The 69,318-nt window shown below is 50.7% G+C and overlaps 2 protein-coding genes across 11 annotated transcripts; one reads left to right on the top strand and one right to left on the bottom strand.

Annotated features, from left to right (window-relative positions):
• Positions 1-11,824: 11,824 nt before the first annotated feature.
• Snx20 (sorting nexin 20) lies at positions 11,825-21,196 on the bottom strand. 4 transcript variants are annotated; one of them, XM_047528984.1, is made up of 5 exons: positions 21,060-21,094; positions 20,457-20,571; positions 17,327-17,465; positions 15,763-15,914; positions 11,825-14,562 (listed from the first exon to the last, which is right to left on the bottom strand). In XM_047528984.1, exons 3-5 carry the CDS (start codon positions 17,454-17,456, stop codon positions 13,894-13,896), a joined length of 951 nt encoding a protein of 316 aa, XP_047384940.1. In that variant the 5' UTR covers positions 17,457-17,465; positions 20,457-20,571; positions 21,060-21,094; the 3' UTR covers positions 11,825-13,893. The 4 variants fall into 4 exon arrangements, with proteins under 4 accessions (XP_047384940.1, XP_047384941.1, XP_047384942.1 ...); XM_047528985.1 differs by lacking the exon at positions 20,457-20,571 and having other exon boundaries at positions 21,060-21,196; XM_047528986.1 differs by lacking the exons at positions 20,457-20,571; positions 21,060-21,094 and adding an exon at positions 19,949-20,046.
• A 4,941-nt stretch (positions 21,197-26,137) lies between these two features.
• Positions 26,138-68,774, top strand: Nod2 (nucleotide binding oligomerization domain containing 2). Of its 7 annotated transcripts, XM_047528626.1 has the most exons (13): positions 26,138-26,215; positions 26,293-26,388; positions 38,672-39,138; positions 46,087-46,192; positions 48,929-50,744; positions 55,129-55,212; positions 55,408-55,491; positions 57,595-57,678; positions 59,014-59,097; positions 59,560-59,643; positions 61,703-61,786; positions 65,446-65,529; positions 65,854-66,395. In XM_047528626.1, exons 3-13 carry the CDS (start codon positions 38,680-38,682, stop codon positions 65,942-65,944), a joined length of 3,060 nt encoding a protein of 1,019 aa, XP_047384582.1. In that variant the 5' UTR covers positions 26,138-26,215; positions 26,293-26,388; positions 38,672-38,679; the 3' UTR covers positions 65,945-66,395. The 7 variants fall into 7 exon arrangements, 5 of the variants coding, with proteins under 5 accessions (XP_047384582.1, XP_047384583.1, XP_047384581.1 ...); XM_047528627.1 differs by lacking the exons at positions 26,138-26,215; positions 26,293-26,388 and adding an exon at positions 32,832-32,895; XM_047528625.1 differs by lacking the exons at positions 26,138-26,215; positions 26,293-26,388 and adding an exon at positions 33,036-33,107.
• Positions 68,775-69,318: the final 544 nt, after the last annotated feature.

The following is a 69,318-nucleotide window of genomic DNA, read 5'->3' as shown; positions in this document are numbered from 1 at the left end:
GAGATTTTCCTGAGCCTGTCCACTCCCCTCACTCTGGGATCTCAGCAGCCCTCCTAGCTCCAGGGCTGTGCTGCCATCATTTCTGGGGTATGTCCTGGGCCCAGGGACAGTGCCTGAGAGGAGAAGTCAGAGGACTCAGGTTGGGCCTGGGCTCCCCGCCCAAACCCTGCCCACCCTGGCAGTCTCCCCTTTCAGTGTCTTGGTTGAGGCCTGGTTGGGTCCTGACCCAGCTTCTCAGGAGTTATTTCTTTTAGGGGGCCAGGGTCCAGGGAAGTTGTGGGATGATCCAATCATTAGCTGAGTGTCTCTTATCTACCAGATTCCAAGACAGGTGACACAATTTATCAGCCCTGGTGCAAAATGATCAGGTGGGACCCTTGTTAAAAAATTATTAAAAATTTCAAGATAGTGGTGAAAAAAGTCTAAACCGAGCATAAGATCCTATGGGACAGCAGAGAAGGTAGTGAGCTGGGTCCCAAAGGGTCCCTGAGATGATTTCCCAGGGGAGATGGGCTATTAGTCAGCTTTCTGTCACTGTAACAAAATACCTGAGTAATTGACTCAGAAAGAAAAAGGGTTTCTTTTGGCTCATGGTTTCAGAGGCTCCAGACTGTGATCAGGCAGACTCTTTGTTTTAGGCTCCTGGGAGGGGGGAGCAAGGGAGGAAAATCATTCCCCTCGTGGCCAGGAGGCAAAAGGAATAAGGAAAGGGAGAGGGGTCCCACTGTCCCCAAGAGGGCATGACCTAAAGAGGTCACTGGGGTCATGCCCTCCAACAGGTTTCACCATCTCCTGGTAGTGGCCCCCTGTGGACCAAGCCTTGAGCACATAGACCTTTGGGGACATTCAAGATCCAATCTATAGAGGGGCTATTAAAAAGATGAATGAGTCTGGGGGCTGGCCCAGAGACAGAGCGCCTGCCCAGCACAGACGAGGCCTGGGTTTGATTCCCAGCACCACACACACACACACACACACACACACACACGAGAGAGAGGGAGGGAGGTGGCCGTGGCCTGGGGCAGGGCTAAGCGGAGAGGGGCCTCCTTTCCATAGGAAGAGCATTCCAAGCAGAGGACCAGCGGGAGCCAAGGCCCGACGCAGGAAGGTGCTCAGTGGACCTGAGGGCCACTCGGGCCCTGGAGATGGAGAGGAGGGACTGAAGGAGGCAGAGCCGTCTGGGCCGGGTGCGGCCAGGTGTGTAGGCGGGGCAGGGTTCGGGTGTTAGAGTGAGTGGAGACCCCCGGGAGCCTTTGGCGGGGGATGAGGGGGCCCATTTATGGTTTCAGAAGGCCTCACCGATGGCTGTGTGGAGGCCGGAGTGGAGCAGGCAAGTCGGGGGCCAGGGGGAAGGTGGTACGGTCATCATGGGACACCTGCTGGCGCTAGGGCTTTGGGAGGGACTTCGGGAGGGACATCAAGGGCCCAGGGTGCACTGGAAGGCCCACAGATGCACTCAAGGCCTGGTGTCTGCTCACTGACCCCAGGTGTGGATCCAGGTGCCAGGAGAGTCCCCTCTCCGTCATCTGACAAGGGGACCTTGGGGCAAGACCTTGACCACTGCAGACGAGGCTGGATAAACTTGCATTTGGTTCAGGCCTTGAAACATCACTGATCCCACAAAATCCCGGAGTCCCACTGTGAACAGCCTGGTACGGTCCCTTCCTGGACACTGCGGGCTGCTCCATGTCCCCTCTGAAGTGCAGGCTCAAGGCCTGGCCCCTGGAGCCGCGAGTGTGGTCGTGTTTGGACAGAGGGTCTTTGCGGATGTCACTGAGTCGAGATGAGGTCCTCCTGGATCGGAGCGGCCCTGAGCTGAGGACTGGGGCCCTTCCAGGGAGGGAAACGGGGACACTGGACACCTGACGGGAGAGGGCCTTGTGAAGACAGAGGCAGAGGTCGGAGGGAGGCACCCGGAAGCCAGGAATGCCAGATTGCTGGAAGCCACCGGAACGCGTCCAAAATCTCAGAGGAGTGTGGCTCACCAACACCTGCATTTCAGATTTCCAACATCTGAATCTCAACACCTGAACGTGTGAACTTTCTAGCTTGTGGTGATTTGTTACGGCGGCCCCAGGAAACCAACGCAGCCTTGGGCAGAGAAGCTAAGGCCAGTAAGTGGAAGGCTCCGGCCTGCCCATGCTGTCCAGACTGGGAGTCAGGGAGGAGCGTCCCCCAGGGAGAACAACTGGGTGCTATTTCCAGAAAGAGCTGGGCAGGAGAAACCCAGAGACACTCAACACAAGACTCCAAGTTCATGCTCTGGCCCTCACTGACCCAGGGAATACTCAGGAGAATATTATCACGTCTGAAGACACTTCACAACCCCAGAAGGCAGAGGAGGTTGTGAGCGCACCAGGGGAACACTGTTTTGGGGGGTACGTGCTCTGCAGAATCTAGCTCCAGGAGGGCTGTGCACGCAGGCGAAGGCAGAGGAATGCAGAGAGATGGCCCCAAGAAAAAAAATGCACACAGTCCCAGTGGACCCCAAGATAAACATGGTCATGCTGTAAACGAGGCTGTGAAGTTTGGTGACTTGTCAGTTCTATCCTCGTGGTAACTGTATGTGAGGCTAAGCGCATCCTTAAAAAAATGGATGTTCAAAAAAACAAGCAGAATCATGTCTTCATCTTGGGATGTAGGTTTTTGTTCCTATACCCTTGGAACAGGAGAACAAGTCCACAGGTGGAGGTGGAGGAGCTGAGCTCAAGTCCTAACTCCTTCCCTGCTGTCTTCAGTGACTTTAGGCTTGTCCTGTCAGCAAGATTCCTGGACTGGGCCACCACTGTGGACCCCATGTGGACGGAGCTTCCATGCTGGGCTTCCGTTTGAAGGCAAGACTGGACCTGGCATTGGGTCAGCTCTGCACCCCCTCCTACCAGATGTCCGGAGCCTTTCCAGAAGAATGACGGCCGCTATTCAGCAGCTTTGTCCTGCCTGAAAGTAGCCGCAGAGCTTCCTTTCCGCCTGTTGGGTCCTCTAGGTTGGACCCTAATCCTCGGGAATCGTGCTCTTCCGGACACCATGCTGCTGAGCGTGAGCTTCACGGGGGCACCTCGCGGCCTGGTGGCGAGAAGGTAAGCAGCAGGCGGGAGCGCCCTCTGTAGAGGACCCCAGTCTTGGTGTCCTGACACTGTGGAGGTGCTCCTAGGGGCTGGCTGGGACGGCAGGCAGGACAGCACAGTGGGTAAGGCCCAGGCTCTGCAGTCAGATCCCAGTGCTGCCTGTTATAAAATGTGACTTCGAGCTGGTCAGCTAACGTCCCACCCTCGGTTTCCTCATCTGTAAAATGGGGGGTGGTGGTAACAGTGCCCACCTCGCAGGGCTGTCATAGGGGGTAAGTGGGGTGGGTTTGTAAGGAGCTGAACCCAGGACCTGGCATGAGTGCTCTCTCCATACCAGGCACGGGTCGTCGCAGCAGGGACGTTGACATCCAGGCTACTTGGAGCTTCTGAGAGAATCCAGGGAAGGTGAGGCATGGGGACAACTGGCACTGGTCACTTCTCAGCCAGGCAGCTCCTTTTAGAAAGCCCTTCCAACAAGTCCCCAGATCCCACAGCTGTCCACAATGTGTCAGTCAGCTATATTCAGTAACAAGCATCCCCAAGGCTCAGTGATTTAAAATGACAACTTTGGTGAGAGTTCACGAGTCATCTCTCTGGGAGCTGGCTGATCTTGACCGAGTTTGGCTACATGTCTGGAGTCGGCTGGCTGCTGGATATCTCAGCTGCCCTTAACTTGGCTCCATGTGTCATTTCATCAAGTGTCCCCAGCAGGACACCTGAGCATGTTCTCATGACAACTGCAGAACAAGGGTGAGTGAAGTCCCCAAGGTCTCTTGAGGCTTGGAGGCCAGCACACCGTCCCTTCTGCCTCACAGTCTGGGGTCCTGGACTGCTGCACTCAGGGGTGGGAAATTGACCCTGTCTCTTCCCAGAAGGGAACTGTCAGGGGATGGGGCGAATGGCATGGAGGTGGGCGGGATGAAGCGCTGGGGCCACCCCTGCAGCGTGCCACACGCTCTTGGTTCAACGAGGCACCTCTGAGGACCCACCGGTGCCTTTCCTGATTGATTGTCCTTCCTGATTTGTTCCTGGAGGTCAGGGAAACTGTGGACCAGAGCAAATACTATGCTAGCTGGGCAGGTATGAAGTGCCTTGTTCTGGATCATTCCCTAGGCTGAGGCCTTGGGTTCATTTGGTCACCCCACCCAGCCATCACCTCTACAGCACAGCTGGGGGCAGAAGCCTCAGGTTCAAAGTCCAGCTCTGACTGCCATGGTACTCTGTCTGTGTTAGTCAGCTTTCCGTTACTATAACAAATACCTGAGAGGAGCAGCTTATACGGAGAAAAGGTTTATTTTGGCTCGCAGTTTGGGAGGTTCCTGTTCATGATTGGTTGGCCCTGCTGCTTCCGGACCTATGACAAGGCAGCTCATCAAAGCAGCAGCATGTGGCAACGCCATTCATCTGGTGGCTGGAACATGAAAGAGAGGAGGAGGAAGGGGCTGCCCTTCCAGAGCATGCCCCGGTACCCTCACCTGCTCCCACCAGGCTCTGCTTCTGCGAGATTCCATCACCTCCCAGTAGTGCCAAGAGCTGGGAACCAAGCCTCCAACACCTATCTAAACCATAGCAGTGCCTAACAGATAGTGAATTCATATTTGTCGAATCCATTTATACTTTTATTAAAATATTTTTATTTTGAAATCTGCCACCCAGAGAGAAGTGCATGAAATGAAGTGTACAGCTTAAGAAATTATTAGCAAGCAAATACCCCTGTGCCCAGGACCCCAGGCTGAGATATAATGGGCCTCCCTAACCTCTGAGACTCCCCACTGACCTCCCCACCAAAGCCTCCTCACTCCCCTGCAAGCAGGAGCCACCATCTGGGCTTTTATTGTGACCCTTCCTGCCTTTCTTGTTTCCTTAGATTTGTGATGATTAATTTTATATGGGCTTACCTGGGCTACAGGATGCCCAGGTATCTGATTACACATTTTTTCTGGGTGAGTCTATGAGGATGATTCTGGAAGAGGTTGGCATGGAAACTGTAGGGTGGGGCAAAGCAGGTGACCCAGATGGGGGTGAGTGTCACCTAGCCCTTCAAGAGCCCGAGAGAATAAAAACGTAGAGGAAGGTTGGATTCACCTCTCCTGTCTGACTGCTGAGCTGCCCATCAATCTCCTGCCCTCTGTGGCCAGACATCCCGGGCACATCACCACCTTTCCCAGGTCAACAGCTTGCAGAAGCAGACTGTGGGGGTTCTCAGCTTCTGTAGTCATGGGGGTCAGTGTAGTGAATCAACCTCTCTCTCTCTCTCTCTCTCTCTCTCTCTCTCTCTCTCTCTCTCTCTCCCCCCTGTTGATTCTGTTTCCCTGGAGAACCCTGGCTGATACTTGGACAGAAGTTTTGCCATCTAAATAAGGTTTCTTAAACACTGTCATTGGTTTGACCTGCTCTTGACCTTCAGGAGAGGGACTCTCCAGGGCCGAGCCCTGGTCTGCCTTCCCTGGCTCCATCATGCCTGTGAGATTCACCTCCTCATTATGTGCAGTGTTTACATTCATGACTGTGACCTATCAACAAATATTCCACAATGTACACAATGGGCATTCGGGTTGTTCCCAAGTGGGCACAGTTACTGGCGAGAGCCCTGCTCTGAAATTCTAGCTGGTGTTTTGGGTGGACATGCTGGCCTCTGTGGGGCACATTCCTTGCAGTGGATTCTCATGGTCTCTAGGGAAGCTTACCTCCAGCCTTGGGAGATGATGCTAAGTGCTAAGTGTTTTTTGGTTTGTTTGTTTTTGGTATCAGGGATTGAACCCAGGGGCACTTAGCCACTGAGCTACATCCCCAGGACCCCCTTTTTAAAAATATTTTATTTTGAGACAGGGTCTTGCTAAGTTGCTTAGGGCCTCGCTAAGTTGCTGAGGCTGGCTTTGAACTCTATCCTCTGCCTCAGCCTCTCCAGCTGGTGGGATTACAGGCGTGAGCCAAGGTACCCAGCGTTAAGTGGTCCTTACCCATTTCCACTCTTGTCAGCAAGGAAAGAAATTTCTCTTTTCTTTTCTTCCCACCCCTCCTCTTCTCTTTCCTCCTTTTTAGTTATTCGTTCAACCCGTGTTTCTGGACAGTCCCTGGACTGGGTCTTGGTATCTACTAGTGACAGCTCCAGTGGAGGGGTGCGTCCCCCGTGGGTGTTCTCCCCATCCGCAAGTGCAGTAGGCAGAGGGATAGGAACCCCACTACCTGCACTCTCTGGGTCCCCAAAAGAAGGGAGGTGGGTCCTGGGGAGGCGCCTGGCCTCCAGGCCCAGGGCTTCCCCTGCCCTGTCCTTAGAGGCTAAATGCAGCCCCTCCCGGGCGCTGCCAGCTCCTTTTTGGAGAGACAAGGTTTCCCTTATGAAAGGTGGAGGGGCGGCGAACGCCGCGACGGGGACAGCGGCCTCCTTCCTCCTGCTGGGGCTCCTGGGATGCAGGAAGAGGACGGGGCAGAAGCGGGGAAGGCGCGATCCTGAACCCCAGGAGCGAGTCACCCGGGGGGGGGGCTCCCCAACAAATACTGGGGGGTGCAGTTACAAGGGTAGCGAAGTTTCGGCACTTTCCCGGCCTTTTTCCCAGAAAGCCCCTTCTTCCCAGCATTGTTTCAAAACCCTGCGGACGGCTTTACCAAGTTGAGTTTCTTTCTTCCAAGAGAAGCGCTCAATTTCCCTTCCTGCTCTTTTTCTTTTATCTGGCGCCCAAGGCGGTGGGGTGAGTGTCGGAGCCGCCGGGGCGGCAGCGCCACCTGCTGGCAGCCTGGTGAAGAGCGGGATCCTTTCCTCGGTCCCTCCTGCCTCCGGAAGTGATTGTCCCAAGAAAAGGGACAAAGATTGAACTCTTGAAATGAGATTAAAATGCCAGGATTGTGGAATTTTCAAGGAGTTGGCATCCCTCTCACACGTATATGGCAGAGGAGTGGGTTAGTACAGCCTTTGGAAGAGAGAAATTAAGCAATATCAAAATCATTGAAAGTGTTGATTCATAAATATACACAATTTTTGTCCATTAAGAAATGAAATAAGGAATGGAGGTGTGGCTTAATGGTAGGGTGCTTGCTTAGCATAAGTGGGGCTCTGGGTTCCATCCCCAGCACCATAAATTAAAACAAATCAAATTAGTAGAGGTGCCACTGTGGGAGATTGCTGTAAGAGAGCACAAATACGCGAAGACGTAAGAGTCAAGGTGTTTGTTGCAGTGTTTCCTGAAATAAGGAAAATGCAATATTAATGTATGGTTGTCATAACTATGGCATATGCATTAGACTACAATGAAACCACTAAAAATAGCATGTACGAACAGGATCCATTATAGGAAATGTCCATGGTGGATAGTTGCAATTTTAAAAGCTGATTGCTAAACAATAGGTTCAAGAACTGTTTCTGATCAAGGCTGCCCTGAAAGGCATGTTGATGGCACGTGCTTCTCAGGAAAGGACAGGCGTGCGTTTCCTACACATCCTATAGGCGAGGATCTCACAAGAACCCCAGACAGGGGAGTCCCCTGGGGTTGCCAAAGAGGAAGACTGTGATCCCAGAGCTGCTACAGCCATCTTGTCACAGGAGGTGAGAAGGCGAAGCAGGGGAAGGCAGAACTAAGAGGAAAGCAAAAGCGAGGGAAAGAGACTGGGCGACGAAGTTCAAGTCCTTGGATCCAACTTGGCTCGGAAGCTGGTCTACGCTTGGACTTTTCAGATAATAAATTCCTCCCTTGTGAGGTTAACGTTGTTTTCTGTCACTGGTAACTGAACCGTTCTGCACGCCTCAAGCACAAGCTCCCCAGCTCCCCAGTCACAGGTCACAGGGAAGGACAGACGTACCATGAGGGGCTTTTTCTGTTGGCCCTAGAACCTATTCTTTTGGTGGCACAGCCAGGTGACACATCAGGATGACAGCGTGCTCCCTTTCTGGTAACAGACTCAAACTGAAGATCCTGGTGGTCAGACTCCTCTGACCTGAAAGCTGAGCTCCTGCTTTCCCTCTGCCTAAAATTCTCCCCTGCGCATGCTCTGTGGAAGGCTCCCTTGCAGCCTCGGAGTCTCCCTGAAACAGCTCCTCCTCGGAGTAGTCTTCTCCGGCCACTGGCTGAAGGACATCATTCTCTCCCAGCTTCTGTTTGCTCTGTGAGTCACCCTCTGACATACCACCTCTATGAGGGCAGGGACTGGCCTGTCGTGGCCACTGCCTTGCCCCCAGCTCTTCCCAGGGTCTGGACATAATGAAAGTGCATCTGAAAAAAATGAGAGGCAGGCTAGCTAGTTAGTTAGTAAGAGGCTGTTCTGGTTGTTGACCAGGCGGGTGGGGCTCAGTGCAGGCAGTTTCTGGGAAGAGCATTTTCTTGCTCTACCAGGGACCACAGATAGATGGACTGTGACACCCACCCAGAAATGTGCAGCAGATTTGGGCTTCAACCGGTGCAGAGTGCTCTCCCCATCTGGGGTCTCATCTGACATTAGGGTGAAGTCGGAAGCTGAGCCTACTGCGCACCACCTCCCAAATGGGGTGCGAAAGCCAAGGACGGGCAAGCAAAGCCAAGGCAGGCCCGTGGTTTAGGAGCTGGGGAGCAAGCAGGGCTGAGTACGGGGCTTGGAGTCTGGGAGGCCAGGGCTGGGGACAAGCAGCAGGCTGCAGAGTCCCCCGGGTGTGTTGGGTAAGACCCAGGCAGTCTGAGATGCTGCTGCATAATCAGCACCACGTGGCTGGAAACTTGTTTCCTCTCGCAGTATTTTCCAGTGCCTTTCTGAGTCAAAGAGAAGCCTGGTTTGCTGATAACAGGTCTCTGCACTGTCTCTTTTAATCAAGGCCCACGGCAGCCTGTCCCAGGCCAAGGCCTGTTAGGGTTTAATAATGGCAGTAGGTTCCATTGTGGTTATTTTTATAGCTACCTTCCAATTATAGCAAGTGATTCTGATTTTCCGTTTAGGGTAGTAACAGGAAGTTTCTTTTTCCAATAAATTTACATAAGTAAAAGGGCTGTGCTACAAGAAAAGTAGCAAGGAGGTGAGAAAACAGGTGGTGGCATTGTTAACAGGGCCCCAAAGGAAGGGGCGAGTGACTGAGCAGGAAGATGCCAGGAAGGCAGCATTTGGGGGAGTGGCTAGTGCAGCCTGGCTCTGAAACCCCAGAGGCCCGCTGGGGACAGGCCCCTGCCAGCAGGTAGAGGTGGTGTTGATCTAGCTGCCCGAAGCAGAGTCTCAGCTAGTGGGACACGTGCTTTGAGGAGAGGAAAGGGCATGCTGGCCTCAGGACAGAGCCCACCCTGAACTGAGCTTCTGCCTGGAGCCAGGAGACCAGGCCAGGCTAAAGACCCCACCCAGGCCTCAACCCTGACCCTGAGCCCCAAGTCCAGCTGGGTGACCTCCCCGAGGATTTTCTGGAATTTGAGCCTGGAATTATTTTGTCTGCCTTGCCTGTCAAAGCAGAGCACTTTGATGGGGACAACCCACATCTGGTTCTTGCACTGTCCCTGTCTCACTGGACCTTGAGTGAGTCACCTCTCCAGGCCTCTCCCCTCTTTTCTTCCAGCATAGGGCTCAGTAAGTGAAGTATGGGCTGCGGGTCCAACAGGTCTGAGCTTAATTTCCTGGTCTACCAGTAGTTAGCTGTGTGACCCCCAGGTAAGTCACTTAGCCCCTCAGGGTGTCTGTGTTCTCTGTACATGGGATGAGAACATGGCTCAGACAGGGGCAAGCCACGCAGGAAGAGACCTCTGGCATCCATGGGTAGGGTCTCACCAGCATGCCTAATCCCGTCCAAAGGGGAGGCCACAGGATGCTGGCTCCTTGGGCTTCAGGACCACATGCCCAGAGCAAGTTTATGGGTAAGAGCTACCCCAGGACCTGGGCTGGTGCGCCTATAAGAGAGAGGGGCTGGGTGGGGGGAAGCCAGGTGGGGAGGAACCCAGGAGGGCACCCGTCTGGGAGATTTCCATCAAGGCACCCCCAAGCCAGTTTGCAGGTGAGCATCACCTGCAGGGGTGGGAGTTGGGGCAGGAGGAGGGGTGATCCTGTTAAAACGCAGATTCTGGCTGAGCAGGTCGAGCGTGGGCCTGAAGTTCTGCATTTCTCTCAAGCTCTGGGAGGCTGATGCTGCTGGACCCCAGGTCCCACCCAGAGTCTTAGGGACAGGTAGGTACTCCTCACCTCTCCTGTGGGCCCAGCCTTTGTGAAAGCAGAAGTTCAGGCCAGCTTCCAGCACCCCAAAAGTCCTCTGGAACAAGGATGTAGTGAAATGTGCAGTGGAAGGGGCCCAGGAAGAGGGAAGTGGGGTACCCCAGTGGGTCACAGTGGGCCGGAGCGAACCTCCCTGGAGAAGGGCCTGAGAATTCAAGCACTCATTCCAGAAACCCAAGAAATGAGTGGGTCTCTGACTCCTGTAGTGAACTGCAAATGTCAGGAAGAGTGGCCATCATGGCCGTCCCCGGCAACCCACAGTGGATGAAGACATCGTGCATGTGACCAGCAGAAACTCCAGTGGACCCACAGGCTAAGGCTGTTGGAAGAACTGGGAGGGAGCATCGAGTGTCATCAGGAAAAGATGTGCTGAGTCCCAAAGCTGCCCCCTTTTTTTCTTTCCCCCTGCCTCTGGATTTATTTATACAAATAGCACAGGAGGACACCAGTCCCCATAGACAGGGGCTCAGGGGTCACACCAGTCCTTCTGTCTCACATTCACAGAGGTCTTTACTATGGAGCCTTCGCAGGGACCTGGGCACCCTTGGGGGCGGGAGCCGGAGCTGGAGCTGATGCTGGTACTGGAGGTGGAGTTGCAGCTGGGTCTTGGCTTGGGCTTTGGTCTTTGGCGTGCAGAGCCTGCGCTCCCTGGCCATGTGGGCACGAGCACCTTCCTGTGCTTGGGATGAGCAAGCACAGCAAGGCGATCAAGTTTGCAGCCGGCGCCCTTTGGCTTGACCTCCCTAGGCTTCACCAGGGCCTTGGCAGCCTCAGCACGTGCACTCAGGGCCTTGGCGTTATTTGCCTGCATCTTTTTTAGGTCCTTCTTGTGCTTCTTGGCAAAACGTTTATTTCTCAGGAACTTGGGGGTCTACCTCCTTAAGAGATTCATCCCTGTGATCGGGGTTTCTTGATGCCATTTCTGTGCCATTTTTGGGATTGGCTGTGCATGGTGTGGTTCTTGGACTTGGCCATGTCTGCATCGTAAGCTGCTGCTCCCAGAGCGATTGAGCCCAAAGCTGCCCTTCATGACCAGTCCTTCTCAGAAAGCTGGAATAAATCCTACCTGAGTATTATGTCTAGAGCCAGCCCTTCTTCAGGTGATAATGATGGGGAACACTCCTCTGTGATTTTGTAGGTCCTTTCTACTCCACGTAGGTATTTTCTCTGTGAGTGCATCACACACACACACACACACACACACACACACACATACACACAGCATACCTTTGTGATTTCAAGATGCACATTGTATTCACCTTTCAGTGCCTTATGCTCCTTATTGACCTAGATCCACGTTGACTTCCTTCAGAGAGAACTTGCGTTAGCAGTTGCAGGAACACCTCCATGTGAAACCACTTTAACACACTGGCTCTGCTGGAGTTATTTTGGACCACACTGTGTGTACTCAGCCCCCAAACGTGGGTGAGCACCAGCTTGCAGTCCAAATTCTCAGACTTCCCATCCTCTACCCATGCCAAGATTGATTCATGCAAATATCTTCAATGTCCCTCACTGCATAGCAGTTGTCTTGGTCTTTTTTTTTTTTTTTTTTTTTTTTTTTTTTTTTTTTTTTTTTTTTTGCTGTAACCAAATAGCACAGACTGGGAAATTTATAAAGAATAAATATTTATTCAGCTCATGGTTCTGGAGGCCCCAAGTCTAGGGGCTGCTCTAGTGAGGGCCTTCCTGCTGGTGAGGATGCAGAATCCCATGGCAGGGCAGGGTATCCCAAGGTGAGACAGCAGGTGTACTAGCTTGGGTCTCTCTTCCTCTTTTAAAGTTGCTAGTGCAACCATGTGGTTCCCACGCTAATGGCATCATTAATCCTAATCACCTCCCAAAGGTTCCACCTCCAAACACCACAGATTACGTTTCAGCCCTCTTTATACCTCACAATGGGGATTAAATTTCAGCATGAGTTTTGTAGGGACGTTCCACCCCTTACAGTTGGTTTATCTTGCATTGACTCTCATATTGGGGATCCAACTCTTTGGTCTCCCAGTCTTCTGGAATGTCCTATTAAACTCCTCAATGTTTTGGCATTTTTTTTCTTTCTTAGTGAATATTTGGTGCATTTCACGACTAAGAACATCTTATATTTGATGAAATTTATAGTTTCATTATGATCTTCAACGTTACAAATACAGCCACAATTTTTTTTTTTCATTTGACACTCTAATTTCCCATATACCCTGTTTTTCAAGAAGTCCAACATCTTCCTGCTTCCAGAGTCCTTCTGCTGGAGCAAACAAAGAGCTTGCTTTGTCCAAAGCTGTCTGTTTAGTTCACCCTCAGAACCCAATTGGCCCATACAAGATTGCCACAAGGTGTCGCTGTTGAACAGATTTGGTGCAGTTCAGTGAATGCTTGTCCACGGCTACCTTGACATGGGTCAAATCCTGCACTGGCCACAGTGGTGTCCCCCCATTAAGGTTCCCAAATTCTGGCCTGATAATTTTGGCCAGATAGTTTAGGTCTTCAGGGGCTTCCAGGCTCAAGTACACCTTGGACAAAACCAGCCTGAACCATTAGCTCAGGTCATTGGTCCAGACTCCCCTTCACCAGCCTCTGGTGTCCATAGTGTGAGTCCTTTCCTGACAGTAGGCCTCAGCAGTCCTTTCCTGACAGTAGACCCCACACCACCAAAAAGTTCCAGGAACTTTGTACCTCAAAAGGAGAACTGTTGAGAATTCAATCGCTTTTCTACCCAGAATATTCTTGTTCTGCTTCCTTCCATGGCTATGTCTACTTACCCAGGGAAGCTATTCAAGAAAGAGCTTCCATATGAGTGAAAATCCACCCTTGGGCAATGTGTTCTAGCATCCTATCCAGAGAAATCATTGACAACGTCCCTTTCTAAAAATGCCTGTCATAGAATCTTATGACATGATTGCTTTCTGGCTTAATATCCTCCTCCCACCTTGCAAAGAATGGTAAACAACCTTCACCTTAGGGGTTCCGTGTGGGAACAGGAGGGGCAATAGGAGAGATTTTGAATTGCCAAGTGAGGTCTACATTCTAAGGGGAAGAGCCAGAACATTAGGATAATGGGTGGGTCTGGGGTTTTTTTGTTGTTGTTGCTTGTTTGTTTTTGGTACTGGGGACTGAATCCAGGGGCACTCAACCACTGAACCACATTCCCAGCCTTTTTCGAATTTTATTTAGAGACAGGGTCTCGCTGAGTTGTTTAGAGCCTCACTACGTTGCTGAAGTTGGCTTTGAACTCACAATCCTCTGCCTCAGCCTCCAGAGTCCCTGGGATTTCAGGCCAGAGCTACCTCACTGAGCTGAGTGGGTCTATTTATAAGCGTAGGAGCAGCAAAGACAGACCCAGGGCAGCAGGAGGAAGACCCCTGCCAGGATATTACCTGTGCTTTGCCCATGATATGTGATATAAACCTGTCCTCCTGCTTCCCACAAAAACATCAGTGAGGTTCATATTACTCTCCAACATTTTTTACAGCTAGTTTTGTGGTTCTGAGACGAAGGGAGCCTGGCATCTAGGGAACATAAGATACAAAAGCAGGATCCCAGGGTGTCCTAAGAGCACCTCTGTTCAATACAGATCACAGGGACTTGTCTAAAATCACCCAGTAACTCGGAGCTCCACACAGGCCCTCCCCTGAAAAACGAACCCCACACAGCCCACCTGGCTTCCCTGCCAGGGTGCCTGGCTGCCTCAGGACAGATACTCCCGCACCGTGAGCTCCTTGAGGGTGAAGCCCCGGTGGGTGGGCCTCCGGAGCTGGCTCTCCTCCAGCCTGCCCTGCAGGGACACGAAGTCCTTGCCCAGCACGTAGGCCAGGCGGACCATGGCGTCCAGCAGAGGCGCGTAGTAGCGATGGCCCTCCCGGGCCTGCAGGCACCGCAGGGCCCGCTCGCCGGCCGCGAAGGCCTCGGCGGGGCGCTCCAGGTCGCGGTGGCACACCAGCATGGCGCAGAGCGCGGGGACCACGGCGGTGGGGCAGTGGGCCGTGAGCTTCTCCTGCAGCGGCACCACGCGCACCAGCAGCTCGAGCGCGCGCGGGTACTGGCCGGCGCGCAGGCAGCCGAAGGCCTCGCACAGCTCAGGCCGCGTCAGGAAGTCGGCGAACTCGCGCGAGCGGCGCACGCAGCGCATGGCGTAGAGCTGCCCCAGGTACTCCTTGAGCGCCAGCTTGCGCTGGCAGATCATCTCCTGCGAGAAGTTCCCGGTCAGGTGCTTCTTGGGGAACACCACGTCCTCCATCTCTTCCCGGAACGTCTTCAGGAGGCTTTTCTGGAGCTTCTCAAAGTCGGAATAGCGCCGTTCCAGCACAGCTTTGTTGCTGTCAAAGCTCCCCGTCTGGATGACGACGATCTGGTACATCTGCGGCGGAGAGGGGTGGGGGGCACACCTTTGACTAACGTCCGAGCGGGTTTTAAATGACGGAACCCTGGCAAGTGACAGTGATGACGAGGACACCCTGAAAATGGGTTCTCCTTATAAGCAATTCTGTTCCAATGGCCCTCGGCATCCTCTGAGCTGGGAAGGGACGCATGACAAACGTCCACCCTGCAATAACAAATCAGCACCCTGGAGGCAGCTTGGAAGAAAAACCACAGGAACCAGCCCTTGCAGGGGGCCTGGGGACCCTCGTGGCTTTACATCATCAAAGCTGGGCCTCTGCGTTCTGAACCGGGAAGCCTGGGTCAGAGCATCCAGTACACACAGTGGTAGTGATGTGACAGTCAGGAAATTATTGTTTGAATTCTCCTCCAAGAGAGTACTGGTTAAGGGTGAAGACTCTGGAGCCAGACTGCCTGGGTTATAATTACAGCCCCATCACAGTCTAGCTGTGGGGTCTTAGGTAATTCATCCTCTCTGAGCCTCACATTTCTCAACCATAAATTGATGATAGGAATAGTCCCTCATCCATTCATTCATTCACTGGGTGAGGATTAAATGAGTTAATGCACTGGGACCACACAGAACTGCGCCAACATGCGGTCTGCATGCTGAGAGCTATTGTTACTGTCCTGGTTCCAATTAAGTGGAGACGAGGGGTCCCGTGGCTCTGACATCTTCCTAACACAGGCTAGGATTTCGGTCTAGCAAAGACAGCAGCCCCCAAGCACAGAGCTGTCTGTGGCCCTAGTCACCAGCCAGAATTTAATAACAGCATTTTGCTTTGTTGTTTACATTTACGATTGTATTCACTTTTCCTTATGCCACGTGATAGTAGCCTTCCATTTAAATATATTCAGTGTTTTAAAGAAATGATCCAATTTAAAGGAAAAAAATTAAGTAAACAGTAGCAAATGATATGAGGTTAGGACAAATCTCCAGTGGAGCAGGGAGGAGATGACTAACACCCGATTACTTGGGCTTCAGTTGGGCTATTTCTTAGGAGCAGGAATCATGACTCATACATCTCTAATCTTCACAGAATTTAGCACAGTGCTCTTTGGCCGTTTCTCTGCAAGAACACTGAGTTAAAGTCTATCAACCCATTTCATGATTGGGAAAGTCGAGGTCTTGCCTAGGGCAGTTTGAAAGGGGCTCCGTCATTTCCCCATCTCAGCTTACCACAAACTTGGAGACCGTTCTCTCCTCGATGCGGGCTGAAGAGATCTCAAAGAGCAGCTTGACATGCTTCCAGCGGCCTTTCTCATTCTGCCAGTACGCCTGCAGCTCCCGGGTGGTCATGTTGGAATTGGAGCTCTGGCTGCTATGGGCATCTGGAAGGACAGCATCCTTAGAGACCTGCACCAGGTCTGTGTACGTTAGAGGCAAGGGTTTAGGGAGGTGGCTGGGTTTGGGAAGGGGCATCAGGATTCCGGAAGAGCAGTAATTCTCCCCCTCTGGTCACCCTTACATTTATAAAATTGAGTGTGTGTAGGGGGGTGGTCATCAGCCAGACCCCTGCATCCAAGTGGGCAGAATTCACCCACTGCTGACAACTGTAAGTAGCCGATCACCCAGCTGGTCTCTCGACTGTGAAGTGCAGCATGGCAGGTTGCATTGGTCCTTCCAGCCCGCAGCTCAGCTATTGTGAAACCCTGTGCTCCTGACAAGCGCAGACCCTGGCTCGTCTGCACTCCCTGCAGCGCTGACTGTCGGGGCTGCCACAGGACCCTTGAGCGCACGCCAGAGCGGCGGAGGGAGCTGCCTAGATGCTGTGTTCCCACCTCAGCCGGGCCACCCTCCTCGCCTCCACTCATTGTCCATGTGGCCTGTTTTTTCTCACGTGTGCCTCTTGTCTCCTTTGAATCCAATCCTCCTGTTTCCCTATCTAGAAACCAGCAGTTTCCTAAACCTCACTTGAGGCCTGACCCCTCTGAGAATCTTGAGGAAGCTTAGAATCTTTCTCTACTAAAATTGTGCAAGTAATTGTGCTTTTTTTTTTTTTTTTTTTGGCAAGGGTCATGAACCCCAGATCCCTGGCCCAGCGTGTCCACCCAAGTCTCCGTGTCACTTCGACTGCTCCTTGGCATTAGAGGCTTTCCCACCTTGTTCCAGGAGCCGTTTTGTGGCATTTCTAATTGTTTTTCATGGGTGTTTCTCTATTGAACCGGAGGACCGTACAGAGGGTTTGTTCCTCTTTCTCTGCGTTGAGCACGGCAGGTTTTCAATGGCCCCATCTTGAATGATTGCAGGAAGAGATTAGTTCCAGGAGGTGGCGCTATGGTAGGCATCAGTGCCTGGCCTGGGGCCATTGGCACGCATTGTTCTGGAACGTGGTACTGGCTTTCTAAGGGAAGCACCTATGACTCTCACCTCCAGGACTTTCTGGGCCATAGCGACAAGCTGATAGCCCGTCTTCCTCGCCCCTGGGATGCCACAACTGTGGGACACATTCCACATGCCCTCCTAGAGGATTCCCTTTGGGAGTGAGCCTGTTACCTGCCCGAGTCCTATGCTGATTGGTACCCTGTTGGCTCCCTGCCTTTCCCGTCCTCGTTTCCTGTCCCCTGCCCTTGCCTCCTGGTCACCTCCCATATAAACAACCAGTACCAAACCTTGTCTCAGGGTCAAGTTAAAAGAGCTGCCAGGCTGTCCTGTGCAGCCATTCACGGTAGGCACCCACACTGGTACTTCAGGTATCTTTAAACCTCTGTCCCTCTCACAGAGCCCCAAGCCTCAGGCCCACCTGAGCATTCTCCAGGTCCTGGACTTGGGAGGTCTGCGTCTGTAGTGGGTGCTTCCTGCTTGGTTTTGGCAGCACACTGGGTAACGGGTCCCGTCCAGCCAGGGCTGCCAGGGTGCTCAGGACGTGCCATGTTCCAAGGCTGCCAGGGGTGAAGAGAGAACAGTGAGCGTGCACTCATGCTGGGAATCCCGGAGGTTGCCGGGTCCCTGGGATACACATCGTATACTCTGCTGTCAGGCAGAGGGGAAGGACAACACTCCCTCAGCTGACCCTCCACTGCCCACCCAGGTGCCAGATCCAGACCTGGGTCTACCTCTCTGCGGGACAGATGGTTCCAAGGTGACATAGACCCTTCTATCCTGTACTATCAAGTTGCTCTTGATTTTAAATGAGGTGACTTAGAGCCAAGGTAATGGCTTTAACGATTACTTGGGAGGAAGATGCTGGCTTGTCCAGATAAATGTCCCAATGCTCAGTTTTAGATTACTCTCTGTGTTTGTATGTGTGTGTGTGTATCATCTATCATCATCTACCATCAATTATCTATCTACCAATCATCTATCATTTACTATCTATCATTATCTATCATCTACCTACCATCTATCATTATCATCTACCATCTATCTACCAAGCTTCTATTATCTATCATCTATCATTATCTATCATCTATCATCTACCTATCATGTTACCTATCATCTATCATCCATCATCTATCAGCTATCTATCATCTATCTACCAATCATGTATCATTTATCCTAGCTTCTATTTCTCTATCATCTATCTATAATCTATATATCATCTATCATCTATTTATAAGCAAATGTTTACTGACAGCTTATTATGCCCACTTCTTACTTAGTTGTTCTTCATACTCCCTATCTAATTTGCTGCCCACAAAAATCTATCATTTCCCTTAAATACCAGGTGAGGAAACTGAGGTCTAGCCCGAGGTCACGTGGCTGGTGAGTGTACCTACCGAACAAAGTGGAATTTGTTTCAAACACTTGTAATGTGCTGACTGTGCACTCCACATTCAACGTGCTCACTCTCACTTCATCGGACCCCCGTCGGTGAGAGGGACTGTCTCCACTTTGTGATGAAATAACTGAGATTTAGAGTTGCCCAAGAGCAAGAGCTGGTACCTGGTGCCAGGATACACACCCCACCTGGCTGACTCTGTCTTAGCAGAGGCGAGTGAGGAGGGCAGGCAGCAGGCTATGGAGTCCAGTTGATGCCGTAACTCTGTTCATGACCCAGATTAGTAAATGAGATGGTCTGGAAGCCAGAAAGTTACTCGGCTTCTCTGGGCAGCCATGTCCCACCACACGGGCCTAATAGCAGACCCATCTCCACCCGGCTGGTGTGTGATAGTTGGGCGGACCTGTAAAGCAGCTGCTCAGGCGGCACACACACACCGGGTCCAGTCGTCCCTGTTTTTATGATCTGGTATGTGCTAGAAGCTTTGAGAAATAGTTGTGAGATAAATGACTCAAAACTAAGGTGTAAGCTGGAATAGAATTCCAGATACCGCACTTTGGAAAGAGGGCAAAACATTTGCTCAGATGGAGCAAGTAGCTGGGCACCATTTAGGCTGAAGAATTCAAACTCAGGAGGGTGCAAGTGACTCCTACCAGGCTTTATCAGGACCTGCGGACACGGTGGCAGTGGGGGTGAGGCCAGCTGGCACTTGAACTCTGGACTGTTGGGTTCCAATCCCTGGGTCTGAACCTCTAGGCTGACCATGGCCTAGAATGAAGCAGGGCCATTGCTGCCTTCGCGTCCCCTGCGTTTCCTGGGGGTCCCTGCTCTGGGGGTGAGAGCCTTCCTCATTTGGCCTGGCTTGGGGAGAGTGAGGTCAGTTGGGGCTGGAGCCCATGCTTCTGGGGACAGCTCTTACTGCGGAACCCTAAAGGAACCCTGGGCCATCCTCTAGGTGCCCAGCTGGGGAGTTGTCCAGTGGGTGCCCCAGGGCCCTACATCTGACCTCTCCTTTTACAGATGAGGAAACTGAGGCACAGACCAGGGGCCTGGCTGGCCCGGGGCTGCGCAAGCTCAGGCTTGCTGTAGCTCGTACACCTCGTCTATCTCTTTCTGTCCTCAAGGAGTCAGGAGACGCAGCCTTCCATCCTGACCAACTGTGGGTTCTTGGGCAAGTTATTTACTATCTCTAGGTAAGTTACTATTTCCCCACCTGAAAAGTGCGGCCTCAACCCTGTCCTGCTGGTAAGTTGATGAATGGCTAGGGATGGGTCCTCTGTAGTGTGTTAAGTGACCAAGCAAGGTGGCGGTGGTCACATGCTCTCTTATCTAATGGACTCTTGGTAACTGGGATTCCTTGGGGGCCCAGTATTTCCTGTGGGCATGCCTCTGTGTCTGCCTCAGTTAGCTTATCTGTTAAGTGGGTGATTGTGAGTGGAGTTGACCTCAAAGGTCCCAGCCCTCCACTTCTGCTTTCCTGGTTGGGTAGCTAGTTCCAAGTCGGAAGCAAGGTGCAGCTTTCTCAAAAACTTGAAAGATCCCAGAAATAATGCCTGGACTGGAAACTTCAGTAAAGACCTAAGAAAGCTGAAACCAGGGCTTAGAATGAAAATCAAGTTCAAAAGCCAAAGCCAGCTCACTTACGTTTCTCTATGGGGTTGCCTGGAGCCACCCATTTAAAGAGGAGTAGAAAGGGAAAAGTCATGCCCTGGTGCAACCATGGGGTCTTGGGCAACTTCCCATCCATGTCCAGGCCTCAGTCTCCCCACCTGTGAAATGGGTCAGTAATCCTGTCACTGGAGGCTCTGTGGGGACAGTCACACAAGGGATTCTGTGGACTCATCCTTTTGTTCCCCATGGCCTCTGCCACAAATATTTCCAGACTTTACTACAAGACACTGAAATGTTGGGGGCCACCTTGGCCCAGGGGTCAGAGCAAGAGCTGGTACCTGGTACTCAGACACACACCCAACCTATCTGTCTTTGTTTCAACTTTCCAATCCCTTCACCCTCCAGCTCTGTGTGCATGACAGTCATCTTCCTCCTCCTTGACTCCCGGGTTCCCTGACCCTCATTCCCTGCTTCGAGGACTCCCGCCAGGTCTAGTCCTCCTCCTCATGGGCACCCAGGGCCACTGCAGAGCCCATACTACCTTTCTGAGGGAGCTGCAGAAGACTTTCCATTTGGGATGAGTCTGGTGGAGTGAAATAAAGCTTCCTGGCCTGGAGCCACAAGAATTTGGGACTTTGGTTGTGCAGCTGCTGTCACTGGAGAAAAGGAAGCACCATTGGACACCTGGACATTCCCTGAGAAGCCTGGCCAGTGGCAGGGACTCCGGAATGAGTGTGCATCAGAATGTCCTAGTGGGGCGGGGGTCCCGGGAGCTCGTTCAAAAGCAGATTTCCTGGCTCTCGACACCCAGAGAGTCCCATCTCGTTCTGGGGTGAGCCCTGGAGTTTGTGTCGTGTACAGATTCCCTGGGGCTACGCTGATGCAGGGTCCTGATACTGCTCTCTGGAAACAGGCGTAGTGACTTATTCCCCAGGACCAAGGGGGCTTGGCTGAGTGTCTGGCATTTCAGAGGGACTTGAGGTGCTGGGAGGGGGCTGTTCCCTGCTCTGCCTCAGTGTGCTACCGGCTGTCAGCAACCCTTTTCTCTCCCACCCTCCCCCCGACAAGTTCAGAGGGGTCACAGGAGGAAGGGATGGAGACCACAGTGGGCAGAGGTCACCTGAGCTCAGGCTCAAACACTGACCTGAGGTCTTCTGGCCCTGTGTGCGTCCAAGTATCCAGGAGAGGGTCATATGGCCCCTTATGTTCTCTGCTCCAAGCTCCGGCGAGTGGTTGAGTGTTGGTCGCTTTGCTAAGTTCCCTGTTTGAAAACAGGAAATAGGCTGTATGACTTGTTCCTGGTTGCCCCAGCTGATTGGCTGGTGAAGGGTGATATTTAGAAGCCCGCTGACAGACAGCCTGTGGTCTCCTTTGGCAGCCCGCGGGGCGGGGCAGTGTGGTGCAGGGCCAGACCTAAGATTCTAGGTTGGCCTCCCTGCTCAGCAGCCCAGCTCCCCTGAGAGGCCCGGAAGATCTCTGACATTCAGACAGTAGGTCCCAGAGCCCTTTGTTTTAGTCCTTTTCTGATGCTATGATAGAAGACCATAGACTGGGACAATTATAAAGACAAGAAGTTTTTCTTAGCTCACAGTTCTGGAGGCTGGGAAGTCCAAGGGCATGGTGGCAGCCCTCACGTCTGTGAGGGCCTTCATACTGCTTGTGTCATAACATGGCAGAAGGTGAAAGGGCAAGGAAGTACTTGCAAAAGAGAGCCCAAGAGGGCACCGCCTCTCCGTCTAGTTAGCCACTCCCACAATAATTGCAGTAATCCGATCTGACCCATGACCCCATCTTCTCTCATGACCCTCATGACCCAATCACCTCTTTTAAGACCCCACCTTCCAACCCCATCATGCTTCCAAAACATGATTCTGGGAGGCATTCGAACCATAACACTCTTCAGCATATATTATTCTACCCTCTGAGCTTGGCGTGATGGAAACCATCGTGCCCCATAACAGATGGGCAAACCAAGGGTCAGCACACAAAGATGGTGGACGTAGAGTCAGTGCGTGATGTCCATGGGTAATGCCGTGGTCTCAGATTTTCATCTGGTGCAAAGTCGAAAGTACCCGGGAAGTTAACCCCTGGGCAGCCATGTGATCCATGGCCCTCATTATTTGTGCCTTAAGGGAAAGAGTCTGGGCAGGAAAACAAAACAAAACAAAACAAAATAAAACCCTGGCTGCCTCCTCTCCACCATGATCTCCACAGCAGGGGTAGCCACGGTCCTGATTCCGATGATGGTTACCTCCTTGCTCTAGGGATTTGCCACCTATGAATAGATCCCTCCACATTCCAGCTTCATTCTACTCATTTGTGAATTTTATATACATTGAGCCATATATGCTGTTTGTGTTCTTTGGCATCTTGCTTCTTTCATTCAACATTTATGTGTGTAAGATTCAACAATTTGTGTGTGTGTGTGTGTGTTTGTAGCTGGAGTTTTAAAAAAAATTTTCTGCTGTAACATTTCTACATTATTTTAAGGCATCACTATTTATCCTTTTTTGGGTGTGTTGGTGCACATTTGAGTAGTTTCTAGGATGGTGTGTTAGTCATCTTTTCGTTGCTGTGACCAAAATACCTGACAAGAACAACTTAGAAGAGGAAGTCAGTTTTGAGCTCACAGTTCCAGAGGTGCAGTCCATGTTGGTGCAGCCAACTCACTTGCTCTGGGTCCAAGTGAGGAGCATCCTGGTAGAAGGGTGTGGTGGAGGAAAGCTGCTCAGCAGTGAAAGAGGGAGAGAGAGAGAGAGAGAGAGAGAGAGAGAGAGAGAGAGAGAGAGAGAGAGAGAGAGAGGGAAAGAGAGAGAGAGAGAGAGAGAGAGAGAGAGAGAGAGAGAGAGAGAGAGAAGCCGAAGCCAGGATGAGTTATAATCCCCAACAACACTACCAGTGACCTACTTCCTTCAGTTGTAGACCATCCAGTAGTCCATTCAAATTATTAATCCATCAATAGATCAATAGATCAATCCACCAATTTGGTTACAACTCTCTTAATCTAATCATTTTACCCCTGAACATTCCTGCTTGATCTAACGTGAGCTTTTCCAGGGATATCTCATATCCAAACCATAACACATGACCATCATGATCAATGCTGCTGGCAGAATCACATTTATCCAGTGCGCGTGGTTATTGCCGGTGAGATTGCTGGGTCTTCGCGTGGGAACAGTCTCTGCTGAGCTGGATTACTCCAAATTGTCTTCTAGCACGGCTGTACCTTTTTGCATTACCACCAGGACCATCTGGGGGGGTTCCAGGGGCTCCACCTTCTCACCCACACTTGATGTGGTCGGTATCATCTTTTTAAATTGTTCTCATTCTGATAGGCATTCACTGGTATCTCATTATGGTTTCAAGCTGCATTTTCCTAAAGAATAACAAGGTTAAACACCTTTTCTTGGGCTAATTTCCCATCACTATCTCTTCTTCACTGATGTGTCCATTCAAATCCATTGCTCATCTTTTATTGAATTGTTTTGAATGGTTTGGAGGTATTTTTTTAGGTATTCTTTATTTGTGGGGTGGATACCGGGGATTAAACTCAGGGGCACTCAACACTGAGCCACATCCCCAGCCCTATTTTGTACTTTATTTAGAGACAGAGTCTTACTGAGTTGCTTAGTGCCTTGCTTTTGCTGAGGCTGGTTTTGAACTCTCGATCCTCCTGCCTCAGCCTCCTGAGCCGCTGGGATTACAGGCGTGTGCCACTGTGCCTGGCGATGTATTCTCTTTGTTTGTGTGCTTGTACATCCTTTTCCCTCCTGCGGTTTGCGTTTGTACTTACTTAGTGGGATCTCATGATGAAGAGAAGCTGCCAGCTCTAAAGTGTTCCACCTTTTCCTTCGTGGCCAGTGCTGTGGAAGGTTCTCCCTTGTTGACTTCTACACCAACATCACAGTCGGTCACAGGCCATGAGTTAAGATGTGGAAAGCGTTTACAACAGTGCTGCTGTTCTGTGCTGCCCAAGTGCTGGAAGTCATTATCATTCTAAAACCTTCAGTCTGTCTTTCTCTTCAGGGGCTCTAGACTGCACCTGTCTGTTCACCTACTAGTCTTGCTTATTGAAATGACCATCGGATCCCGCTTCTCTGCAGTACCGTTGCTGTCAGGGGTGTCCGCATACGGAATGGTCTGTTTTGGGGAAGAGCTCAAGGGGACTACCATGCCAGGTGTGCCCCCGGCTGCTGGCTGGGGAGTCCTTGGGTGCTCCTTTGTCTCTGTCTGACGTCGCCTGCCAGAGGCCTGGCTCGGTGGCGATGGAGAGTCATGGAAAGTGAGACTGATCACCCACTCCTCTCTTCTGGACTTCCCGGTTTCCTCGCCTGGTCTCTGCCCAGGCCTGGGTGTGTAGATGCGGCACAGACCCAGCCTTTCTCTGCGGCCTGAGCAGCTCCTGCCCAGGAGTCGGCGACCGCAGGGGAAAGAGTGTGCGGCGGCCACTGCTTCCTCTTCTGGGGGCAGGAGATGCTCTTTGGAAACCCCCAGACGTGGAAGGCTGCCTGGCTCGTGTCAGAAGGATCTAGCGAGATGGAAGCGACTGGAGGGCTTTGTGCCCGGCCACCAGCCAGTGCTGGCTTTCATCTTAGCTCAGATGGTAGAGGACTGGTCAGGGCAACGTCTCCATCCATGCGGGCACCCTGGCCACAGGCTCGGTGCCTTACACCACTAAGGTCTCACTGTCCTGGAGGCCGCAAGGTTCAAGGTCAGGTGCTCACAGATTCAGTGTCCTGGTTGACAGATGGCCATCTTCTCACTGTGTCCTGCATGGAAGAGGGAGGGCACGCCTCCGTCAAGATCTGTCACTGTCTCGGGGTCTTTTTTGAAGCATACCTGTCTGGTTCCGGGGTGGGGGCTCCACCTCACCACCTGATCACCTCCCCCAGGCCCTGCCTCCTAATACCATCACATTGGTGTTAGGATCTCAACCCACAGATTTGGGAGGACTCAACCCATGACAAGCAGAGAAGGTTCCACGAGTCCCTCACTGCAGTACTGAAGCCAGACAGCGAGGAGGGGTGCCAAGGGGCACCGAGGAGTAAGGGGAGTGCTGGCATCTCAGAGTCTGGGTGCCTTCGTACAATGCAAGGTCAGAGCAGACCTCCCTGCTGGGACCCTCCTGGGGCTTCTGCCACAGGCAGGATGAACCCAGCTCCCCACCCAGGCCTCTGACTTGCTGCTTGTTCTGGCCCTGACCTCGCTAGGTCCTCTTCTACCACCACTCACCCTGCTCCCCAGAGCTGCCCTGGACGCTTCTGATTGTGCAAGCTCGTCCTGTTCCTCTAACTGGAAATACCCCATTTTTTTTTTTTTTTTTTTTTTTTTTTTGGTTCTTTCCATGATGGACTCTCACATCCTTAGGCCACGGCTTTACTGTCTCTCTCTGCCTGCCTCTGTCATGATTTGTCATTGTTTCGCTTATTTGTTTACTTACCAGTTGTCTGTCTCAAATGTCATCATGGTGGGGACTTTACCTGTGTCAGTGTTTTGTCCCCAACACCCAGTGCAGTGCCCGCCACCTGGTGGGTGCTGGTGAGGAAGTGGAGCGTGAGCGACGGAGTGGGTGAGTGTGGAGCAGGGTCCTGGGCTGGAACTCTAGAGGAGCCCAGGCTCACAGTGAGACTCTGGGCCGGCCACTTCCCCTCTGAATTCTGGTTTTCCTAATTGCAACCTGAGATTAAATCAAGCCCTCCTGGCACAAAAGCATTCTCTTTGAACAAGTAATCGAGCACTAGAAATTCCTGCTTACTGCCATTCCAGATTCGGACTCGCTTGGGACCATGGTATTGAAACACTTGCTTTGAAAAGTTCGTCAGGAATCCATCACCCACCGGCGTGCCTCCCCAGGTGTGGTGTAGCAAGCCCGAACTGGGGAGATTGTTTTGCAGATGACGCAAAACATGGTCCTATTGATCTCGTTTCCCATAGCTGGTGTGTGTGCAGAAGCAATTACAAAGATTTCAAAAGTCCTGAACTGCAGGGTTTTAAAATTACTGCCACAGGCAGACTGGCCTGCGGGACACCCCTGTGGCTGTGTGGAGACACGGTAGGGAAAGACTGGGGTGCTGGCCCTGTTTCCACACTGCAGGTGCGGGGAGCGCTGGTCGCCTGCTGGCCCTTGCTGTCCTCAGAACGTCAGGTCTGATGTGTGTTGAGATTCATGACGAAGTTGTGGAGAAAATCTAATTTTTCTTCCCAGGAGAAACATTCCTCTCCTTCTTGGGAGATCTGCTTGTTCAGGTGAAGACTGATGAGCCCTTCATTGGAAGCGCACACCTGTCCTGTACTGTAAAGGTCTGTGCCCGGTGCGGTGTGCCTGAGGAGGGCGGGAGGGGTTCAAGTCTGGCCCACGCCTCTGCTTTTTTTTCCAGACGGGCACCTGTGTCTCTGCAGATGAAGAGGGGCCGCCTTCTCCTCAGAAAAGAAGTGCAATGTGGCTTGGCCATGAGACTGTTGGTGATGGAGGGGTGAGGAACCATTTTTTTTCAAAGACAGTGTTTTTGGTTGATGGAACATTTCATTTTGGGGAAGTGGGATATTTGAGTTGGGGGTCAGAACAAAGTTGGGGTTCAGAAAACAAGTGACTCTAGCCATGATGGGGGAAGGGAAGAAGAGCAAGGCGTCATTGGGCGGTGGGGTCCTGGACGGGCAGCTGGATCATGTTGTTGGTGTCTGGTGGCCTTAGTCTGCTCAGGCTGCTGCAACAAACTCCTGCGGACTCCGGCTCATACATTCAACAGATTTATTGCTCATGCTCTGGAGGCTGGGGAAGTCCAAGATCAAGCACTCCCAGATTCAGTCTCTGCTGGGGGCCGCCTTGCTAGGTGGCTGTCTCCCTCATAACTCACGCTGTGAGGGAGTGAGGATCTCTCTTTTACAAGGTCACGAATCCCGTGCATGAGGTTCCACCCTCAAGACCTAATCACAGTCCAAGAGCCCCACCTCCTGATCCCCCGGGGTTAGGATTCCAAGGGATGCGTTTAGCAGGGACACCAATATTCAGACCTTAGCTCTGATCTTGAGCACAACCTGCTCTGGTCACTGCTGAGCTTAGAGTTGGGTTAGGATTCTGGCAAGAGCAGAACTGCCCAGGAGGCCCATTGGGTTCCCTGGGCTTGAGACAGCTCAGTGGAAAGCTGCCTGTCTCAGTGAGTCCCTCCCTCGCACCTTGTCCCTCCTTCAACAAGTCACTGAACAAACAAAGTTGGGTCCACCACTGGGTCAGAGGCTGAGGTCCAGCAATGATAGAGGGGCGCTCTGAGACCGCTGGTGGGAAAACAGGACAAACACAGGGAACAAGAACTGAAATGGAAGATCATCTGGGCCAGTGGATGGCAAAGGACAGGATAGGCAGGGTCCTGTAGGGACTGCAGGGTCTCAGCAGAGCCTTCCTTGGGGGAGGTGGGTGTTGAGGGATGGGTAGGATTCCAGCAAAAGGAGATAGAGAAGGACATGGACTGGACCCCTGGCTCCACCTTAGAAATTGATTAGCCTCTTGGAACCTTGGTTTCTCCATCTTGAAGGCGGGGACAAAGAATAGTACCCAGTCTATAAAGGAGCAGTGAGGACGGAGTCCAGAGCCCCGTGTGTGGTTAGGAGATCACGAAGTGGTAACTTGTGGCCATTGCAGGTGGCTTCGTGCTGACTGCGTGCCAAGTCCTCACACGTGTATCGTTCACGGCAAGACCTAAGTGGATCGTCATCTCCAGCCAACTTTCAGGGAGACTGAGGTCAAGAGAGGCTAAATAACTGGCCAAGAACAGGCAGCTGTTTGGAGGCAGAGCTGGGGTTCACTCAAGTCTGAAGTCCCAGCTGTTTCCACCTGTTGCCACCCACTGGGGCACAGAGTTTGCAAAGGCTCAGAGTCAGGCCCAGCGAGAGCCAGAGGAAGCTGGTGCAGCTGAGGCAGGGTGAGCTGGCGGCGGGAAGGCCGTTCCTGTGCTCGCTCGTCTAGGCCTGGCTGTGCAGGGCACGGGGTCTGCGAGTGGGTGGGCTGCTGAGGGCAGGGACTGCTGAGCAGTAGGGTGCTGGGTGGGCACCTGTGTCCACAGCAGCCGCTGGTGCTGGGCAGTGCCCCTTCCAAAGGCCTGCGGGAGAGTCCCAGCTCCCGAGGGGCAGCCTGCAGGCCGACCTGTTCCTTGCCAGCTCCCCCACGGGAGAATTGTAAATGACCAAACCCGGAGGTTTGTGTGGAAGAAGACAGGCCCAGGCCGCAGGGTCCCTGGGGGCTTTGCGCCTGCTCCTTCTGAGCTCTGCCTGGCTGCTGCCTGCCTCAGAGCACGAGGGACAGAAGCATCACTGTGGCGTCTAGCCTAGGGCCTGCAGACAGAGAGTTTTAAATGGATGCCCCTTAACACATAGAAATAAAAGACTTTATCACTATCTATGCTTATTAGGAAATATGGATTATCTTAAAATAGTTTCGGAAATGCACCTATAATCTGATCATAAATTTTGAAGGGTATTCTTTATATTTTCAGCACAGAGCTATAGATTCTTATTGCAGCGTAGGAGCATACAACAAAAAAAATTTCCTTGCTACTCATTTTTTTTATTGAGATATAATTCACAAACCATAAAACTCACCACTTTAAGGCTCATAATTCAGTGTTTTTATTATATTCATAAGGTTATGTAACCATCACCATTATCTAATTCCAGAATATTTCATCATGCCCAAAAGAAACTCAGTACCTATTAGCAGTCTCTCTCCATTCTCCTCTCCTCCTAGTACCTAGCAACCACGAATCTGCTTTCTGTCTCCATGGACTTGCTTATTCTGGACATTTCATATAAATGGATTCATGTAATACATGGCATTTTGTGTCTGGCTTTTTCTATTTAAGCAAATTTCCTCCACATTGTAGCATGTGTCAGAACTCGGTTCCTTTTTATGGCTGAATAATATTCCATTGTATGGATAGATCACATTTTGTATCCAATCATCAGTTAATAAGAATTTGGATTGGTTCCACTTTTTTGATAGTACTTTTATACACATTTGTGTACAAGCTTTGTGTGCCCATCTGTTTTCAATTCTTGAGCATATACCTAGGTGTGGAATTGCTGGATCCAATTGTAACTCTATATGATGTTTACTATTTTACAGAACCACCCAACTTTTTTCCATTACTTCACCATTTTTCATTCCTGCCAACAATGGACGAGGGTTCAAATTTCTCCACATTCTAACACCTGTTATTTTCTCTCCTTTTAACTGTAGCCCCCTTTGCGAGGGTACAGTGGTATTTCATTGTTGTTTTGATTTGCATTTTCCTTCGGATTAGTGATGGTAGCATTTTTCCATGTGTTTGTTTCCCACTTTTATATCTTCTTTGCAGTAATGTCTATTCAAATCCTGTGCTCATTTAGAAAATTTCAGTAGTCTTTTTTTTTTTTTAATTATTTTAGGGGTCTTTTATAGAGAATATTCTAGATGCAATTTGCAAATATTTTCTCCCATTCTGTTGGTTACCTTTTCTCTTTTCCTTCCTCCCTTCCTTCCTTCCTTCCTCCCTTCCTTCCTCCCTCCCTCCCTCCCTCTCTCTTTCTCTCTCTCTCTCTTTCCTTGTCTGACCCTCCCTTCCCCTCCCCCTCTCTGTCTGTCTTTCTCTGTTTCTCTCTCTCTCTCTCTCTCTCTCTCTCTCTCTCTCTCTCTCTCTCTGTAGTGCTGGGGATTGAACCCAGGGCCTCATGCATGCTCAGCAATATTTTACTACTGAGCTACACCCCCAGCCCTCCCTTTCTTGATAGTATCTTTTGAAACACAAAGTTTGTAACTTTGATAAAGTTCAAATTACCTACTTCTCTCCTTTGGTTGTTTGGGTTTCAGGTGTCAAATCTGAGAATCAGATTCATTGCTTCCAGGCCACACAGATCTGCATCCATGTTTCTTCCAAGATTTTTATATTTTAGCTTTCGTGTTTAGGTCTCCAGTCCAATTTGGATTAATTTTTGTATGGAGTATGAGTAAGAATCCAAATTCATTCTTTTGCATATGGGTATCCAGTTTTCCCAGCACGGTTTGTTGAAAAGACTATTTTTTTCCTTCAAATTGTCTTGTTAAAAAGCAACCTACTTTTAAAATTTAGCCTTGCATTATGGGTGTCTTTCTATAGGAATAAATGTATGGTATAGCATCTTTTAAAAATAAATTTCTATAAAAATATAATATCCATAAAGAAAAATGCAAATATCATGACTGTTAAACTTGACCAATTTCCACAAAGTATTTGCACCCATGTAACCACCATTCAGAGCAAAACTAGCACCCCAGAGTTCCCCTTTGTCCTTGATCCTTGCCACTACCTCCTACCTTGAACTTCCTCACAGTGATAGCTTCTATCCTGGCTCCTACCACTGTCATTTAGCTTCGCCTGCCTCTGAGCTCTATGTAAATGATGTCGTGCAGTGCGCATGGTTTTTGCACCTGGCTTCTTTCACCCAACATTCCATCAAGGCTGCGGTACTGGCGGGATGCGGTGGTTTGTTTGTTGTCGTGGGTCTTTGGATTACAGCATCACTTCTTAGTACATTTACTTCATAAATATTTACTGCATGCCAGGCTCTGTTCCAGGCTCTGGGATGGGGCTGGAAACAAGGAAGGAGATTCCTGTCCCTTGGAGCTCATGTTCTTTGGAGTGAGAGACAGCAAAGACAACAAATCAATAGAATATACAGCATGTCATGTGGAGCTAAGTGCTGAAAAGGAAAACAAGAAGGAAGACCAGAAAGGGGTGGTGGGGTGTGGCAATTGTACACAGAATAGTCAGGAATGCCTCACGGAGAAAATCGTATGTAAACAAAGACCCAAAAGAGGTGAAGGAGGGAGCCTGTAGGTTTCTAAAGGAAGAGCATTCCAGGCAGAGGGAGCAGCAAATGCAAGGACCTGGAGATGGCAGCAGTCTTGGTATATTTCAGGAACAGCCAGGAATCCTGTGGGGCTAGAGGAGCAGCAGTGAGGGGAGAGTCGGGTGCATGGGTCAGGGTTCTCAGGAACAGAACCAGCAGAATGGATGCCTAATTATAAAGAGGATCTGCTTACGGTTCACATGATCAGAAGCCGGATTCTCCCACAGTGGCCATCTCCAGGCTAAAGAGCAAGGAACCAGTCTCTGCTCAGTCTAAGCTGCAGTCTCAAGAGAAGAGGAACCAATGACGCAGCCTCAGTCAGGGACAGAAGGCCTGGGCGCTCCACGGAGCGTCACCAACGTGAGTCCTCACTGAAGGCTAAAGAAACCAGTCCGCAGGTGGTGGCAGGAGCCCCAAAAGCACTGGTTCCAGAGGGACGGAGCTTGCCCATGCTGGCACGCTTTCTCCTTCTGCCTTTTGTCCCACTGGGGCTGCCAGCCTACTGGACATGCTGCCCACGTCAAAGGTAGCCCCCATCCCCATTTTGCTTACCCACATGCCAACCGTCTCTGCAGACACCCTCACAGACGTATCCAGAAGTGTGCTCTGCCAATTTTCTAGGTGTCTCTTAACCCGGTCAATTTGACAACCAAAATGAACCATCCCAGGGGGTCAGAGGGCACTGGGGGTCAAAGAGCAATTGTAAGGATGTTGACTTTGACTTGGAGTAATATAGGAGTCATCAACAACAGTGACATAATTTGACTTAAAAAAGTCACTCTGGCTGCTCTCTTGAAGTAAGGCTGGAGTGGGAACCGTGGGCTAGGAGCTCCTGCCAGAACCCAGGTGAGGGACGGTGATTGGGACCCAGTGGTCATGGTGGATCTGGTAGGAAGTGATTGCATTCTGGAGATATTTTGAAAGTCAAGATGAAAGATTTGCTCCTGGGTTGGGTGTGGGGTACGAGAGGAGATGGGTTTGGTTGAGTTCTCCAGGTTCAGACACTTCTGTCCGTTTTCTTAAGTGGTCTCCATTTACAGTTCTAGTTTTTCACTGAGACAGACAAGATGGTGATGCACATCCTTATAGACACTATACCCAGCCATTCGGGCCTTCTAATGCGGCGTGTGCCCATCTCAGATTGTGTACACCTGAGCAGATACCCGGAGCAGTGTGGGGTAGTAGATCCTGACCTCTGATGTCCAAGGTCTGGGCCAAATCTTGGCCTCAGCAGGTTAGTTGGCCTTTATGTGCCTCTGTTTCTTTACCTATAAATTAGGGATGATGACACTCAATAAGTGGGATTAACTGAGTTAATGCATGTAAAATAACTGATGATATGTAGTAAGCTCTATATCAATATCCATTATTTTATTTTTCTTTTGAATAGACTTCACATTTTTAAAAACCTCAAATAAAAGCGTTTTTTTAAAGAATAGTTGGGCTGGGGATATAGCTCAGTTGGTAGAGTGCCTGCCTTGCATGCACAAACCCTGGGTTCAATCCTCAGCACCGCAAAAAAAAAAAAAAAAACAAAAAACAAAAAAACAGTCATATTAACTCATATTAACACCTGAAATGTAAAACGTTCGTCATTTGCTTGGAAGAATAAGAATCATAAAATAACTTTCATGTATACCAAACCATGCTCTTAAATTCTATTAGGTGTGGTTGCAGAGCCCAGTAGACTAGACTGTGATAGAGAGGTAGGTGTTTAGGCCCCATTAGTTCAAAACTTGAGCCCTCTCTCTTCAACTTAAACAGAAGGACCGACAGAAAATGAGAAAAGAGAAACTTCTTAAAAGACCGGTCCACTCTGACCCAGCATGTCATCGGGAACCTCACAGTAGGCTAAGATGACTAAGACTTACTGGTCCCTCAGTGAACGCATCCTTTCCTACTGACCTATGACTTTCTTAACTTCGTTTGCACTGGGCAGGGCCGAGTGTGCGCGTGTGTCTCTGGGCGGGGCGGGGTGGCGCTTGCTGCCAGGACTCTGCGGTTCCCTCTTGACTGAAATGTGGCCCAGCAAGTGGGACACACTTGGCCAGGGAACGCATACGGGGTCGCGCAGTCCTGCAGGCACCAGACTCTTCTGGATCCGCGGATTCACGCAGTCCCAGGTGAGGACCGGTCCGCTCACCTGGGGTCTGCACCGGTGAGAAGGAGGCGTGGCTTCGCGGTGGAGCGGGGCTGGAGTGGGCGGGAAGGAGGCGGGGCCTACGGGAGGGGCGGGCCCGGGGGCGGGGCGAATGCTCGACCTGCCCGAGCCCGCGCTGCCTGCTGCAGTCTCGTCCCGCGTGGGGCCGAGGATCCGGGTGCCAGTCGCTGGGCGGTGAGTGCTCGTTCAGGTCCCGGGAAGGCGGTCAGATAGTGGTCGCCGAGGGCCCCGCCCCCGGGACCCGGACACCTGGCTCCGAGGCCACGCTGGCCACCAGACTTGGGAGGGGTTGCCTCGGTTTCCCCTGGGGGCCTCTCGCAGTGTGGATGGGAGGTAGAAGGAGCGGGGGCATCTCGAGGTTGGGAGCCCCCGGCAGGCTGTTGTTACAGAGGATGAGGGAGTTTGGGGGTATGGCAGAATTGCCAGAGCCCCCAGTGGTCTCTGAGACTTGGGGAGAGGCTGTGCCTTGGGGCCGGTGGGGGCTGTGGAGGGAGAACCTGTCCCGGAGTGAGGAGGCTGTGCTTGCTTTCTCTCTGCGAGCCTCAGTTTCCCCATCTTCACCATGCCAGCGAGGGACAGTTCACCTGGATGGTCGCTGCCCCTCCTTGCTGCCCTATAAGTCTTACCCGAGTCGCCTTCTTCTCCTTTCCTCTTGGCGAGTGCGAAGGCATGGTTCAGATCCCATCCTGCCCAGACAGGCCCCACACCAGGCCTGCTGAGTCGGTGGAGCAGCCATCTGGTCCTGCCTGTGTTCAGGCAAACCAGAGCTCTCCCACTCCGCTCTCTTGGGGTGTGTCTTCCTCAGTTGGATGAGCGGGGAGGGTGGACCCCAGCTCTCAGTTTGATCTGACTTCCCTGGTTCTTTTGTGGGCTCTTTCTCTGGGCTCTTTCCCTGGCTCCCTGCCTGTTTCCCCATGGACCGTGACCTGGTCTCCTTCTGGGTCCTTGTTCTACAGGGGAAAAACTGGCCTGCCACCCCTCCCCTGGGCCCTTAGTGAGGACCAGGTTGCTATCCCCACTGGCTCTGTTGTCCTGTCTCCATCTCTCTGTTATGACACTGCCAGACCTCCTGGTTGGTTGGTGGCTCAAGCCCCCTTTTCCTCTCTGCTTATTGAGATCTGAGTCTGAAAGTGCCCCATCTAGCCACCTCTCTCCCACCTGGTCAGAATCCCTCTGCAGCATAGGCCTAGTGACCCTGAGTGTGCTTCTTATGAGGTGGCAGTTCAGCATCTTGCAGCTCATTTCATTTAGCTAAGTCTGTGACTTGCGTATTTCACTGCCATGGTTCCTTTTGGAGCCATACAGAGCAAGTCCATTCATTCCAACAACCTTTATCAATGCTCCGAGTGAGACATGGGAGACTGGCAATGGAAAAATCAGACAGCCCTCCCTGCCCTCATGGAGTACACATTCTAGAAAGAAACACCAGCCATGAAGTAAGTAAATACATGGCATCTCAGGTGGTGAGAAGTGCTACGGAGACAAATAAAACAGGCAAGGATGGGGAGTGCAATTTTGTATAGCATAGTCAGGGAAGTCCTCTCGAGAGGGTGACCTCTGAGCAAAGTCTTGAGGTGAAGGATGAGTCAGGTGACTATTTTGGGGAGTGAGAAGAGTGCCCACTGAGCTGGTGCAAATGCCCCGAGGCAGGAGTATGACAGGCAGGAGCAGACCTGGCTTGTTCTAGGAAGAAGGAGGCCAGTGTGGCTGGAGCAAGGGTGGGGGAGGAAAGGGAGTGGAATTAGGAGGAAGTGTGTGCAGAAAGGTAGGGGGCGGGAGCTAGGTGTTCGCTGCATGGGTCACTGAAGGTCACTGTACGGGCTTTGTTCTTCACTCTGAGAATGGTGGGAGCCACCACAGGACTCTGAGCAGTTTCAGCTAGCTGTGAGGCTGACAGCAGACCGAAGGGCATGAGGGCGCAAGGGGGGCAGTGAAGGGGGACCACTATTGTCATTCTGGGGGAGACACCAGCATAGGAATGTCAGATTTGACTAATATTTTGAAAACCGGGTTGCTAGGATTTGGAATGCAAGAGAAAGGTAGAGTCAAGGAGGACTCTGAAGTTTTTGCCTGAGCACCTAGAAATGTGGGACTTCCATCCCTGCGATGGGAGCTGTTTAGGGGGATGTTCAGGGGTTTGGTTTTGTGCTGCCCAGCTTGAGATGCCCCCAGGCATCCATGCAATGTCAAGTAGGACTTGGGAAAAGTTTTAGGGGGAGAGTTGGGGCTGGTGATGACATTTTAGATATTGTCACCATAAAGTGAGAGCAGGTTAGGCTGACTTAGGGAGGGAGGGAGATGAAGGAGAGATCTAGAGCTCTGGGACCACAGGACCAGGAACCAGTCGAAGAGACAGAAAGATCATCCAGTGAGATGGGGACAGTTGGAGTCTGGTGCCCTGGATGGCCACGAGGGGGGTGCTTCAAGGAGGAGGGAGAGCTGTTGGGACAGATACCTTTGGCAGAGCAGGCAAGGTAAGTCTGAGAACTGTGTCATGGGAGATCACTGGTGACCTTGGTCAAAGTGGCCTCTCTGGGTTGGAAGGGCAAGCGGAAGGCAAGAGCAGGGAGGATCTGGGGACCACTGTTTGGCAATAGGCAAGGGGAGCAATGGGATCGGAGCTGAAAGTGGACAGCAGCCCAAAGTGTGCTTTATTCTCACCAAGGAGGGTTAGTCCCCTTGAGCCCCAGGGGGAGCTGGTCTCTGGGGAAGAGCAGATCCCCATGGCAGGGGAAGGAGGAATGGATGTAATGCCCCAGGGGAGGCTTGGCCCCGCCTAGGACCCAGGCCCTGCTAGCTGGGCCTCCTTGGGCCTCCCTTTCTTTCTGTCTGCAGGGGGCAGAGGCTAAGATTCTAAGTCACCTGGTTGTGACTTAGAGAAGCCAGCCTGGCTGCGATGTCAGGAAAGAAGGAGGTATCAGGGTGCAAGCCTGAGCTTGCAGGTAAGGGGGGGGGCACATGGGTCACCCCTTTAGCCTCTGTTTCAGCAAAGAGGTGCCCCTTTCTTTGTTTTGGCCTCACCTTGGGGAGGACAGTAGTGACTCCTGACCTTTAATAAGTAAAGTAGAGAAGACAAGGCAATAGAGATAGACTGATGTAGTTGATCTGATGAGGAGAAGTCTGACCAGGTGATAAAGGATCAAGTGGTAGGATTTTAGGGATAGTTTTTATGAAATAAGTGACAAGTGAACATCTACTTGTTTTTTTCCCCCTCTCCCTCCCGCTCCCTCCCAGTTTAAATGGAAGCAGGAATAACTTAAGTTAGACATAATGAATAACTTCCTGAGCTTATGAACTTCCTGAGCTGCCTCATGAGGACAGCACCAAGGTCAGGTCTTCTTTTCCAGGTATTTAAGAAGAGCTAGAGCAATGCCTGCTGAGAGGCAGGGGACTGACTGGATTGGTCCTTGGGGACTGTCCTAGCTCTGAGGTTTCCACAAGAAGATTGGCACAGATGGGGTTTTCCCACTGTTGGTAGGAGGACAAATCACCAGGCCTCATGGCTTGGGCCTGCCTCTCCCTCCCTGAGTCCCTTACGTCACTAACCTGGGTGTGTATGGCTTCAGCATCCGGCAGGCAGCCCGGGCCTTGGCGAGTTTGGGAAGGGCCTGCTCCTTGCAGCGCCTCTCCCTGAGGATGGGCACATCTACTGGGTGTCTCGTGTCTCCAGAGTCTCCTGCCTTTCCGTGAGGGCCATGGTGGATGCAAGAGACTTTGTGCCAGACCTGCCAAGAATCACCAGGCTCTGGACTGCTGGTTAGCGAGCTTGGCCTCCAGCCCATCCTTTCAGGGTTTCCCCTGAAGGTGGAGTCTGTGGACGGATCCAGGACTGCCAGTCCGGTGTGACCTGGCTTTTGCCTCCCTGCTCCAGGGGCACCCACAGAAGGGCTGGCCTGTCTGGTCCCCCTGCCTAATGGGCTTTGCGGGGAGGGTGGGCTGGTCTGTCCAGATGAGAAGGAAATAGCGGATGTCCCTCCCTGGGCGTCCTCTAGGTAAGAGGAGCGGGCACTGCCTGGTCTCAGTCTGATTTTCACCCTTCTTTATTTCTTGGATGCACCCTTGCTTGCCAGGCCTGGGGGCAGAGGAGGGTGCTGAACCCATTTCTGGGCTGTTCTCAGAGGGTGGGGGTGCTGTTATTTCCCAGGTTGGGGGGCTGCATCCTGGGATAGTGTCTCTGCAGCTGAGACCACCCCAGGTCCCAGCCTAGAGCTCCATGGCCTCTTGCTACCCTCCCCTCCCTTGGTCCCTGGTTCCCCTACTTGTTGGTATCTCAGAGAGAACACCTGCTTGACCCAGGAGAACTCTCTTAGTTCCTGGTTTATAGTGGCCTGTGCAGTAGGGATGCCATCTCTCCCAAGCTGCCAGACACACAGGTCCAGGTCCCCTTGCTGCCTCAGTTTCCCCGTCTGGCCAGTACAAGTCCAGCCTGCATGTGGGCAGAGATCTCTCCCTTTGTGTGACTGTCTTATGAAGGCAGGTGCAGAGTGTTCCAGTCCCTCCCCCTCCTTGGAGGTTTGATTGATGACCATTCCCAGGTTCCTCTGCGGGACCCAGTGCCCTGCCAAGCCAGGAAGAGGAGACCCAGGCTTTGCTGTGGGCTCAGCAGGGAGCCACCAGCAGGAAAGAGGCAAAACCGCCAGGCACCTGGTGGCTGTGCCTGTGAGTGTCTCCGCTTCATCTGTAAAAAGGAAGCCTGCGTTCCTCTTCATTTTCCGGGCCTTTCATCCTTTCACTTTCGTTTTCCCTGGGTGCTGCACCAGCCCTTGTCCCTGACCCTGTGACTGTCACAGAAGTGACCACGCTGAGAGATTTTCTCTGCTACTCAGGGACCATCCCAGGGCTTGAAGCTCCTGGAGGTCACTTCCCCTCAAATTCCCAGAACCCAGAGTCTGCGGCTGAGCCCAGAGTAAGCCATTGACGACAGCATCCGTGGCAGGGCCAGCCTGGGATGCGTGGTGGTGAGGGCGGTGGGGCGCCTGGGTGTGTGGGGGCGTGTGCGTGTGTGCGCGTGTGAGCAGTGCACACCAACAGGGTCAAACGCTCCAGCTCTGAAACAACTTAGTTTGCACCACGGTTTTCCACCTCACCTAGCCTGGGACCTCGGTAGCCACATCTGCGTCTCCCAATTGGGTGGCAGTGGGTTACGCACACAGGGTGCACGCAGGGCCCTGGTGGGGAGTTAAAGGCATGCCTCCTGAAGGCGCACTGCTTGGCTTCAGGTCCCAGCTGTGCCTTGTACAGCAGGTTGGACCCTGCGTGCCTCAGTTTCTTCCTCTGTAAAATGGGGCTGATGGCAACCCCTATTTCAGAGTGGCAGGCAGGGTTAAATGAATTCACACGTCAAATAGAGTGATGCCCGCACCTCCCAGGCGCCTGATAAATATTAGCCATTTTTGAAGCTGCTTGGCCGGCATCCAACCATTGCGGAAAGGCCCTCTCGCCCGGCCTCAGAGAGAGACCCTCAGGAGACACTGCTCCTCATATTAGCTCCAGCCTTTTTGAACCTCTGAAGCCAGGGATCAAGCATGGCTATAGGAGCCAGGGGTTCTTGATTATTGACTGCTTCAAACTTTCTGGGGGTCTCGGTTTGCAGTGTGTGAAGTGGAGAGCAGCCTGGATGGCATAGTGCCGGGGTAGTACCAAGGCTGATGAGGTTGTGGGGTGGGCTGGCCTGCCCCACCCTCACCTGGCTTCTGGAGAAGTCTGTACTGAGCCTCTCTTCTGTCTTTTCTCTCTAGGTTGTGAGATGTGCTCCCAGGAGGCTCTCCAGGCACAGAGGAGTCAGCTGGTGAGGCTGCTGGCCTCAGGGTCCCTGGAGGGCTTCGAGAGCATCTTGGACTGGCTGCTGTCCTGGCAAGTCCTCTCCTGGGAGGACTACGAGAGCCTCAGCCTCCCAGGCCAGCCTATTTCCCGCTTGGCCAGATGCCTGCTGGACACCGTGTGGAAGAAGGGTGCTTGGGGCTGTGAGAAGCTGGTCGCCGCTCTCCAGGAGGCCCAGGCCAGCAGTCAGTCCCCTGAGCCACGTGGTGACTGGGACCCCCACTCACTCCACCCAGCCCGAGAACTGCAGAGTCACCGACCCGCCATCGTCAGGAGACTCTACAACCACGTGGAGGCTGTGCTGGACCTGGTGCAGGAGCTGGGTTTCGTCAGCAAGTATGAGTGTGATGACATCAGACTGCCCATTTTCACGTCCTCCCAGAGGGTGAGGCTCCGGCTGGGGTCAGCATTCACAGGAAAGGCACTTAGTCATCAAGGCTGACTGTGCCTGGAAAGTCAGTCTGTGGGTAACATGTTCCATGGGATTCCCCCTAAAAAGCAGTCAGGCGAGTAGAGCTGCTCTGGTTATTGGCAGCACAGCGTAGCTGGTGAGGGAAGTGGGGTTGGCAGCTGGGCTTGGATTCCAGTGCCAGATGATTCAGGGTCAAGGTCAGCTCCAGGTGCTTCAGGCTTCTGTGTGGCTCTCCTGCCTCGGTTTCCTCATCTGTACAACACTCTGAATAGTTCCATACTTACCCTCTGTGATTTGGGGGAGAATTTAATGAGTTAAATTGTGTACCGCTCGGAACTACATCTGGCACATAGGAAGCACACATTAGCGTCACCATCGACTGCTGTTATTTCTGTTATAAGCGATGTTCTATACTTGTACATGCTTAGTGCTGTCTTTTAAATTAACAGCTTGACAGAGCATAACCCTGCACTATATTAAGTCTGTATTAATAATTAAAATAGCACACTACGGACTAATATATCCCTGTAGGATTTCTAATATGAAATTATGTTAGATCACAGACATTTGGAGCTGAGATATAACTGCCCCTAAAAATGCAGTGATTCAACAGAGACCACAAGGATGGAAAAGCGTCTGTGGGTATTTTTGAAACGCTGTTTTATTTTCCTCAAACAGTGATCGCCAGGCCTCCTGTGAGGCAGATGGAAAAGAACCATTAACATTCCACTTCATAGAATAGGAAATTAAGGCCCAGGAAAGTGGTTTGGATACCAGTAGTTGAGGAGCAAGCCCCCGTTGGACCACAGCCTTGACCATTCATTCACCACTAATTCATTTATTCGTTTATTCAGTCAGACGCTATTAGGAGCTTACCACATGCCAGGCTGTCTCTTGAGGTTTATATTCAGGATACAGGGTACTTAGGGTAAGTACTCTATAAACACTTGCTGCTAAAATAAACAAATTGCTGAATGAATGAATGAATTACTGAATGAATGAATGAACTGGAATTCAATTGGAGTTTTAGGATGGCCTGAATTGGGGGAGTTTATAGTTTTTATTTTTGCTTGTTTTTATACATATGTTTGATGTTTAAGTGAACCTAGGTAAGCCTAGGTTGAAGATTATGAAATTAACTACTCCATTTTTAAGTTGGCTCAAGTTGGCGAAGTATTTACAGAAGTAGACACATTATGGTCCTCTCTAACTAGTGCAGATGAGTCCTACAGTTATACCGAGTGCCTACCTGTTCTAGTCTCTTGTTTTATTGCGGGGATAGAAGTGGCCCACCAGGAAGTTATGAGTTAGTGTCTTGTTTGATTTAGTGTTCAGCAATCTGGATGCTCTGAGGGATTTGGAGAGGGTAGCTGAGACGCCTAGGACCCAGATAGAGGAAGTATTTGGATTGCTGAAGAAAATAAAGTGGTATAACTTATGGTTCAAAGAAGAAATTGTAATGGAAATCAGAAAGTATTTGGGATCCAAAAATAATGAGAATATTATCTTTCTCAAACTTTATGAGATGCAGCTAAAGCAGAACATAGAGGGAAAGTGACAACCTTAAAATGCTTCAATTGGGCAAGAAGATGGGCTGGATTTTAATGAACTAAGAATCCATCTTGAGGAAGGACTAAGTAGACAGCAAAAGCCAAGGCCGAGAGTGGGGCCTGAGCTGAGGGCACGGAAGGAGAGAGCTGGGGGCTGTGGAGATGGCAAAGGTCTGCACAGCCTGAGCTCTAGCCTTTTAGAATCCACCTTTCTCTGAGTTTCCTTCGAGCTCTGGCAGTCTGTGATCTCTGCTTTGGTGGCCTTCCCGCAGTGGCTGAATTTCTGACTCAGTACTGGTGACAACTGTGTCCAATCAACATGGTCTCCCAGGTAACCTTTTAATTTCCTACATAGAGGTGTTATCACTGATCATGAGATCAGGTTGGCGACTGTAAAGTGCTGTGAAATGAAATAAAATGCAAGTTAAAGAACTAAATCTATAAAATGCCCATTGTTACTGTTTGCTGAGCAGGGACCTACTACGTGCCCCATGCTGTACTCAACCTTTTCGCTGTACTCTCTCATTTAAGCATCACTATGTCCTTCCAAAGGTGCAGTGTGACTACTGTCTTCCTTGACGATGTAGAAATTGTCCAAATCACCCATCTAGGAAGGGGTCAGCTAGAATTTGAATCCAGGTCTGTTCTTCTCCAAAGCTTGTGTTCTTCTTTCTCTGTCATAAAATGTGAGGGCTTCATGTGGTTTTGTTCAGTTGGGAATAACAGTTGTTAGGAAACCTGAGACTGGTAACACCAGCTGTGATATCAACTGTCCCTGTGACTCATGCAACTGCTAAAGTTAATGGGACTGAGGTGTCAGACTGAGCTCGGAATTGCTTGCTCCTGTCACAATATTAACTTAAACATTTTAAATTGGGAAACGTACCATGCCTACAGAATAGTGGGTAAATTTCCTATGTGTGGGATAAATACGTTCCCATCTCCCAGATAAAGAAATAGAATGGTACCAGCACCCAGACCCTTCTTCAGCTGCAACTACCAGAGGCACATCTGGCCTGATGTCGTGTGAATCATGCTTTTGCTTTTCTTTATGTTCTAGCACCTCTTAAGCTAAACCCTTCTATGATGTATTGTTTTCTTTTGAAAAACTGAATAGTAAGCCAAACATAGTTGTGTAAGGAAAGGGCAATATGGCCCTTTCTTAGATAAATGTTCCCAGGTCAGAGAAGCTTACCAGGGTCTTGTGGACATGGTCTGGTTTTGACTTCCATGGGAGTTTATAAGGGACTCTGGAAGGTTGGTGGATGAGGTCAGTCTGGAGGAACTGGTAGCACTGGTGTAAGACAGGAGTTGGATGTCCAGTGGAAATATGGTCAGAGGACGTGGGCTTCTCTGTTCATTCAGTTGTGAGCTCATGAAAGGCTATTCTAGCTCCCAGGGATAGGTCAAGATAAGCACTTCTGTGGGGTGAAATGAATGTCCTCAGCTCACTTAGGCAGCAGGGGTTGAGAAGGAATGATACTAGTTCATGGTGAAGACAAGTCACATGTAGGAAGGATTAGGACAAGGCTCACCTGGAAACCTAGTAGGTAACTACCCTCAAATCTGAGTCAATGCACCATTCCATCTAAACAGGTGCCCTCTGTTGAGCACACAACGGTCATCCTGATATTTACCTTTCTGTGTTGGGTTTCCTGCATCTTGAATACTATGTCTTTTTTCTTTTATTATTTATTCCATTTTGATAGATCATGTATCTTCTAGTTAATTCATTAGATGAGTGTGTGAGAATTAAGTTTTCTAAGTGTTGTCTATCATTTCTCTCATATTTTATTGACAGTTAAACTGGGTTTAAAATTCTATGTTGGCCATTCTTTTCCTTTGGAATTTTGATGTCATTATTCCATTATCTTCTCTTCCCAGTGTTGCCGCTAAGAACTCTAAAACTATTATATATATAAGGGACTGGGGCTAAAGCTCAGTTGGTAGAGTGTTTGCCTTACAAGCACAAGGCCCTGGGTTCAATCCCTAGCACTGCAAAAAAATAAAAGGAAAAGAAAAACCATTACATATAGCTTTCTGGAAGTCTGTCAGATTTTCTTTTGGTTCTCAACATTCTGAAATTTCACATTTATGTGCCTTGGGTGCTGGACACCCAAAAGGCCCTTTGAATGCAGAAGCTCATATGTATGTTCTGGGAAATTTACTTGATAAGTTTATTCCAGTTTATTTTCTCTCTTCTCTCTTTATGGAATTATAATTACTTGAATGTTAGAATTTCTTCACTACTCTTTAATTTTCTTCTGTTTTCTATTTCTATGTTTTTTGCTCTCTTTTATATATGATATTCTGTATTGTAAACTCTTAAAATTTTTCATTTTGCTATCATACTTTTAATTTGCAAGGGCAATTTTGACTGTTCCCTTATTATAGCATTTTGCTCTTGTTTTATGAATACAATCTTTCTTTGACTTAAAGATCATAATGATAGTTTTTTGTTTTGTTTTGTTGTGTTTGCTTGGGTGGGTTAGGTTGTTTTCTTCACATGCATATACTTTTCTATCCAACAAGTTGCTTTTCCCTTCCCCACTGGCTTGTCTATCTCCCATATTAAACATTTTCTTTAGGCATTTGATAGTCCTTGGTTGTCTTTCTTGTTATTGAAATAGTAGACTTTAAAACTCAATGAGTGTGCAGGGGAAATTTGTCTGCTATGCATTCCACTGAGACATTTTGGGAAATGGCAGATATCTATCTATCTATCTATCTATCTATCTATCTATCTATCTATCATCTATCTATATCTGCAGACTTGCCTTCTTGAATTGATCAAGTTCCTTGACTAGGCCACAGACCTCCACCTGGGGATAAAGTTCTGGTAACCAGAGACTTGGGAGCCCAGTGACTGAGAGGACTTGGCAGTGGTGCTGGTCAGAAAAAATTTCAGTGTTCAGCATTTGTTTTGCACCTGGTCATTAAACCCTGTGTTTGGTTATGACATCCATTTTAATTGTTCCTGGTGTCTCTCAATTCAGGGATCCTCTCTCTCTCTCTCTTTGGTACTGGGGATTGAACTCAGGGGCGCTTAACATCCCCAACCCTTTTTAAATATTTTATTTAGAGACAGGGTCTCACTGAGTTGCTTAGGGCCTCACTAAATTGCTGAGGCTGGCTTTGAACTCGTGATCCTCCTGCCTCAGCCTCCGGAGCCACTGGGATTACAGGCGTGCACCACCGTGCCCAGCCAGGGATCCTCTCTTTTTCTGGATCCTTCCCAGAATATAAATATGCAGACTTTGCTGCGGCAGGCAGGGATATTTGCTAGTGGCTTGGAGCGGGCAAGGGAATCTGGAGATCTGTTACATGGACCATCTTGACTCTGTCCTTTGTCATTTCCTTCAGTTTCAGAGGTACCAGATGATGATAGTCTCAGGGCCCCTGTGAGAGTCTAGTGTGTACCTATGCGCTTCTTGACTTCCCTGTTTTCGGTTAGGCTTTGGCTTTCAGGCATCGTCTAAGTCCACCCCTGTTCATTGAGCGCTGGGAGGAGCCAGGTACTGTTCTAGGGGCTGGGGACACGTCAGTGAAAAAGCATCCTGGAGATGCTCGCGCTCCAGTGGGGAGAGGGACGATTAGCCGAAGGAAGTGGGTTACAGAGTGTGCCAGAAAGTGCTAAGGGCTGTGCAGGGTCCGCGAGGCGTCCTGGGCGTGGAGAGTGTAGGGAGGGCAGGGATCCAGTGATCTCAGGTTTAAATAGAGTCGTCGCGAGTTCTCACTGGGAAGAGGGGATTTGGGCAAAGACCTGGAGGAGGGGAGGGACTTGGCCATGGCGTAGGTGGGAAAGGGCACCGCAGGCAGAGGCCCAGAGGTAGGAGCGTGCCGGGGATGCTCAGGGAACAGGAGGCCAGTGCTGAGTGGGGTGGACAAGGCAAGAGGAGGAAGAGGTGAGGTCAGGGCTGCAGCCGGGAGCCCGATGGTCATGGACAGGGACTTGGGTCTGTTTTGTGCCTTGAAGGTTACCACTGGACTCAGGGGTCAGTGGGCTGTTTAACTGCAGTAGCGTGAGGATCTTTGGTTTGTAAAGGATTATACGCTGACTGTGGTATTGAGACTGGACCGTGGAGACAGGGACACAGAAGGGAGGCCATTTTGGCAGGCTCTGCAGTTTTCTAGCTGAGCCATTATGGTTCTCGGAGCAGGATGTGCTAGAGGAGGTGAGGGGAATGGTGGGGTCCTACACTGTAGATGAGGGCTGGGGTGGCCACTGAGAGCTGGAGACACATGGGACATCCTGTAAGGGCACCATACACCCCAGATTTTAGAGACAATATGGAGCAAAGAATGCTACATTATCATGCTCTTTTTTTATATTAATTGCATGTTGAAACGGTAATCTTTTGGATATCTTGTGTTAAATGGAATACAGAGTGAAAACTAACTTCATCTTTTTAAACATGAAAGAATGTGGCTGTTAGAAGATTTGAAATCTCACCCGTGGCTCACATTGTATCTTGCTTTCTATTTCTGTTGGACAGTGCTCTGGATATACTTTGAAGATGGGGCCCAAAGGATTTCTGGTAGATTGCAGCTTCAAGGGCGACTCCAAAACTTTGGGGCTAAGCACCTGGAAATGGAGTTGACCTCAGCTGAGACGAGGAATGCTGTGGGCTTGGCATTCGGGGGCGGGTGTATTTGAGTGGAGACGGCAATGGGTGATCCATGCGCCAGGCCCAGGTGGAGGGACAAGTTCAGGCTAGAGACGAAAGTGTGGGGTCAGGAACAGAGATCAGGTTCAAGCACTGAAGCCATGGGACTTGAAATCACTTCTCTTTCAAGTCATGGACAGCTTCTGGGATCTTCTTCCTTACCTTTGTATGTTTATTTTTTAGGTATTCACTCCTTTAGTAGGTTTTGAGAAGGAGCGGGATTTGATGAGTGCATTTCACCATCCTGTGGTCATTTGGTTGTTTCTCAGGCCTTTTATTGTGATGGAAGAGAGGTACCTATGATACTGTCACTCATGTTGAGTATCCTATATCTTAAATGCTTGGACCAGAAGTGTTTTTTTTTTTCTTTCAGATTTTGGAGTATTTGCCTAATTAATATACCTAATGAGATACCTTGGGGATGAGGCCCAAATCTAAACATGAAATTCATTTATGTTTCATATATACCTTATAAACATAGCCTGAAGATAATTTTATACAATATTTCAAATAATTCTGTGCATGCAACAGTTTCATGGTGTGGATTGTCTACTTGTGAAATCATGTTGATGTTCAAAAAGTTTTGGATTTTGGAGCATTTCAGATTTCAGGTTTTCAGATCAGGGATGCTCAACTTGGTGGAAACCTTCCCACACCCCTCCTCAGCCCTTCTGGAAAAATAATGGCTTTTCTTTCTTCCACAGGCAAGAAGGCTGCTCGATCTTGCCACAGTGAAGGCAAATGGATTGGCTACTTTCCTTCTACGGCACATTCTGGAATTACCTGTCCCCTTGTCCCTGCCTTTAGAGGGTATGTGTGTGTTCTTCTCAATTCATCAGAAAGGAAAAGGAAGTCAGTGTAGCTCATGGTTAAGAGCAGAACATTCATTCAACCTTTTAGTCACATGAGCCTCCCGTAAGACTCAGTTTCCTCATTTTAAAGCTAACATGACCGCCTGACCCATCAGGCTGTGGGGAGAATGAAAAGATGAAGAGATCAACCTTCTCCCTCAGCTTTCATTGCTTCCTGTGCTGCAGAGTGCTTCCTGGAGCCGCCACGAAGCAAGGGCTAACCACAGGTGTTCCTTACGGTCCCAGCTCTTGTCTGCACCAAGAAGATCCAGATGCACTTTTAAGGATGGGGCAGGAATTTCTGGATTTCTGAAATGTAGCTACTCATGATCAGAAACTCAGGAACCGAGTGGATTTAGAGAACATGGCACCCTCGGTGCCCAAGCTCACCGGCCCCACTTAGGGGTGGGAGAGGCTTATCCACACAGCAGGAAGACACCAGGCACCCTGTGGGTCCTGTACAGACAGTATCTGTAAAGTGGGGGTTTTCTCCACCTTACAGATGTGGAAACTGGGCAGGGAGGTTTGTGGCAAGGCCAGGAAGATGGGTCCGACTGCAAACCATCCTCACCTACACTTTCTTGAGGGGAGAAGGAATCTTCAGTTGTAAAGAAGAGATGCAAGCCGGGCGCTTTCTGAGTCTTGTTTTAGCATCTTTGAAAGGGAAAGCTCATCAGCACCGAAGGCCCTGGAGCTGTGTGCCTGGTGCTGACAGATGGGTTTCCCACCCTGGTCCTGCGAGCCTGAGGGCAGGATGGCTGGAGGCCTGTGCTTGGCATGTGGGTGTGTGTCATCTCCTTCAAGAGCAGGATAGAGACATCAATTCACAGTACCCAGCTGGCCCTTCGTTAACGTTTGTTGATATCATTATGCATAGCTGGCTAGGCAGGCACTGGGGACACCGCCATGGTGCCAGGTGCTGCTGAAGGTGACAAGTGATGTGTTTATTTTATCTTTAAAATGAGATCATTTTTTAGGGATGAATTTGGTATCATTAACAATGACTATGAACCTGCAGTGGAAGTCAGAGTTTCAGAATGGAGAATCTCTATCTTCTGGTATCTATCTAGTGCTCCTGATATATCCAGAAGGCAGAAAGAGCAAAGATAATCATCTGCTCTGGGAACAAAAGGGGCCACACAGACTGGGCATGGTGACATGTGTCTGTAGTCCCACTACTCAGGAGACTGAGGCAGGAGGATCCCTTAGCCTAGGAGTTTGAGTCCAGCCTAGGCAGCGTAGCAAGACTCCATCTCAAAAATAACCAAAAAATAGAAAGTGATGACATAGACCAGAGCATCCGTTTTGTATGACTGCAACTTTGGTGAGCTAAGAGCTCTCTGCGAACCTTACTTGTCAGCCCGAGTTGAGAACAAATGGGCCACTGTTTGCTTGGGGGCAGTGAAAGCTTTATGATGTGAACCTGCTGATGTCCTGCCAGCCTAGGACTCTGGACCAGCACTTCTCCATTTCCCGAAAGAGGAACTGAACCCTGACACAGGAAGTGGTTTGTACACACAGGAACCAGGATGACAAAGGAAAAACATCAGTCCTCTGGAAGTACCCCGGACATGAGAACTCTTCCTGCAGAGGGGACAAAGGGAGGATGGGGACCTGCAGGCAGAATTAGAGGGTCTTTTCTGAGTGTTCAACCTGGGAACCCTGGTGACCCTGAGGCCCTCAGGGTCAGGCCCACCCAGATTGTGCAGGTTCATCGCATCACATCCTCCAAGCCCCTTTACCATGGAAGGTAACATAGTCACAGGTTCCAGGGGTCAGTCAGGACGTGGGCATCTTTGGGATGCCATTGCTGTGCCTCCTGACCTCTGTGATAATGGTGAATACAGTTTTGGATTGTTTACCAAGTGCCAGATATTCTTCTAATCTTCATTTTATCTCATTGCTCCTGAAACAATCCTTCAAGATATGAATTGTTTCCATTTCTATAGATCAGAAAACCAAGGCCCAGTCAGGCTTCCTCAAATGAATGGTGGATGCAAGTTTTTCTAAAAAATATATTTAGTTATAGATGGACACAGACCTTTATTTTATTTTATTTTTTTAAATGTGGTGCTGAGGGTCGAACCCAGTGCCTCATACGTGTATGCAAGTGCTCTACCACTGAGCCACAACTCCAGGCCCTGGATGTAAGGTTTTAAACTCAGGTGTGTGTCTGACTTCAGAATCCTAAGCCCTTAGATCCTGTTTCCGTGTAGGAAGAGGCAACTGAAGCTGAGTGGTGAGGGGACCTGTCTAAAGCCACCCAGTCAACATGGTGGGAACAACATGAGACCATGGGTCTTGTGACCCCCGCCCAGGACTCCTCCTAATCCCCACAGTCCGCTGGTGTCAGTAGTAGTCATGGCACTGGCTGGCGTCTTTGGAGCATTTACTGTGTGTGGGATGTTGTACTTAGCACGTGACATGCATTATCTCAGTTGATCCACGTTAAAGTTCCCTAAGGTAGCGATCACCAGCCTTCCCACTTCACAGGGGAGTAGAGGAAACAGGTTTAGGGGGCTTCCGTGGCTATCTTCAGAGCCCACAGCTTGCGAGTGGAGGAGCCAGGATGGACGCCCACCGGCCCGTCTCTCCTGTCAGTCAGTGACTTCACATTCCTCCACGCAGCCCACTCGGGTCTGGTCCCACCTGGACCACAGTCCCACCCTCATTCTGCTCTTGCTCTGTCTTCCAGCTGCGGAATGCCGCCAGTACATCTCCAAGCTGAGGAGCACGGTGTCTGCCCAGTCCCGCTTCCTCAGCACTTACGACGGGGTGGAGAATCTGTGCCTAGAGGACGTGTACACGGAGAACCTCCTGGAGCTGCGGACGCAGGCGAGCGTGGCCGGAGCCCTGTGGGAGACCAGTGCCACACTGGGCTTGGAGGAGCTCTTCAGCACCCGCGGCCACCTCAACGAGGACGCAGACACGGTGCTGGTGGTGGGCGAGGCGGGCAGCGGCAAGAGCACGCTCCTGCAGCGGCTGCACTTGCTCTGGGCCACGGGGCAGGACTTCCAGGAGTTTCTCTTCGTCTTCCCATTCAGCTGCCGGCAGCTGCAGTGCGTGACCAAACAGCTGTCCGTGAGGACCTTGCTCTTCGAACACTGCTGTTGGCCTGACGGTGGCCAACAGGACGTCTTCCAGTTCCTCCTTGATCACCCTGACCGCGTCCTGTTGACCTTTGATGGCTTCGATGAATTCAGGTTCAGGTTCACGGACGGAGAGCGTCACTGCTCCCCGACGGAGCCCACGTCCGTCCCGACTCTGCTCTTCAACCTCCTGCGGGGCAGCCTGCTCAAGGGCGCACACAAGGTGTTGACCAGCCGTCCCGACGCCGTGTCGGCCTTCCTCAGGAAGTACGTGCGCGTGGAGTACCACCTCAGGGGCTTCTCGGAAGAGGCCATCGAGCTGTACCTGAGGAAGTGCCATCCCCAGCCTGGGCTGGCAGACCGCCTCCTCCACCTGCTCCAGGCCACCTCAGCCCTGCACGGCTTGTGCCACCTTCCTGTCTTCTCATGGATGGTGTCCAGATGCCACCAGGAGCTGCTGCTGCGGGGCGGGGGATCCCTGAGGACCACCACAGACATGTACCTTCTGATCCTGCAGCATTTCCTGCTGCGCGCCTCCCCGCCAGACGCAGCCTCCCATGTCCTGGGACCCGGCCTCCTCCGAGGCAGGCTCTCCACCCTCCTGCGCCTTGGTCAACTGGCTCTCTGGGGCCTGGGTATGTGCTGCTATGTGTTCTCTGCCCAGCAGCTCCAGGCAGCCCAGGTTGACCCTGATGACATTTCCCTTGGCTTCTTGGTGCGGGCCCAGAGTGTCGTGCCCGGGAGCAGGCCAGCCCTGGAATTCCTGCACATTACTTTCCAGTGCTTTTTTGGCGCCTTCTACCTGGCGCTGAGTCCTGATGTGCCAGTGGCCTCGCTCAGACACCTCTTCAACTGCCACAGATCAGGCAGCTCACCCCTGGCTCGGCTGCTGCCCACCCTGTGTGTCCAGGGCTCCAGGTGCGAGGAGGGCAGTGTGGTGGCTTTGCTGCAGAAGGCCGAGCCACACAACCTTCAGATCACAGCGGCCTTCCTGGCAGGGCTCTTGTCCCAGGAGCACCAGGACCTGATGGCTGAGTGCCAGGCGTCCAAGAAGGCCCTGCTGCGGCGCCAGGCCTGTGTCCGCTGGTGTCTAGCCCGCAGCCTCCGCAGGCACTTCCAGTCCATCCCGCCAGCCGTGCCGGGTGAGGCCAAGAGCATGCACGCCATGCCCGGGTTCATCTGGCTCATTCGGAGCCTGTACGAGATGCAGGAGGAGCGGCTGGCGCGGGAGGCTGTGCGAGGGCTGGATGTCGGGCACCTCAAGTTGACATTCTGCAGCGTGGGCCCTGCCGAGTGTGCTGCCCTAGCCTTTGTGCTGCGGCACCTCCAGCGGGCAGTGGCCCTGCAGCTGGACCATAACTCTGTGGGTGACATGGGTGTGGAGCAGCTGCTGTCTTGCCTTGGTGTCTGCAAGGCTCTCTAGTGAGTGCCGCTGGCATTGCTGGTTGGGCGTGGCCGGGGGCGCACTGACCTCAGAGTTAGGTGTGGGAGCACCCCTGGGATCCAGAAGTCCCGGCCCAGCCCCAATTCTGCCACTCCTCAGTACAACACAGGCCACACCCCTTCCCATGCTGGGCTTCAGTGTCCGTTCACGACAGCTGTACTTTATTCAGTGTTCGGCATACCAGGTACTAGGCTATGCTTTCCAGAATGATTTCATCTCATCTCCACAGCCACTCTGAGCTGTTGGCGGGGACATTATTATCCCCATTATCTTTGATCTGAGGCTCAGAGAAGTGAAATAACTTGTCCAGAGCCATACAGAAGGGCTGGGGAGGTAACTCAGTGGTAGAGCACTAGTCTAGCATTTGAGAGTCCCTGGGTTCAATCCCCCAGTACCAAGAAAACAAACCAAAACAAACAAACAAAAAGAGAGAGTCACACAGGAAATTGCAGACTGGGTTTCGCATCTTTCTGTCTACCGGTTTTCTGCTCTCCATCTCATCTCTGGGTAAACCTGGAGGTCACGTGCAAAGTTTTGTGTAATATGTAGCTGTACCAGGAGCTACTTCAAATCAAGGGTGACTTGTGCCCCCTCTGAGACTTTAAAATCCCTGGGAATTTCAGATCGTGAGAGAGAGGAAGTAGAGCAGGGTTTCAGTCTACCCCCACCAATTTTTAAAAATTCTTTTGAACCCAGAGGTGCGTTACCACTGAGCCACATCCCCAGTCCTTTTTATTTTTATTCTGAGACAGTGTCTCTCTGGGTTGCCCAGGCTGGCCTCCGACTGGTGATCCTCCTGCCTCAGCCTCCCAAATTGTTGGGAACCTAAGTGTGTGCCACTGTACTCCTCACCGCCCACCCTTTTTCTATCAGGTAGTGCGATGTGCAGGTAGGATTTCGGCATTACCCGGAGGAGAGAGTACTGCTTTCTGAAGATGTGAAGTGTTGCTCTTTGGGACATCTGTGCCCTCGAGTATGTGGGTCTTTTCTCATATCTTGGGACAGGCAAGGGCAGAGGGTATGCCCAGGTCAGGTGACCAGCATGCCACAAGCTCCCCAACATCCCTTCCAGCCTTTAAAGGGGGGGCATTCTGAGTTCTGTAGAACTCATGAGAAAGCAGAAGTTGCATACTGAAGTTAAAATCTATTCACAATCTCCTGGGGCTTTTGGGCTACTTTCAGGTGACCTTTAATGACCCTAAGCAAAGGATGAGACCCTCCTCGAATGTATTAGGGTGTGTGTCTTCTCTGAGGCAAAGTAGCAGGCCTTTTTTCCTTCGTGAAACATGGGCACCTATGTGAACTTGTGCTGTGGTTTTCATTAGCCCTTCAATGGAGACTCTGCTCACAAGTTTATAACACAGCATGGATTATGGGTAATCTATAATATGTATATTACATACAATTAATATGTAATATAAACATGACTCAATACTTGTTGGGGTCTTGGAGGAAACCGATGCCAACTGGGTAAGTTGAGGAGAGTTTAATAAGGGGACTGTCTATGGAGGTGTGAGCAGGGGTTACGGAGAGTGAAGAGGGATGAGGCGGGGTCCTGGGCTCATGACAGTTGGGACCTGAGGCACGGGGAAGGCGTGCTTACTAGCTGAATGGGGGGTATGGCCAGGGCCCTGAGCCTGGGCAGCTTGGGTCCCAGGAGAGTCACTCTTGCCCTCTCTTCTTGGCTCTTGCCTCCGGCCTGTGCCTTCCTCTGACTGACCCACCTCAGAGGCAGATCCGATGATGTTCACAGATGTCAGCCTCTCAGGACCGAGAGGCCAGGAGAGAAGCGGGGAGTGCATGGGGTCAAGTAAACGGCTCCATATTCCTCTTCCTTGGGAGGGAAGGGGCATGGTCTTTTGGCTGCAGAATGGGGAGGCCCGTCTGTCTGCTGAGCTATGAACGGTGCTTGTTCCTGGAGAGTGGGCCTCTAGTTTTTACCAGGTTCTCACAGGGGTTCTTGAATCCCAGGAGGCCAGGATGATCCTCCTAGACAGTCCCACCCTAGAGTTCTTCAGTGGGTCTTCTCTCACTGATTAGGATGTTCCCATGTGGGGAGCTGAAGGTCTGTCTCTGTTTTTGGAGAAGGGCGAGGCTGGCTTGGTTCCAACACCTGGTGCTCAGACTGCAGTGAGCAAAGTTGCGAGCTGAAGTACAGGTTTCGGGGCCCGCCCCCCGTATTCCCATTCAATAGGTTGGGGTGGTGGCCTCGGGATCTGTAGCTTTCATGAACATTGCTGATGATTCTGCTTCAGCTGGTCTCACACTGCGAACTACTGGTCTGTAGGCATCAGCCTGAGTTTCCATCAGCAGCTGTCATGGTTTGGATAAGTGTCCCCCAAAGGTCCATGTGTGAAAAGCTTAGTCCCCAGAGTAGCACTATTGGGAGACGGTGGAACCTTTAAGAAGTGGGCCTTGTAGGAAGTCTTTGGGGTTTTGAAAGCATCCCCTTGAAAGGGACTGTGGGACCCTGGACTCCTTTTCTTCTTCTTTGCTCCCTGACTTGTGATGTAAGAATCTTGGCTCTGTCACACACTTCTATCATGGTGTATGACCTCACCACAGATCCCAAAGCAATGGGAGCCAGTTGACCGTGGACTGGAACTCCAAACTGTGTATCAGAATAACCCCTTTCTCTTTATATGTTAGTTATCTCAGATATTGCGTTATAGAAACAGGAAGCTAACCAACAGCTGAAGCCTTCAACTGAGTTCCGTTGTTCTTTATCCTACACACCCATGAGGTTGCTTCATGGGCATTTCGTGTGTGTGTGTGTGTGTGTGAGAGAGAGAGAGAGAGAGAGAGAGAGAGAAAGAGAAAGAGATACAGGCCAGGTTCCTCTCCCACAATGCCAGGTTGCATCTCCCACTCGAGATCTTTCCATGCCAACTGAAACCCTCAGCCTCTAGGAAACCCTGTACATCAAGTGCCCTATACAGGGTTCTTTACACCCTGGCTCTCTCCGGCTCTAGGGTGATGGGTTTCAAAGTTTCTTGACTTAACCCACAGTGAGAGCAAGCGAGCAAGTGGTGAGCAGACGCCCTCATGTAGAACTGAAACCAAAGCTTCGTGAGATGACTTTGCCGTCTTAGCTCTCGGACACTCTGCTCTCTTCGTCTGTTCGATTTTGGTTTTAAAAGTGCTGCTTAGGCCCTTCAAAATTGGTTCTGTGACACACTAATGGGTCACACAACCTGCAATCTAAAAACCACTTCTTTAGAAAACCCATTGAAGGTCACAAGGAGGCCCCTCCAGTGTTGTGGTTAGGGTTGGGGTTTGGAGCCAGACTGCTTAGGCTCAAGCCCTTTAGGTGCTGTGTAACCTCAGCAAAGTCACTTCACATGTCTGTGCCTCAGTTTCTTCCTAATGAGATCAGAATAGTGACTGCTTCAAGGACTTGTTGTGAGGACAAAGTTACTGTTGGGAAGTGCCCAGGACAGGCACACAGTATGTTCCATATATGCTAGCACTCCTGGTTACAGGTGACTTGTACTGGTGGCAGGGGCTCACCGGGCTGTATGTGCTCAGCCTGGTGAGGGTGGTCATACAATCATTTCCTTCTTGTAGATAAAGCACCGAGAAATAGCTAGTAAGTGACTGGTCGGCATCAGAATGTCCAGATGAGGGACTCTAGTGCCTGAGCTAATAACTGTTGAGTTGGGGTCATGCAAGTTTGTCTGAAGACAAATAAATAATCATGTGCACAGTTGTTAAAATATATAGATCCCTAGGCCCCACCCCACACATAGAGAAGGCCCACTCCAGACTGGATGCCCAAGAATCTGTATTAGGGAAGCTTCCAGATGACATCGTGGTCAGGCGAGCTGGAGGGGGCTTGCTTGGCAGGGTGTGCCCTTCAGGAGCAGTGTTTTGGGTAAAGGACAGCTCAGGGAGGCTTCACTATCTACAGCCTGTCATGCACTAGTTTGGGCCCGTCTCACCCATCTGGTGTACCGTCTGCTCACTAGGAGGTGGTGACCATCACTGCCCCAAGGGGTTGCCCATCTGGTATAGTTCAGCTTATTTCCACTGGGACCCTTCATTGAGGCCACTGAGGTGATCATTGTCCTTTTGCAAAAATGGAAACTGGGCCTGAAGTTAGACCTGCATTAGTTCGAGGATTCCAGTGTTCTTTGGTAGGGACTCTGAATCCCCACTCCTCGGCCATCCCCACCATCGTCAGCTACCTGGCCAGGGATGCTGGGGGTCTCCATGCTTCTGGGGTGCTCTGTCTTTGTGGTAGTTTCCAGAAGCACAGATGCTGGCACTTTGTGGATATGAGTAAGACTCTCTTTTGGGGTTTTGTACATTTTCTTCCTCTGTTAGCTCCAGTTTTCAATTAATTTATTCCATCTCTTTCAGTTTGCGAGATAACAATATCTCAGACCGTGGCCTCGGCAAGCTCACTGAGCATGCTCTTCACTGTGAGCAGCTGCAGAAGCTAGCGTAAGTTGGGCTGGGCTGTGGACATGGGGCCTCCTCTCCCCCAGTCTCCCTCCAGATCATGCTGTGTGATGGGCTGGGGGCGGGGCGTTGCATGACTGGCAGGTGCAGTGAGTCCTGCCAGGAGACAATGGGCAGCCTTGGGTTGGAGGGCCACAGGCCTTACATCCACGTCTCCTCTCTCCTGGAACATAATAGCTTGTTCAACAACAAATTGACCGACGGCTGTGCGCACTCCCTGGCCAAGCTTCTTGCGTGCAAGCAGAACTTCTTGGCGTTGAGGTAAGCCCTGGGTTTTCCTGTCCCCTGGAGGCTAACTTTCAGTGTGGCCTGGTGTCCACCTGGCCTGGCCCACAGTGGGCTCATGACCTCCTGAGTCCAGGGCAGTGTCTCATTGTGAGCTGGGTTTCTCCACTGCCTTGACCTCCTCTGGCCAGCTCTGCTGAGGGGTACCTGTCCTTTTGACCTTCAACCCTCAGGGCAAAGAAGAGTTTCTAGGCTCTTTTCACAGGGTCTTTGGGGTTACCAGGTTCCCTGATGTACATTGAGGGCATCCTGCGGGGGAGGCATAGGGATCTCTGCCCCCAGTGCTATGGCAGCCATTGCCTGTCCCGGAAGGTCTTGTCACCACTTGGAGCAGCAAGGTCTGTACTTCACAGGAGCTCTGCCGTGTGCTGCTGCAGAACCTCCTGGTTTCAACTAGAGTCTCTCTCCTGCCAGACGCCAGTTTAGCCGTGCCCCCGCCCCCAGCTTTTGGATCATCTTGCCTCCTGTCCTTTGTGAGGCTGTAAAGGAAGACAATGTGAAGATATGCTTTGTGGAAAGAATCTGTTATTTCCACTTGCTGAACTGGGCTTGGGGAGGGAAGCTACCATTTTAAAATTTGGCTATGTAGCTCAGTCTCAGCTGCTGAGGCCAAGGCCACAGGTGCCATTTTGCACAAAAGATTGTTCTGCTTTTACCAACTACTCCTCCAGGCTGACCTGGCTCATCTGCCCAGGGAGGGTTGTGGGTAGCACTGGGGTGCTGTACCCACAATTGAAGACCGGGGTTTCTGGTCAATATATCATAGTACTTGAAACCAGGGGCTCTAGAGCTGAGCTGCCCATGATTTGACTCTCGGAACCCTTGGAATTTGAATCCTCATTAGCTGTGTGACCTTGGGTCAGCCCAGTGTCTCTGTGCCTCCATTTCCCTTTCTATAAAATGAGGATAATAATTATAGCCATCTCTGGGGTTGTTGTGGTTAAGCGAGTTATTATACATGAAGAACTGATGCAGAACAGTGAGTGCTTTGTATAGTAAGCTCAGTGACTGAAAGATCGTGGGCAAGTTATGTAAGCTCACAGCTTGCAAGTCTTATGTTAGTCCTCCGAGAAGGAACCGTATGGCCAGCCAATTTACTGGGGAAAATGCCTACAAGGAGAAACAAGGAGGGAGCTAGGGAGACTACAGGGATGGGTCTGACCCCCATGAACCTTGTACTTCAATGTAACTCTGAGAGAGTTCAGCAAGGCCATCAGAGTGCCCTCAAGCCAAATCCACGGGGTTGGGGAGTGGCCAGGGTGTCGCCTGTCTGTCAGTCCTTGGGAGGGAGCCTCCTGTGGGAAGCCTTGGGGCAGAGGTCATGGGCACGAATTCTGGAGCCTTAGTTGCCTGCAGAGAGCTGAGGTTGGAGGTCTGGGAGGTGCAGGCTCATGGTGCTGCACCCCTTCTTAAAAGGGCTAATAATGCCTGCCCTGTAAGATTGTTGAACCAGAATGTCTTAAAGTTCTTTGAAAAGATGAGAATATATTCTGATTATTCCAGAAAGTGCTGGGTTGTGTGTGAGAGCTTGGGGGATTTTTCTGAAACTCTTGGAGATATCTGGATTTGGCTTCACCTGGGGGCTTTCTTGCTGGGATCCCCCCCTGCCCTGAGGCTCCCCCGTGTCCCTTTTGGGGTTGGCAGTGAATGTGCCCAGAAGGTTCGTTGAGATCCTTCCTCTTTCCAGCCACCTGAGTCTTGCAGAACAGGTAAATGCTACCTGTGGCAAAGTGGTCCCTGCAAGTCAGCAGGGGTCATGCTGGAGTGACCGAGACCAACCGGGAAAGGTGTGACAGGGTCCTCATCCCTTGACAAAACTACTTCCCAGGACAGCTGCCTGCTATGGCTCCTGCCCAGACCTGTCACACTGCTTTACAAAATAGTACCTTCTCAGCTCTCCCTTTGCTGGGGACAGCAAAGTTGAAGTTGTGGGAGCCATCGAGCGAGCAACAGAACAGCAGGTGGCTGCAGCACCCTGGCGAGGTCTTCACAGCTGTCCTGCCAGCTCCCTGGCCCTGGCCCTTTGAGCTTCGTCCTCTGCCCTCTGCTGCGCTCTCAGCCTCCTGTCTTCCCTTCCAGGCTCGGGAATAATCACATCACTGCAGTGGGAGCCCAGGTGCTGGCTCAGGGCCTCCGAAGCAATGCCTCCCTGCAGTTCCTGGGGTAGGTCGGACTCTGGGAGAGCTGGACCTGCACAGAGGAGTTTGGGGGCTTTCAAGAATGTGCAGCAGGTGAAAAGCACCAGCTGTAAGGTCCCAGAGGCAGGCTTGGCTTCCCTGGCGGAAGGGCAAACTGGGGAGTGAGTGGGTGGCCCTCAGCCACCGGTGCACTTGCTTCATCTGATAAGCAGGAAGTTCAGGATGTCAGGGTTGGGGGACGGTCGTGCCCTGAACCTGAGACAGGAAGCCCTCTGGTCCTTGGGGTGCTTAGGGCTGTGCTTTGACTGTATCCTGGAACCACTTTGTGCTTCTGAAGAACACTGTGGTCTGGACCCCACCCCGGACTAATGCAGTGAAGGTACCCAGGGGATGTGCATCCAGCGTGAGGACCCCTGACCTAGAAAGGACGCGGGAAGGATAGTAGACCAGGATGGGAGGGTGCTGCCTAGGTTCTTCAGCACTTTCCCTGGCAGTAGGGCCATGGTGCCTGCCAGGAAGGGGAGGGGAATCAGCCACTGGCTGTGAGAGGAGTCACACCGACAGGGCTCCGGAGTGCGGCTTCCCCTGCTTGCTGGGCAGAACATCTGTCCCTCCAGGGTGACACCCACGTGTCCCAGGCGGCCCCTCTTCTGCTCCATGTGAATTGTTGTCCATTAGACAAGAACCAGGGTTTTAGGTTCTGAGACAACAGGAAGAGGGAATAACCTTAGGGACAAGGTGTTTCAAGCAGGCAGTTGCCCACGAGTTCACCTGGAGGCAGGATTAGGACCGTGTTGCTCCAGAAACCCGCACCTCGTTCAGGCTGCAAGGGTCGCAACAGAGTCAAAAACAAACTACAGTGGGTCAGAGAGGATGACCCAGAAGGGGAAGGATTTGGGCATCATGAAGGAATTGGGGTGCTAAGAAGAGCAAGAGATAAGGAGCTGACTTGCAGGAAGAGAGTTAGACTTGTCCTGGGTGGTCCTTCAAGGTAGTTACAGATGTGGGTGGCAGCTACCAGGAAGCAAATCTGATCTCAAGGTCAGGAAAAGTGTTACAACTCTGTGAACAGCGGTCGAAGGTGAGTTCCCCATCCCTGAAGGTATGGGATGTTTGGGCCTCTATTGTATCTTAAGTCTGATTTGAAGCCCCCAAAGTCTGAGGGAAGTTGGGCCATCCCACCAAAAAGATGGCAGCAGATCCACTCTTCTGGGACCAATGTGTCCCAGTGAGACGTCTCTGGGATTGGGTGGCCTTGTCCCTCTGGCTGGGGCTGCAGAGAGCAGGAGAACTTTAGCACGGGTCTAAATCCAAAGCAGGACCCACTAACACTGTCTGTTGACTCCATTGGTCTTTTCAGGTTCTGGGGCAACAAGGTGGGTGACGAGGGTGCCCAGGCCCTGGCTGGAGCCTTGGATGATCACCGGAGCTTGAAGTGGCTCAGGTAAGCCGCAAGGTCTGCCTTACATTTGTCATAGGCAGAGTCAGGTCAAGAGGAAGGAGCTCAGGCCCGTTTTGAATCCATTCCCCTGTATTAGGTAGTCCTGGAGGAAGAAATACCATTGGTTTGGGGTTTGGGACACTTGAGGATTCCTGGGTGACTCTGGAGATGACTCTTCTCCTCTCAAGCAGCTATTTCTCCATCTGAAAATTTAAGATCTTGGGACAAATCATCATATTGTATCTTAAAGACAAATTACAATCCACTGTCCAGTGCCCCTTGTGAGAAAGGATTCTAAGGCTGCTCCCGGGCTTAAAGAGTACTGTGATCAATTAGCAATGTCTGAAATGGAGCACACCAGGCCAGTGGAGCTATGTGTGCCATACATTTTGCCCTTCACAGGTTAGCTTATTGCTGAGATCTGTCACTGCTCTGATACTTTTCTGTTTCATGACTGTTTTCTAGCCTGGTGGGAAACAACATTGGCTGTGTGGGTGCCCAAGCCTTAGCACTGATGTTGGAAAAGAATGTGGCACTAGAAGAGCTCTGGTGAGTTTGGGGGATTCTCTGCTCTGGGGAGGCAGATAACAGCCTTTCTCAATTGCCTGGTCTCATCCGAAGAGCAGCTGTGTGGATAAGACATAGGGTGGATGACTGAGTGATTGATTGATTTTGTCTTTTTACATTACTGAGTGGTATGAAGCTTAGAGTCTAATGTATAGATCCTGATTTATTTTATTTAATACTTTTTGCTAGTTTACTGATTTGTTTACTGCCTTCACACAGCAAAATGGGTAAGAGCACAGACTCTGGCATCAAGGAAGCTATAAACTTAGCAAGTTAAATAATAGTCTCTGAAACTTAGGTTTCTCACCTGTAAAATGAGGATAAGAATGTTTCCAACTATAAAAAGATGTATATAAAAATTAAGTTAGGTAGTGCCTGTGAGAGCTTAATATAGTGCCTGTCGTATGGGTAAGCACACCATGGATGTTAAATGATAGCAGCAGTAAAGTTATTACTTCTACTGTGGTCGCAGCTGCTTCTATCACTACAACTGCTACTCATACTGTGAATGCTACTAATAATGAAATTTTGTTATTTCAAAGTGAATCTGAGTTCCTAAGAACCCTAAGGATTAGAATCAGGGGTCACCTTGGAAGGTGAATGGAATTTGGGGTAGTGGAAAGATGAACCATGAATTGTGCTTACGCCGTTGACCTAAAGCAGACTCCTTGAGTTTTCCATCCTGTAGATATTGTTCAGTTCCAGGGACATCTTTGTAGTTCCCAATTATATCAGGGAGATAAAATGCTTAATGTTCAATTTTTCCAAGAAGCAGAGAAGCACTGAAACATATAAGTATTGCCATAAAATGATATTGTAGCTGGGTCGTGGCTATTGGTAGGGCTTACTAGCTCTGCTAAAGTACCATTGATCGTATCCTCATTGGATTTTGCCCCTTATCATTTCTTGTGAATGTATCCATTATGATTATTGTTAAAAGAAAAAAAAAGAACTTAAGACAAATTCAGTTTAGCAGAATTAATTTGGGCAGAGATGGGTTCATGAACTGGGCAGCACTTAGAACCAGAAGAGGTTCAGAGAGTTCCATCTAGCCATGTGGGCACACAGGATTTACAGACAGGGAAAGGAAGGGACATACAGAAACAACCTGATTGGTCACTGCTCTGGGTCTGTCTTAGTTGGGCACAGTGTAATGAGTTAGCAGCCTGTGATTGGCTGAAGCTTAGCTGCGGTGATTGGCCGAGATTCCACTATTTGTTACAAGAATATGGGTTGCAGCTTGTTTACATACTAAGTTAGGTTGCAGTTAGCTACATAGGAACTCAAAATATGGAGGCAACCTCAGGCCAGATTTAGTTTAACTTAACGCTGCATTAGGCTGCAAGTAACAACAAAAATCCATCTATAAGGATTATACCAGTAAGGGATTTATTTTTCAAGTATAAGTAGTCTGGAGGTAAGCAATTTTGTTATGGTGGCTACTAAAGGTAGCAGAGGCCTTGACTCTGTCTCCTTCTTTATCTTTTCCATCATCCTTAGCCTGTGGCTTTATCCTCATGGTCGGTTGCCTCATCATCACAAGACAGCTGCTCCACCTGCAGCAATTACTTCTGTATTCTAGGACTTAGTCTGTACACCTGAAAAGCACAGGCCAGTTATGATTCTTGCCTTTAAAAAGCATTTCTGGAAGCCCCAACTGTCAACTTCCTCTATGTATTGGTGCCATGTGTTTGTCACTTAGCCAACCTTGGCTGAAGTAGAGAGTGGGAAATATTTTTTTCCACCACCAAGATTATGACTGCCCAAAATGAAATGAGGTTTCCATGGATATGGGACAGCTGGGGCAGGAAGGAGTTTATTATACAGAAGAGTCCTGGAGTGAATTCTCTTGCAAAGATGTCCCTGGAATCGAGAATCCTCAACCCTACTTTATCTGTTCTTACTTTTATTTGTAGGTTTACATTTTCAGATGTTGGATTTTCTAAATGATGGGGACAGGGCATGCGGATTAATCTTTACTGACCTCATGTTCCAAAATAAATGCTATCCTATCAATGGGATTTTCTCTTTTTCTTGCCAGCCTGGAGGAGAACCATCTCCTGGATGAAGGTGTGTGTTTTCTTGCCGAAGGACTGAAGAGAAATTCGAGTTTGAAAGTCCTGAAGTAAGGACCCTGTAAGCAGGAGCTGGGATGCACTGGTCTGGGTAGATAAGGATCCCAGTGCCACTTGTTTACCTGGGACATGGTGCCTGCAAGCTTGGTGGGAGAGCAGTGGAGTGAGGCAGGGATGGATGGAAACCCATAAAGTGTGCTTAGCAAGAAAACCGGAGCTCTGTGCTTCTGAGGCCCTCCCGGAGTCCCTGTAGAACACACCTGGTTACCTCCCAACCAGTGGATGAGGGAGTGGGGGCATTTATCCACCAATTACCTGTCCTTCACGTGGCAAGGCATTGCCTTAGTCAGCTTTTGCCATGACCAAAATGCCTGGCTAGAACAACTTAGGGGATGAAAGTTTATTTGGGGCTCACAGTTTCAGAGGACTCAGTTCACAGCCAGCCAGTGCCATTGCCCTGGGCCCAAGGTGAGCCAGCACATCGTGGGAAAAGGGTCCAGAGGAGGAAGACCCTCTGCTCAATCAGGAAGCAGAAGGGGCGGGAAAGGATCAAGGGAAGATGCACCCTTCCAGGGCACATCCCCCAGCCACCACCTCCTCAGCCACACCCTACCTGCCTACAGCTACCACCCAGCCCATTCAAAACCAGGATCGACCAATGGGTTCAGCGTCACAGTCCAATCATGTAACCTCTGACTATCCCTGCATTAATAGAAGCTTTTGGGGGGACACCTCACATCTGAACCATGATAGGTGTGCTTGCTTGTGGGAATGTTAATTCTCTAGCACCTGCAGCTTATCCTCATGGCTGAGTGTACTCCCGGGGTCAGGAGAACGGTCTCAGGCACAGAGCGTCAGGTCTTCCCAGCAAGCAGCCCTCAGATTGGAAATGAGAGCCGAGGGAGCTTAGATGGCAGGTTGCCAACCTCCAGGGGCCACTGCTGCTTTTTGGATGCGCAATGCCAGTGGTTTCTCTGTTGTGTCCTGCAGGCCCAGGTGCTGGCGTTTACGCATCCTGCTCTCCTGGTCATTTGACACCTGTGCACACATTCATTTATGCTCACAATGCTCCACGTATGTGGTCATGCAAGTATTTCTCTTGCGTGGGGCATCGAGGGGAGAGTGGTAATAGGACAGAGCAGCCCCCACTCCAACACCTCTTAAATTCTAATGAGGGAAACAGATACTGAACCAGCAAACAAACAAGGTCATTTCTGATTCAAGAGGGACAGGGAGAGGGTTGGGTTGCTGCTGTTTGGGCAAGGCCTCTCGGAGAAGGTGGCATCTGAACTGAAACCTGAACCACAATAAGGCGCCTGCCATGCTGAGGTCTCAGGAAAGTGCATCCTGGGGGCAGGAGGGCATGAAACTGCACGTGGGAAGACCTGGGCAGAGGCAGACTTGGTGGCTCTGAGAACAGAAGGATTCCTAGGCGGCTGAGGTGGAAGGACCCCAGAGCCACCAAAGGATTTAGAGTTTCACCCTAAGGGCTTTGGGAGGACTTGGGAGTGTTTCAGTCAGGGTCCTCGTGTCATCTGATTTACAACACAACAGGATCATCATTGCCACTTTGCGGGTAAAGCATAGGAAAAGGGTCTGATGGAGCCAAAAGACCAGGCAAGACGTCTGCAGTCTCCCAGGTGGGAGATGAAGGCAGCCAGGATTGGGCCAACGGCAGGACCTTGTGGTCCTGCCAGGTCTTGGAGCTGGAGGGCCAGACAGCAGCAGGGGCTGCACCCAGGGGCCAGGGACAGTGGGAGTGAGCGGGCAGAGAGCGTCAGGTCTTCCCAGCAAGCAGCCCTCAGATTGGAAGTGAGAGCCGAGGGAGCTTAGATGGCAGGTTGCCAACCTCCAGGGGCCACTGCTGCTTTTTGGATGCACAATGCCAGTGGTTTCTCTGACTGTCCTGCAGGCCAGGTGCTGGCGTTTACGCTTCCTGCTCTCCTGGTCATTTAACACCCACAGGCTTGTGTCAGTGGTGTCTGCAGCTGGTGCCGAAGGTCCCACTGCACGGGGACCTCAGGACACCATCGATGGCTGATTTTGCTGGAGGAAGGTGGTGTCTTCCCTGGTAAATGCGGCCCAGGAAACACACTTGTCTTCAGAGACAGGTGGATGGCTGCCTCTGGATGAGCATCAACTCTGCTGCCAGACCGCCATCCACTCTGGCAAGGCGTGTTGTGCTACTTTGCAGGGGCTAGGACGTTGCCAATGTTTGGGAAAAACACTTCCACTCAACAAGTGGGCCGGGAGGCCTGGGCGAAGCCTGTGCCGGATGCCAGCTTTGCATACAGCGGGCCTTTGGCAATACCTGGTGCATTGTTGACCAGGTGTGGATGTGGCAAATGCATTCTCCCTCACTCTCCCAGGCTTATCCCACTTCACCCCCAACAGATGCCAGGCAAGGTGCAGGGGTGCTTGTCCCATGCTACCTTGTCACCAGCCTTATTATTCAGCATCCTGAACTATATCATCCTCCACTGTTTCCCCGTAAAAACTGGGTTGCTGATGTATCCTTAAGGAGGGAGAGAGAAAGAGAGAAAGATGCCCACATCTTTCTTTTTCTTGTATATTCTCTGCCAAGCGTTGGTTAGAGTCCAGGCTCTGCAGCCAGCCAGCCTGGGTTCGTACCCCAACTCCCCCACTGCCAGCTGTTTCTCCTTGGATGGGTGCCTGGGTTGCCTCCAGTATGAATGGGGATAGCCATTGGACCTTGCTCACGGGGCTGGGAACATTCATTGATATAATAATGGGCTGGCTTGTAGTAGAAGCTTAGCTTTGCCGTAGGGTCGGCTGTGCAGAAGGCAAAGCTTTAAATGTAAGAGCAGAGCTCTTCCCCTGCCCTCCTGGGTCATAGCCCATCTCCAGCTTCCTTTTATCTTTAACCTGTGATCCTGGGTGTCCCGAATCCTCCCCAAATGAAAACATTAGTTGTTGATTTTCTATCAGTTAGGCACCATGCCACATGCTTTAGATATGCCATTCTTTGTTCAATTGGATGTGGTGGTTACCCCTTTAGGCCCATTTTATAGATGAGAAAGTTGGGGCAAATTTGCTTGAGACCAAAAAGGAGATGGTGCTGGGTGTGGTGGCACATGCCTGTAAATCCAGTGACTCTGGAGGCTGAGGAAGGAGGATTCCAAGTTCAAGGTCACCTTGAAGCAACCTAGTGAGGCCCTAAGCAACTTAGCAAGGCCCTGTCTTTAAATTAAAAATAAAAAGGGCTGGGGTTGCCAGGCACAGTGGCCCACATCTGTAATCCCAGTGGCTCAGGAGGCTGAGGCAGGAGGATCATGAGTTCAAAGCCAGCCTCAGCAACTTAGTGAGGTGCTAAGCAATTCACCTGGTCTCCAAATAAAATACAAAATAGGGCTGGGGATGTGGCTCAGTGGTTGAGTGCCCCTGAGTTCAATCCCTGGTACCCCACCCCCACCCCCAAAAAAGGGCTGTGAGTATAGTTCAGTGATAGAGCACCTTGGTTGGATTTGAACCCTGGAAGTCCCTGGGTTCCTGGTACTGAAATGTAGGAACTTAGCCATTATGCAATAGCACCCTCTAAGGGAGGACTGGGAATGCCAGCTAGGAGAGGGGTGTTCCGGGCGGACAGGTGGGCTCAGGTCGGCTGGCTAGCTCTCAGAGTCTCCTATAAGTGGACAGACTCAAGAGGAAAACGGAGCATCTTTGAAGCTCACCATCCCATCTTCTCCAGGCTGTCTAACAATGGCATCACCTACCTGGGTGCAGAGGCCCTCCTTCAGGCCCTCCAAAGGAATGACACCATCCTGGAAGTCTGGTAAGGACCCTGGGCAAACCTGTTTCTCTGAGCCTCAGTTTTCCTATCTGTAAAGTGGGTTAAGGGGAGAGAGGAACAGCAGAGTGTCCAAAATCCCTTCTGACTCTGATGCTCTGTGTCATTCTGCATGTGATGGAACTGGATCTCTGGCTGGAAAGGAAGTCTTTGTGTCTCTAAGTGGAGATTGATTTTTTCATTTTAAAAGCAGGAGTATTTACTCAAAAGGCTCAGTAACAGGGTGGGAACGGGAGTGTGGTTGAAGAATGAAAATAAGAGAAAACAACTCTGTTCCTGCTCTTGTGAGCATAACATCCAACTTTGCAGGTCAAAGATGTCATATGCCACCCTCTGCAGTTCTGGATCCTGGAGGTTACACAGGTGGAGGCTGTGGCTCAGTGTATCCACAGCTCTGTAACTTAAAACCACAGTCCTTCATGCATTTGGAAAAAGCATCAAGTCACGACTTCAGAGATTTATCCTCCTTGTTTCCAGGGATCTGTTTCTCACTCAGACAATAAGTGGAAAGTGCTACCCCGCTCTTGCACATTATGAGCAAATGTTACTGTGTTTCAGGCACTGGGATAGATACTGATATTTTGAAAAGTAAGAGATCTGTAATGAAAATCTATATTTCAGGATTTTCTTGAAAGAGCCAGCGAGCCTGGGGTTCCATCTCAATGCCCTTGACTGCAGGAGGGAAAGGTGGTCAGTCACACTGTGCTGGCTGCAGACCCCAGGCCTGCTCTCTAAGAGCAAGAATCCCTCTTGGGTCCTGTATATTACCCGCCTCTTCCTGTAAACTCTGACTCCTGTTTTAATATAGACTCTGTCCCTTCGGCCAAAAGTACATCAAAGCGGCAGCAAATGTGGATATCAAGAGATGAAATTAAACACAAATCTGTTTGTGAAAGTTTATCCTGGGCTGGAGTGGTTTTGCTTTCCATATAATTATGGAACCCCATAGCCAGCAAGGTCATCGGGTCCTGGGCTTGAGGGTGTTTTTTTTTTTTTTTTTTTTTTTAAACCGTTGCATGGTCCTCAGAAATGTCACATTCTGTGTCCAGGGAGCAAGCCAGCATCAGGTTGGTATTTTAAGGGCTCAGATGTTCCTCGCCGCCTGATCATGGAACTTGGGAAGTATCAGGGTTTGATCATGGCATTCTTGACAGATTCGGTTGTTGCCTTAAAAAGAACGGCCAGCCTGGGGTAGTCTGCCGCCGGCCAGGCTCAGGACTGTGGACTTTCTGCAGTGTCACGGAGCCTTGTTCATCATGCAGGATGATTCATGAGCCGCCCTGGGTGACGGGGGTAAAACCAGCACCAACTTCCCTCCCACGAGCGAGCGCTGCAGCTGGGCCCAGGGTCGCCCCTCCCAGGCATGGATGGCCAAAGTGGCAGCTTCCCTTTGGAAGCCGTGCCCTGGTTTTGTGCTCCATGAAACCTTTCTTCCCTTTATCCCTCTCAGGCTCCGAGGCAACACTTTCTCCCCAGAGGAAATCGAGAAGCTCAGCCACAGGGACACCAGACTCTTGCTTTGACGTTTCCAGGCTGATATTCCTTTCAGAGTGTTTATGAGGAAGCTGTGGGTTTGGACCCTGGAAGCCGGATTGCATCTGGCAGCAGCCCACTGTGGCTCTGCGCAGGGACGGGTTTGTTTTCAGAGAGCACCACAAGCCACCTTTATTCTGCTGGAGGAAGGCACCTCCGCGCCCTTCGGAATGGACTTCTCCCAGCCTACTTCTGCCACCGACTCAATCCCTGGGACGGACGAGAGGGGCAGCCCCTCCCTCACCTTCTGGACCCGGTCCCAGCTAATCCACCAGGGGGCCAGTGGGCCCTGCCTACTGAGTGCCTGCTGGTTCTGGACCCATCCGAAAGTCAGGCTCCTGTTCCTCTCACAAAATGGAGGAGGTGTATGCAGGAAGCAGCTTTCTGCCATGTTCCGACTCATGGTCCATCCACCCAGGTCCCTCCCTCTCTGCTTCCTCCACTCTGAGACCCAGAGAGCTCCCCAGCCCCAGGATGGGGTGGGCCACACCCTACTCTGCCCACCTGCCTGATGCCTGAGATGGTGCTAGAGGGAGACACGAGACAGTCTTTTGTTCCCTAAGATATTCTAGACTTGCAAGAAAAATAGGACCATGCTCCAGCTTGGATCCACGTGCACTTTTATTTCCAGTGAAATCAATTACACTTCAGTTAAGCTTTTGGAAATAGCTCCCCATCCAAATGCCGCTTTAAAAAATTAATCTGGGCCAGAATTTCAAACGGCCCCAGTAGGCTTCTGGTTGATGCCTGTGAACTGAACTCTGACAACAGACTTTTGAAATATATCCATAAGAGATGGTTCCATTTTATTTGTGCAGAATGCTTTAGGATTTATAGTTATGGATTGGAAGTTTACAGGGGGCAAAACCAGGCCCTTCTTTCTCATTTTTTGTACTGGGAACTGAACTCACCCAGAGGCACTATAGCACTGAGCCACACCCCATGCCTTGAAATATGTTTTTTTTGTTTTCAAATTTTGAGACAGGTTCCCACTAAGATGCTGAGGCTGGCCTCACACATGATCCTTCTGTCTCAGCCTCCCTAGTAGCTTAGATTACAGGTGTATGCCAATGTGCTTGGTTGTTCTTTCTAGAATTTTCAAAATGATGCACATTGAAGCCTCTGTAAACTGTCAGGTGCTGCACATATATTATTATGTAAACATTATTATGTGTAAAAACTGGTTAATATTTGTAAACTACTTTGTTTTATTCTCCCAAGTTGATACTTCTGTAGCAAACACGACCACGAACTCTCTGCTGTAAATAATCACAGAGGAGAAAACTGTTGAGTTACCAATGCCATCTTCGTTGTGACCAAATATTTTTAAATATTCTTAAAACTTGTCAAATTTTAAAGCACAATGTTCTTCTCAAATGGGGGAAAGTGATGTTTTCAACAAGATAATGTGTTGCTTAAGGCAGAAGCAATTCTTAGAAATAGCCCGGCAATCAAAACACATTTGGCTTCAGCTTAGAGACTCTAACTCAGTGTGAAGTTCTAAGCTGTGCCTAAGCCTTGCAGGGCCCGGACTGAGAGGCTGGAGCAAATGTGAAAAGTCCCTAGGGCCTTCCTTGACTCTCTTTAAGTGGCTGCAGGAGTCTTTACCAGGACAAACGTGGTAGATTTGCAGGCTGCTGTCCTCTGCTGGTGGCCTCTCCTGCGGGCCCTGCTGAAAGAATTCTTAGCTACATTTAATGAGCATGGGCTCAGGTGGCGGCTGGTCACAGTGGAGTTCTGACTCCCTGAAAGGTTCAAGTGTGTCAGGCCTCCTAAATGTGCACCATCTCCCTGGGCTCTTCATTCAGTAATGAGGAAATGCTGTGCTGCTTTGGCTGGCCTGTCCTCTCTGGTGTGGAGGGTCAGGAGGGAGGTGGAGATGGATCTGTTCTCTCTGAGGTGTGAACACGGCAGCCCATGTGCGCAGCGCCATATTAGATGTAAAGTCATCTTTCCTGAGTCCATTCAGCGAGGTCTTATTAACCAGTCGTGCTGGGACAATCAGTGGATAAACAAAACAGACAAGCTCCTTGTCCGCCAGACACTTAGGTGAGGGTAGAGGGAAAGGCAGGAAGAAATTAGATACCTTGAAAAATTTATAAAAACAAGGTCCACTGCAATAAGTACTTGGAAGGAAATTGTAGTTTGGGATAAGAAATGTCCACCGAAGGCCCGGCTATTAAAGGCTGGGTTGCCAGTCTAGTGGGGTCTACAGTGCTAATAGGAGAGGGCGGAACCTTT

Source organism: Sciurus carolinensis, chromosome 16 (genome assembly GCF_902686445.1).
Source record: "Sciurus carolinensis chromosome 16, mSciCar1.2, whole genome shotgun sequence".
NCBI lineage: Eukaryota > Metazoa > Chordata > Mammalia > Rodentia > Sciuridae > Sciurus > Sciurus carolinensis.
Note: the sequence above shows the minus strand (reverse complement) of the source record. Positions and strands in the feature narration are given on the sequence as shown.

What these genes read in the sequence shown, in the direction of transcription:
- Snx20 (XM_047528985.1), bottom strand. Translation starts at nt 17,456, where the DNA reads ATGGCACGTCCTGAGCACCCTGGCAGCCCTGGCTGGACGGGACCCGTT. An exon ending in AGGACCTGGAGAATGCTCAG is followed by an intron (nt 15,915 to 17,326) that starts GTGGGCCTGAGG and finishes CTGTCCTTCCAG; the next exon opens with ATGCCCATAGCAGCCAGAGC. An exon ending in GAACGGTCTCCAAGTTTGTG is followed by an intron (nt 14,563 to 15,762) that starts GTAAGCTGAGAT and finishes TCTCCGCCGCAG; the next exon opens with ATGTACCAGATCGTCGTCAT.
- Nod2 (XM_047528622.1), top strand. Translation starts at nt 36,901, where the DNA reads ATGTCCCTCCCTGGGCGTCCTCTAG. An exon ending in TTTTCACGTCCTCCCAGAGG is followed by an intron (nt 39,139 to 46,086) that starts GTGAGGCTCCGG and finishes TTTCTTCCACAG; the next exon opens with GCAAGAAGGCTGCTCGATCT. An exon ending in GAGCAGCTGCAGAAGCTAGC is followed by an intron (nt 55,213 to 55,407) that starts GTAAGTTGGGCT and finishes GGAACATAATAG; the next exon opens with CTTGTTCAACAACAAATTGA.